The sequence below is a fragment of the Bos javanicus genome, chromosome 1 (assembly GCF_032452875.1).
Source record: "Bos javanicus breed banteng chromosome 1, ARS-OSU_banteng_1.0, whole genome shotgun sequence".
Lineage (NCBI taxonomy): Eukaryota > Metazoa > Chordata > Mammalia > Artiodactyla > Bovidae > Bos > Bos javanicus.
In genome coordinates this window covers 130,993,268-131,065,356 of record NC_083868.1, presented here as the reverse complement: position 1 = coordinate 131,065,356, position 72,089 = coordinate 130,993,268, and the positions used below count along the sequence as shown (strand labels likewise).

General features: G+C 41.4%; 1 protein-coding gene across 2 annotated transcripts; it reads left to right on the top strand.

Moving 5' to 3' along the window:
* The first annotated feature begins 39,788 nt into the window (after positions 1 to 39,788).
* CLDN18 (claudin 18) lies at positions 39,789 to 69,036 on the top strand. Of its 2 annotated transcripts, none has more exons than XM_061420856.1 (5): positions 39,789 to 40,437; positions 61,549 to 61,713; positions 62,321 to 62,438; positions 65,206 to 65,316; positions 66,331 to 69,036. In XM_061420856.1, the coding sequence occupies exons 1-5, from the start codon at positions 40,218 to 40,220 to the stop codon at positions 66,500 to 66,502; spliced, it is 786 nt and encodes a 261-aa protein (XP_061276840.1). In that variant the 5' UTR covers positions 39,789 to 40,217; the 3' UTR covers positions 66,503 to 69,036. The 2 variants fall into 2 exon arrangements, with proteins under 2 accessions (XP_061276840.1, XP_061276851.1); XM_061420867.1 differs by lacking the exon at positions 39,789 to 40,437 and adding an exon at positions 49,912 to 50,453.
* The last annotated feature ends 3,053 nt before the right edge of the window (positions 69,037 to 72,089 follow it).

Genomic DNA, 72,089 nt, shown 5'->3' with positions numbered 1-72,089 from the left:
TTCTGGAATTCCCTTGCTTTCTCTATGATCCAGTGAATGTTGGCAATTTGATCTCTGGTCCCTCTGCCTCTTCAACACCCAGCTTGTACACCTGGAAATTCTCAGTTCATGTACTGCTGAAGCCTAGCTTGAAGGATTTTGAGCATAATCTTGCTAGCATGTGAAATGAGTGCAATTGTTGGTAGTTTGAACATTCTTTGGCATTTCCCTTCTTTGGGATTGGAATGAAAACTGACCTGTTCCAGTCCTATGGCTACTGCTGAGTTTTCCAAATTTGCTGACATATTGAGTGCAGCATCATCTTTTAGGATTTGAAATAGCTCAGCTGGAATCCCATCACCTCCACTAGCTTTGTTCATAGTAATGCTTCTGTGTACCTCCTGCACTCTGTTTACCAGATCTAATCCTTTGAATCTATTCGACACCTCCACTGGGCAATCATAAGGGATTTGATTTGGGTCATACCTGAATGGCCTAGTGGTTTTCCCTACTTTCTTGAATTTAAGATTGAATTTTACAATAAGGAGCTCATGATCTGAGCGACAATCAGTTCCATGTCTTGTTTTTACTGGCTGCTCAGTAAATAGACGATAGAGCTTCCCCATCTTTGGCTGCAAAGAACATAATCAATCTGATTTCAGTGTGGCTCATAGTTTCACTGAGTTATGCAAGCCCCTTACCCACAATAAGGCTGTGATCTATGAAGGAGTTTTTAATACTAGAAGATATTATACCACATGAATTCCTTAACAGTGGTTTTAGGTAGTTTGGTTTGCTTTGATTTTTTTTTTGTCTTAGACTTATTTCCCATATTTTCTATTCTTCTACAGTTATCATCCTATTTTAGAAAAACCTAAGATACTTTGAGAGTATGAACAATATTAGATGACATTAGATTTAAGGGAAAAGATACATCACAATAGTACATTTCTTCCTTGTAGGAAGGAGCCATCTGTTTTGTCTGAGTTTCTTGGGCAGGGTCCAGTCCACAGTACAGACTCCAGATTTCATGACTACCATTGTCTTAAGACACAATATTCCTCACCAGAGCCAGAATTAGGTCAGAGAAACCACAACCTTGTTACTAGGGAACATGGATTATAAATAATTTCTTTTAATTGTGTGAGCTTTAAACTTATTACATGTGGCATGCATGCCTTCAACAGCCAGAATAAAACTGGGGTTATTGATTCAAAATATCCAGTTAAAATAGGAGGTCAATGTCCGCCAGCATGTGGATAACAACTAACACTTTACACTGCCTCTCTGAGGCTAAGAATTGCTTTTTACAGCTCCAGTCTTCCCTAGTGTTGAGTGGGACTCTGGGACACAGTCCTGATTGGAACCTCCAGACCCAGATCCTTATACCTTTTTCTCCACCACCACACACATGATCAGTGATGTCCCCATGAGGGCCCAGACTCCAAAGATGTACTCTGATTATGGGCACCAGCAAGATAGGATAGGCTATGGTAAAGTTAATGCCTAGCAATTCCTTTCTCTCCTTCTCAAGAAACTTGTTAAAGGCAAATAAGATTGGTTTTAAAGGGAAAACTAAAACTACTCTAATTTTTAAATGAATTAGATTGCACAAAACTTCACACCTGGGCTTCCCTGGTGGCCCAGTGGTTAAGAATATGCCAGCCAGTGCAGGGGACATGGGTTCGATCCTTGATCTGGGAAGATCCCATAGGCCACAGGGCAACTAAGCCCCTGTTCCACAGCTACTGAGCCTGTGCTCTAGAGCCTGGGAGCTGCAACAAGAGAAGCCACCGCAACGAGAGGCCCATGCACCACAACTAAAGAAAAGTCCAAGCAGTAGCAAAGACCCGGCACAGCCAAATATAAATAAATAAATAATAACTTCAGACCTTTCTTACAGCGATTGTTACTGTCACAAGAGCACAACTGAATGCTCTAAACGTTTGGCCTCACATGTCACCTCTTCTAGTGACACTGCCTTCCAGTGGCAAGAACAGCCTTCTCTTCTCAGTCATCACAAATCTCCAGGAAGAGCCTGAATTGTCTCTCCTTCCCCCCACACCCTTGGTGGTGGTGGTCACTTCCAGCAGGTACCACACATCTCTGTCTCGCTTGGGAACACTCATCACATTTCATCAAACAAAGTCTGAAGGTTGGCAATCAAAATCCTGTCTGGCTTGAGTTTCAGGTTTCCTGGTTCAAAGAGGGAACAGGAATCTTTTGGTACAGTGGCACTTTTCAAAAGAAGTTTAATTGAAGTCTGAAATGTTGCATAAATGGAAGATATAAGTTTTAATTGAAAAATAATTATAACCACTTAATCATTTTTAAATGAGGGCTGTAATTGCAGTCAGCACACAATAGCCACATACAGTCACTGAGATTTGCGCAATAAAGCAGGGATGGTACAGCTTGATTTGCTAATAGCACTTCCACTTCTCCTCCCTTTGTCTCAAAGATTAATTCAGGCAAGGGCTATTAGTGCTGTTAATTGGTTCTGCAATTTAGACCTTGTGCTTGTGAATGAATGACTGATGTAGTCGCTCAGCCAATAAATGGGAGCACTCTGTCAACGCTCCCCATTGTCCAGCAGGGCATCATCCCACCAGCCCTTGGGGACAAAAGGCCCAGTGCCTCTTCTGGGTCACAGCTTCGGCAGGACCTGAGATAGGTCAACAAGATGCCTTTGAAATGAGGCTGACTTATTGAGTCTAATGGATATTCAACGAGCACTCTTCTCCCTCACCAGAGGAAAGGTTTTGTTCTGTTCTGTTTGGAACCCTCCCCTCACTCCATGATGAGGTTGTGAAGGAATAAGAGGCCCAGTTGTTACGGAGCTTTGGCAAAAGAAGGCACTGTAACATTAGCTTGAAGATAAATGCACCCCAGAGCTCAGGAAGAAAACCTTCTTTAATTGCCGCGGCGCCTTCTTGGCATGGGCACAGCAACCCCAGGGAGGCTCTGGAGAGTTATCAGACCTGATGAGGGACCATACCGATTGTGCCAGCCCCCGAGGACTCTGGGGCTAACTGCAAGCTGAAACACCACCAAAGCTTTGATTGAAGTGGTGAGTGATTGAAGGCTCACTCACCAGCGGTCATTTGCAGAGCCATGCTGGATTTCACCATTCGGAAAAATTTCTGTTGCTCTAGGCGAGAGCCCCCTCAAGGCCTACAGGCCCCTCCCTCACTGCCACAGACACTCAGATCAATGCTTTACAGAATGAAGACATTGGAAATGAAGGGCATCTGCCATTTCAACTCCCAGGAGCAGCCTCAGGCCAGGAATTGGCAAAGAAGGTGAGGCTGTGGAATGTCCTGATGAGGGAAGGGGGCTGGGGATGAAAGGGGCCCCTGTGACACACTTGACATTGAGCATGGATGCTCTCTGAAGTCTGTGCAGATCTTGTACTGAGGTTACACATTCATGCTTCTCCCTCCCCCTCCCCCTCACCCCAGGAGGGGGGCATGCACTTCAGTTTGGATCCCATTCACAAAGTGATTCTTCTCTCCAAAACAGAAGTTAAAAATCTCTTTTATCCATATAGCAGAAGCTATACAGGCTTCTGTATACAGCTATACAGGCTCAGATGAGAGAGAGAAAGGGAACATCACAGCACCAAGAAGCAGTCTCTGGAATAACAAGCTATAATTTCCAGGCATCAACTCAGATGCTTAAGAGAATAACTGTCCTTTCTTTAATTTGTTGTTTAGTCACTAAGCAGTGTTCAACTCTACTGCAACCCCATGGGCTGTAGCCCCCAAGGCTCCTCTGTCTATGGGATTTCCCAGGCAAGAATACTGAAGTGGGTTTCCACATCCTTCTCCAGGAGATCCTCTCGACCCAGGGATGGAACCTGTGTATCCTGCACTGCAGGTAAATTCTTACCACTGAGCTACCTTTGAGCCCCATTTCACTCAATGACCAAAACTCAGATCTTCTTCCTATGTTTCCCTGAGGATTGAATCCAAGCTCCAGAGCTGATATGGTGTCAAGGAATCAGGGAAGCATTGTGTGTAGAGAATTTAAAAGCAATAATAAAATCTACTCAACATCAATCAGCTTTTTATCATCATCATGTGACAAAAAATGTCAATGATAAATGTCTCCTCCCCAAAGATATCTTTTGTTGGTTTAATATCTAAAAAATTGCTGTAGATTCTCTTGAGTATTGTATGTGTAGGCTCCAAAGATATTTTTATTACTTTTCTTTCAATAAACCTTTTCTGCCTGGAAGTTAATTCAGAAAGTTTCCTGCTGCCCAGTTGGCCCTGACACAAACTTAGCTACATGCATTCATTTTAAGAGTAAATATTAAGGGTTCAGAATCATTGTGTTTGCTTCAGGCATAGTTCAATATTTCCAGCTCCTTGGTACTCCATGCCCCTGCATTTAATCAGAAGATTTGAAATAAGCATGATAGCATGTTTATTGCAAAGACAAAGAACAAGTGTTATTTCAATTCTGTCATTCTATGAGACCACTTGGAGTTTTCCTTGGTTTAAAATTTAAAGCAGAGTGCAAAATTGAGTAATTTTTTTTTCTTCAAAAAAACCCTAACATATGTGTAAAGTATTAATTAATTACTTTTCCCCTTTCCTGTATTGTACTATTTGTTTTATTTTTACTTATTTATTACTTACTGACATTATTATATGTGGATACTTGAGAAAAGAACTTTCATTATCCACATTTTTTCTTTGACCATTGTTATTAATTGTTCCCATTCATGATTATACTGAAAATAATTTGGTCATATAGAGGGAACAAAATGTTGACAAGTGACCCTCTGTGGGTGCAAACATACTGGGCACACACCACTGTTACAGTGGACATACTGACCACTGAAATGGGGCCTGTTTTTGGTCTCTCTGATTTGTGAAACTTTTGTGTCTAAGGATGATTGAGAAAGCTATGGGCCTTGCTTGGGATGTCACCTATGAGCAGAGAAGAACTATTCCAAGATTGGGCTTGAGTGGGCACTGAGGAGACAGCTTCCCAGGGGATGCAGTAGTGAAGAATCCGCCTGCTAATGCAGGAGACGAGGAGATTAGAGTTTGATCCCTGTGTTGGGAAGATCCCCTGGAGAAGGAAATGGCAAACCCACTCCTGTATTCTTGCCTGGAAAATTCCATGCACAGAGGAGCATGGCAGGTTATAGTCCGTGGGATCACAGAGTTGGACACAACTGAACACGCACTCAGGCACACACATACGAAGGAAAATTGCCTTGGGTTTGCAACCAATGAACTCAGCTCCTTCTCTGTATTTTGCAAAACACACTGGAAGAAAACCCTGAGCGTTACTCTCAAGATTACAGTAGGCCCTTAACACTGAACTGAACATGACAGAAAGAGCTGGAATGATCAATCAGCCAACAACAAATGTCACCACTTCACCTCATATAAAGATGTGTGGGGACACAAGAGTGAGCTGTGGAGAGACACACAGAGAAGGTCCCAGAAACCTGGGCACTGCCAAAGGGCTAGGAATGGCCATTCTATGCTTTATCACAGATAAAGATGTTCAAAACGCTCCTTCATGAAGAGAACATTGAAAGTCATCACAGAACCTATCTGTATGTGCTTAATCAGACAGATACATTTATATTTAACTCTCTAGCAAAAAAAAAAAAAAAATGAGTTTAGTCTCATTAACAAACTTCTTTTTGGTCTTAATAAACATCCTGAAAGGTTGTTTCAAATAGATCTGAATGGCCTGGCTTTTAGAATCAATGAGTGGGTACCACACAGAGGCAGCTCCCTCCCCAAGCAAAGACCACATTAACAACCTTATTTCTGAGTGAGCTTCATGCTACACTCACATTCTTCCCCCCAAATAAATAGAAATACCATATAACCTTGAGTTACACAGAAGATAAGAATCTGAAAAGCACTCTAATCTAAAACAGTAATTAATCTTATATATAATTGGAAGGTAGAGACCTCTGCCCACCAACTTGACATTAATTTCACTAAAGGAAGATATAAGACACAACTTTGTAATGGAATTATTAAGCTGATTAAAACTTCACTCATCAACATGAACAAGAAAATCAAAAGACAAGAAATAAAAATGTCCAAAAATGTCCACTAATATGAAAAAAAGATACTTGGCAAATAATAATCAAAGAATTGCAGGTTAAAATAGGACATTACTTCCATCTATTCTTTCTTGAAAGTAATAAAATATTGATAACTCTCATTTTTTGAGAATATGGAAAATTGTCATTATACTGTTTTTTAGCAGGAGTGTAAGTTGATCGAACTTTTTGAGAGAACAATATGATCAAAATTTTAAATGTATATCTTTTTTATGCTCATACCAAATGTTTTACTTCAGGGAGTTTATCCTAAGGAAATAATGAAACAAGGGAGAGGAGTTAATGTTCTGAGGTATCAATATTACTGATAACATTATAAATAATTAAATTAAAAAATTAGAAACAACTAAATATACATCATATGGGATTGATTATAAACTAGTTGAATTTTTCCCTTTTTCATTGAAGTATAGTTTATTTACAATGTTTCAGATGTACAGCAAAGTGATTCATATATATGTATATATATAAAATATTCTTTTTCAGATTAGTTTTCATTATTATAAGATACTGAATATAGTTCTCTGTGCCATACAGTAGGGCCTTATTGGTTATCTCTTTTATAAATAGTTGCCATTGCCTTCTCCGTTTATAAATAGTAGCCTGTATCTGTTAATCCCAAATTCTAAACTTATCCCTCCCCCACTTTCCTCTTTAGTAACCATAAGTTTTTTTCCCCCATGTCTGTGAGTCTATTTCTATTTTATAAATAAGTTCATTTCCATAATTTTTTTAGATTCCACATATAAGCAATATTATATGATATTTGATATCTTTCTCTGCCTGGCTTACTTCACTTAGTATGATAATCTCTACACCCATCCATGTCTCTGAAAATGGCATTATTTCCTTCTTTTTATGGCCAAGTAATATTCCATTGTATATATATAGCACATCTTCTTCATCTATTCATCTGTTGATGGACATAGAGGTTGCTTCCATGTCTTGGCTATTGTGAATACTCCTGCTATGAATATTGGAGTGCATGTGTATTTTCAAGTTAGAGTTTTCTCCAGATATTTACCCAGAAGTGGGATTGCTAGATCATATGAGATCAATTACAGTATATGCAAATGATGAAATACTATACAGTGTTTTAAAACATTGGGTAAATTTTGATGCAACAGCATAAAAAATTATCCCATTAAGAATGCTAGGTATGACCAGTACATTGAATAGTTACCACTGCTGACATAATAAAAATGCAATTTTATTTTGGGTCTGGTATTGCCAGTGTTCTTACCTGGGAAATCTCAAGGACAGAGGAGCATGGTGGGCTAAAGTCCATGAGGTATCAAAGAGTCAGACACAACTTAGCAACTAAACAACAACATTGTCATTCTAATGGTTGGTCAGTGAGTGTAAATTTCTTCTGCAACTAAGTGAAAGCTGCCCATGAGTTTTCTGCTCACTGTTGGTTGACAATCCTACACTCACTTTAAGATATAATTACTCCAGAGGGATGGTACAGGGAGGGAGGAGGGAGGAGGGTTCAGGATGGGGAACACGTGTATACCTGTGGCGGATTCATGTTGATGTATGGCAAAACCAATACAATATTGTAAAGTTAAAAAAAAAAAGATATAATTACAGCCTCAAGTGAAAAATCAGAATGTCTGGTTCATTATATTAATCAAAACTGCAAACTTGATTTAATAACAAGTACATATGAGATCTAATAAGATATTCACCTTTTGGCATTTGTCTTCTAGCTTTGTTTTTGATAGGTTTGCTGTTGAGCAAATGTTTCAGGCTAAAAAATTATAATTGAAAAGGAGGGTAGGGTTTTCTTCTGTGCTCTTTCCCACATGGAACATCTCTTTCCTTCTTCTATGGTGCCCATTGCCTCCCAGGAGTCCAGCTCCTTAGGGTTGAGTGAAGTGGGAGGCCGGGTTGGGAGGTGGGTGGGAAGAGTGATGAGGGGATAGGAAAGGCCTTACTTGAATTGGCCTCAAGTTAAACTCATTACTTGATCAAAAATACTGAATCTGAAACCAGGGTGGAGCAATAGAACATCAAGGACAGAATCTAATCTGAAATTCAAGGAAGCAGATAGTGCTGTTGATTAATCTGGCCCAACTTGGGCAGAGAAAGGAGCAAAGGACATCCCAAGTAGCAGAAAAGTTATGGAGTGGCTGGGAGGTGAGACAGAATGACCTGTGCAAGAAGCAGCGGGTCATCCAGGGAATTAGGAAAGAGGGGACATAGGAAAGGATGGGGAAGGGAGGGAGCATGGCTAACCAGTGCTTACTCTGCCTTATATATCTTACCACCTCCTGGGCAGAGTGTTTTATATTGTCTTCTTTAACTGGTATGACTGAGGCTCAGAGAAGTTGAGTAAACAGCAAAGCATAAAGTGAAGCCCAGAACCCCTGATTCCAAATCCCCGGTTCTTTCCACATGTCAATGGTTCCCAGACTACCCACAAAACCAGTATTAGACTGGCTTCTCAGGATCACCTGGAGAACTTCTTTTAAGATCTTTTTTTAACAATTAAATTTATTTATTTTTAATTGAAAGATAATTGCTCTACGATATTGTATTGGTTTCTGCCAAACATCAATATGAATCAGCCGTAGGTATACCTATGTCCCCTCCCTCTTGAACCTCCTCCCACCTCCCTCCCCATCCCATCCCTCTAGGTTGTCACAGAACCCCCATTTGAGTTTCCTGAGTCATACAGCAAATTCCCATTGGCTATCTATTTTACATATGGTAATGCATATGTTTCCATGTTACTGTTTCCATACACTCCCCCTTCTCCTTCCTCCCCTACCCCCGCCCCATGTCCATAAATCTGTTCTCTATGTTTGTGTCTCCAGTGCTGCCCAGCAAATAGGTTCATCAGTACCATCTTTCTAGATTCCATATACATGTGTTAATGTATGGTGTTTGTTTTTCTCTTTCTGACTTACTTACTCTGTATAATAGTCTCTAGGCTTATGCACCCATTAGAACTGACTCAAATGTGCTTATTTTTATGGCTGAGTAATAGTCCACTGTATGTATGTACCACAGCTTCTTTACCCACTCATCTGTCAATGGACATCTAGGTTGCTTCCATGTCTAGCTGTTGTAAATAGTGCTGCAATGAACTCTGGGATACATGTGTCTTATTCAGTTTTGGTTTCCTCAGGGTATATGCCTAGTAGTGGGATTGCTGGGTCTATGGTGGTTTTATTTATTTTTAAGGAATTTATTTATTTTTAAGGAATCTCCATATTGTCTTCCACAGTGACTGTATATGATATTTTTTTTAAATTTTTGCTTCTGGCCACACCACACAGCATGTGAAATCTGTTCCACAATCAGGGATCGAACCCATGCCCTCTACATTGGAAACATGGAATCTTAACCACAGGGTTGCCAGGAAGTCTCCTTTAGAATTTGTAATCCATAATCCCTGGCTTCATCCCAGATCTACTGAGTCAGAATCTCTGGGAGGATCAGGAAATAGGATTTATACATAAGTTCCTTAGGCAATCCTGTGGTACAGCCAAGTTTGAGAACTTAAGTGTGTCACATGACCTCCAACACATCTGCAGGTTGGGGAGGAAATGAACCTTTATTTTCTGAGCATCTACCTCATGTTACTTTCTCAGGAGCATCTCCTGGGCACTAAGTATATCATCACATGTTGTCCTTCCTTGATATGCTTATGAGATTGACTGTATCTCCACACTAGTGAAGAAGCTGGCAACAGTCATGGGATGCTCTGATAGGGTTCTTGGCTTGTATGCAGCAGAGCTGGGATACGATCGCAATCTCTAGGACCCCTGGTTCCTAGCCTTTGTACCTTACCACACTGCTAAGGGAGGGAAGACCTTAGGAAGATGGGACAAGGTAGAAGAGATCAAGATGCTGCAGATGAACTGGATAATTATGGATCAATTAACAGAGAGTTCTGCAATAGCACCCAGGCTGTGAGAAACCTTGGCTGGGAAAGCAAGTGTGAGGGGAACTAAGGAACAGGTCCAGCCCCTGTCCTGGTGGATTCATTCAGCGTTTCTCCAGTCCCTGCCTAGTGAAGACCATGCGGCTTTAGAAGACTTTATTCCGAGAGGCTGGCTCCCTCTTGTGGCAGCTTCCACTTATTACTGATCTGTGACCGGGCAGCCTTGAAGAGCAGAGGTGACAGCCTGGCTGCACACTGGAATCATTTGGGAGCTTTTAAAGCTCATGCTCCAGGTCAATGAAATAAGAATATCTGGGGAGATCTGGACTTGAGCTGTCCAACACAAAGGCACAAGCCACATGCACACTTAAGTAAGTGTTAGTCGCTCAGTCGTGCCCAACTCTTTGCAACCGCATGGACTGCAGCCCACCAGGCTCCTCTGTACATGAGATTTTCCAGGCAAGGATACTGGAGTAGGTTGCCATTTCCTTCTCCAGGGGATCTTCTCAACCCAGGGATGGAACCCAGGTCACCTGCGCTGCAGGAAGATTCTTTACCGACTGAGCTACAAGGGAAGCCCTTGAAATGTTGCTAATTTAAAATGAGATGTACGTGTAAAACACACACTGGGTTTCAAAGACTTAGCACAGAAAAGAGAATGAGAAATAGCTTATTAATAATATTTATATTAATTATATGTTGAAATGGTATTTTGGATATATTGGGTTAAATAAAGCATATTCTTTAAATTAATTCACTTACGTCTTTAAAATGCAGCTCTAGAAAATTTAGTTACATGTGTGATTCACATTTGTGACTCAGATCATACATAAGCTTGCCAGGCTTAGGAAATAAAAATATTGGATGCCCAGTTTAATTTGAGATAAACACAAATAAATTTTTGGTATATTTAATAAAGGTTTAGTATAAATATGTCCTATGCACTGTTTGGGGCATTCATATACTAAAAAAAAAGTTCATTGTTTATCTGAAATTCAAATTAAACTGGATGCAGAATGTGGTCTAAGAACAAGCAATGTAAGTCTTACCTGGAATCTTGTCAGAAATGCTGCATCTTAAGACTCCCCAGTGTCTCAATAGTAAAGAATCCGTCTGCAGTGCAGAAGATGCAGGAGAACTGGGTTCTATCCCTGGTTCTGGAAGATCGCCTGGAGGAAGGCATGGCAACCCACTTCAGTATTCTTGCCTGGAGAATCCCATGAACAAAGGAGCCTGGGAGGCTACAGTCCATGGGGTCGCAAAGAGTAGAACACGACCGGAGCGACCGATCATGCAAGCTTCACCCATAGCTACTGAAACAGAATCTTTTATTTAACAGGATTCCCAGGTGACTCATGCAAACATCAACGTTTGTGAAGCACTTAGCTTGAGAGCCACCAGCAGAGCAGAGGTGTATAGGAGAAGGAAGATGGGTCTGCCCAATTCCCTTGGCCAAAGCAGACAGTCTTGGATTCCAAACTGAACCGATCTACCTTTCTCCTCTATCCCTACAATGACCAACATGTAAAGGTCAGTTGAGTAAATAAGTGTGAATGTGTGAATGAATGAATGAATAGGTGAGTAAGTAGCTGAATGGGTGAATCAAGTGTGTGCATGTTTGAAATAGTAAATAAATTCAAGAGCAACCAGAAGGAAGATCAAATGGAGAATTTCATAGTGAACCGTGGACTACACAAAGCCCAGCAGAAAGGGGCAGATGGCTCGGAAAGAAAAATGACCCAAAGGGTTGTCCCTTCCTTGGCCCAGGAGGAGACCACAAAAGGAGGTCCACTCCTTCTGATGCCAGACCCACACCTGCAGCTAGGACAGGGTGAGGAGGAAGGTTTTCCCCTCCAGGCCAGCTGACTTGAAATTTCTGTGGGACCTGAACACGTAAAACTTTGCTCACCCAGGGGGCCCACTGATCTGACCTGTCACTAACTGGCTCCCCCTAATAGCACAGCTGAAAGTGCAAGAGACGTTTTGATTTCCTTTATTTCTATAAAGTGGGTCAGGTTTTAATTAATCATTTCTTTTCCAAAATAGTCATTTCTTTCTTAATTTTCTTTCACATTATAAATGTATGCCCAGGTAGAAAACAGAAACTGAAAGCCTTGCTATAATCCCTCCCTTCATAGATAAGAACTATTAACATTTTGAGTATATCCTTCTAGACATTTTATGCTTTTATCTATGCAGATATAGTGTAATAAATGAAACCATGCCAGACATAATATTTTATGGTCTCCTTTTTCACTGAAAATCTTTCATATCAATCAAAATATATACATCTATCTAATTCCTATGAGTGACTGTACGTTACACCATCATATGGATGCCCCATGATTTGTTGAACAAAATCCCCTACTGTTGGACATTTAGATTGTTTTTAAAGTTCATTTCTCCTACAGGCAATGCTGTTCATTCCCAACCGCCCACCCCTCATTGCCTAGTGAATTTCTACTCATCTTTCACATTTCAACTCAGTTTCCACTTCCTCAAGAGAAACTTTTCCTGAATTCCTCAGATAAGCCAATCCTCCTATTCTGTGCTATAGCAGCCCTGTGAGACGCTTCTTCATGCCTCTTATCACTGTGATAATTTTAGGTTTATATTAATATTTTCCATGTGATTAATGTCTGTCTTCCTATTATTCTACCAGCTCAATGAAAGCAGATTCTGAGTGTTTTATTCACCATTGTATCCCCTGCACGTAGCATAGTGTTTGGCTCAGAGCAAGTTCTCAATAAATACTGGAAGGAAGGAAGGGAGGGAGGGAGGGAAATAAGGAGGGAAGAAGGGAGGACTAAGTGAGTGGTAGAGTAGAGTAGAGAATGAATCAATTCAAGAACAAATAGAAGAATGATTCAATGGAGAAGTGCATAATGACTCTGAACTACACAATACCCAGTTGAAGGAGGCAGTGGCTCAGAAAAAAAAAAGAAAATTAAATGAATGAATGAATAAAAATGATTGAATAAATGTCCCTCTGTCTACCTGCCTAAATTCTGGCTTTACCAGTTCTATCTTCTTAGGAACCTCAATCTCTCAATTATCCCCTCCCTCTTCCGTTCCTTATTCCTCTTCTCTCTCCTGCTTATCAGTATTTATATGTTCTAGCCATGCCTTCTCACTCATGGGTATATGGCTCAGACAGTAAAGAATCTGCCTGCAATGCGAGAGACCTGGTTTCAGTCCCTGGATCGGGAAGATCCCCTGGAGAAGGGAATGGCAACCCACTCCAGTATTCTTGCCTAGAGAATTTCATGGACAGAGGAGCCTGGTGGGTTACATTCCATGGGATAGCAAAGAGTCAGACAGGACTGAATGACTACACTTTCCCTTTCTTGCCTTCTCACCCACACTCCTATTCCTTCAACCCCATCTCCCTTTCTCGTCTTTCTTTTTATGGTCAAACGTATGGAAAGAGACATATACTGCCATTCTCTCCACTTCCTCACATCCTATGCACTCCGCTACTCACTGCATATGACTTTCTTCCCTCTCACTCAAATTACCCTCAGAAGAGGACAAAGAGGACCAACCAGTGGCCTCTTTGTCATTCAAACAACTTGACACCACTCGGCCCTCCATTTGCTTGACCTCTAGTGGCATTTGACACTGTCACACTCTCTCTTCTCCAAATACTATTTTCTCTTACCTTCTATGACTCCACATTCCAACTTCCTTCCACCTCTCTGACCAAACCTTCCCAGTCTCTATGCTGATGCTTCTCACTCTGCCTGTCCTCGAGTATTGAACTTGTTCCCAAAATTCTTGTGTTTGACCCTCCAAGCTACAGATTCTACACTTTATTTCTTGTGATCTCATTCCTCTAATGACTGTCTTATCTCTTTTATCAGGTGCCATCAAGTTCGGTTCAGTTCAGTCGCTCAGTCGTGTCCGACTTTTTGCAACCCCATGGACTGCAGCATGCCAGGCCTCCCTGTCTATCACCAACTCCCAGAACTTACTCAAACTCATGCCCATCGAGTCAGTGATGCCATCCAACCATCTCATCCTCTGTCGTCCCCTTCTCCTCCCGTCTTCAATCTTTCCCAGCATCAGAGTCTTTTCAAATAAGTCAGCTCTTCTCATCAGGTAGCCAAAGTATTGGAGTTTCAGCTTCAACATCAGTCCTTCCAGTGAACACTCAGGACTGATCTCCTTTAGGATGGACTGGTTGGATCTCCTTGCAGTCCAAGGGACTCTCAAGAGTCTTCTCCAACACCACAGTTCAAAAGCATCAATTCTTCGGTGCTCAGCTTTCTTTATGGTCCAACTCTTACATGCATAAATGACTACTGGAAAAACTAGACAGACCTTTATTGGGAAAGTAATGTCTCTGCTTTTTAATATGCTGTCTAGGTTTGTCTAGCTTTTCTTCCAAGGAGCAAGCATCTTTTAATTTCATGGCTGCAGACACCATTTGCAGTGATTTTGGAGCCCAAGAAAATAAAGTCTCTCACTGTTTCCATTGTTTCCCCATCTATTAGCCATGAAGCAGTGGGACTGGATGCCATGATCTTAGTCTTCTGAATGTTGAGTTTTAAAGATGCCATCCATATAGTGATAATTTCAGAAACCCATATCTCCAGGTCCCTACATCTAACTATCCAGGGGACACCTTTTTATATACAACCCACAGATATCTCAAAGTCAACTCCTATTCAGATGAACTTACATGTCTCCCTTCTCCAGCCTCCAAAGAGGTTCTCCTTCTGCCATGTTTTTAATTTTAATAAAATCTATCATGATACACTGAGCATTTAAACTAGAATAAGGGATCTTTCTTAACACCTTCTTCTCTTACTCTCCTCAAAATCATTCACCAACAAAACAGTTTGAAACAGCTGTTTCAGCCCTGCCACCTGTGAAACAGCTGCTGCATATTGACCCACTCAATGCCATCCCAGTTACTTTCTAGCATGACTTCCTGTACAGAGATCGTACATTTCTCTTGCTTCCTTGCCACTAGGGGGAACCTATGTAATTAAGGTTCTTCTTATTAGCTGAAATTGCATGCTGCTTTGTCCAGAAAGGAGTTATGTAAATGAGTCAGGGCATGGGGCATCCATGTTGCCAGTGTGGGTAGCAGCAGAGACACAGTAGTTCTGAATTTGGGTAATAATCGAAGCAGCTGTCTGGCCATAGCAAAGGGATTTCCCTATCATCTCCTCTAGAAGTTCTTCTGGAACCTCAGCCTAGAGTCTGTTCTGTGAGTCTTCCTATATGTTCTGCGAGCTACCTAATACCTTATAATAAATTCCATCCTACTTAAATCACCTGAAATGTATTCTGTTTGAAGAAACTAAGAGCCCAGACTAATAAAACCTTTTAAGTAAAACTCAAATCCATCTACTAGTCTCCATTGGCATTGCCACTCCGTCAATCCAGAACACCATGGTTCACTCAAAAGCCTTCTGGACTGTCTGTGATTAGTAGTTGCCCATTAGTTGATTCCATTTTCTATATTCAACCAAAGTAAGTAAGTAAGATGTAAATATGAGTATGCCCCACTACTGTTAAACTCCTCATAAACTCCTCAAAGGCTCGCCATCATACTTGGGATGGAATTCAAGATCCTTAACAACACTATTAGACTCCCCATGTTTACTCCATGGCCTACAAGGCCTCCATGTCCTGGCTTCTGCCCAATTCCCCAAGCCCCTGGCCCCTCTTTCCCATTCCCCTCACTCTGTGCTGCAGCCATTCCCAACCTCCAGTACCTGGTCCTCTCATACTCACTCTTTTTAAAAATTATCTGTTTGTTTATTTGGCTTCATCAGGTCTAGTTGCAGCAGGTGGGGTCTTTCACTGCAGTGTGCGCTCTAGGTGTAGCAGTCTTAGTTGCTCTGAGGCATTTGAGATCTTATTTCCCTGACCCAGGATCGAACCCATGTCCCCTGCATTGCAAGGTGGTTCTTAACCACTGGACCACCAGGGAAATCCCCTCTCATACTTACTCTTCATTCCCAGCCCTTGTACAAACTGCTCTGTACCAAAAATACACTTTACCTAGCTCTTCACGCTTCCCTCTTTGATGACTCACTTTCAACCATCCCACAGTCTCTATTAATTCCCATGTCACTCAGGAAGTTGCCATAAATACAAAGATTAGAAGAAATTTTCTGGGGTATCACTCTGTACTTCATCTATTTTGTGTTTTTGGTAATTTGATAATTGTGTAAATCCTGCCTCTAGACCACGAGCTATCTGAGGGCCAAGACTACATCTGCATGATTCACGATTGAATCCCTAGCACCTTGCAAAATTATTAGGATGCTTACTAATTTTTAAAATAAATTAATGCTTTGGTAAACATGCTCAGATTGTACTAATCTCTCGGTGTCTTGGTTTCTTCATCTGTAAAGCTGGAATATTTAAGTTTCTGTACCGGGGACCAGCCCTGGTGGATCCAGGGAATTCAAAGGGGAGACAGCTTCGGCAATCAGAAAACAATAGATCAATTAAGCGTTAATTAAAGATATAAAGTGTGGTTAAATAAGGATAGCTCAGTGAGGAATATCAGTGGAGAAAAGAGGCTGAATAATTCAGCCAGAAGGTGAGAGAAAGAACGACATGGGGAGACCAAGCTTCGTGAACAAGGCCCACACTTTATTTTCCAAATTATACCTTAAGTTATGCATAGAGGATAATGGGGGAAGGGGTAGAGTCATGCAGTAAGCCAGGCTTTCTTCCTGCAAACTTATCATATGCAAAAGTTTAGGTGATTTCATCATCTTCTGGCCTGGAGGCCTGTTAACATTTTAAGACCCTTTCTTCAGAAAACTTATTTTTCTCTAAAGGTGATTAGTCAGGTGCCACCCTCCAAAAGCATTAGATAAAGTTGCATTCCTATAGGGCAAAGGTGTGGTGGGCTATAACAAGAAAAAGAATTAACTCAAGGGTCCAAGGTTACAAACATTAAAGCTATTTCTTACACCAATCATATTAATCAATACACTGTCAGGGACACAGCAGGTAAGGGATATGGAGACTCAGCAGAAAACATTGGCCCAACAAGTGAAAAACCCTTCACCAATACAATTTCTAATCAATCTTTTAACTGTTCAAAGGAATCTGTATTTAGACAGTTTAGAACATCTCATGCCTCTCACAGTTGGGAGGCTCTGAGCAATCACATGTGGCCGGAAAAACCTATTCAGGCAGGCTAGAGGACTTCCAAAGGAGTTTGTAGGTTGAAACACTATCACACCCAGGAACTTTATTAACTGGAGCTGTAAGTTAACTCTTTTTCAGAGAGAGGTAGTGGGGGACAGCTCCCTGTAAAGTCAGAGGTGTAGGTGAGAGCACAAAGCAGAAAGTAGGCAGACTCTGGTTTTGGGGGTAGATGCTCGAGAATTTCCAGGGGGACTCCTGAGGCTCGATCCTGCCTTTGCGTATGCCGAGCCTCCTTCCCCATGACCTTTACCAGGGGCGGAGCTCCTGCTCCTGGCATTTCTGTCTCATAGAGTTGTGGTGAAGATTAAATTAGGTAATACCTCTGAAGTTCTTATAATGATGCCTGGTACAGTGTAAGTTCTCAGTAAATGTCAGTGGTCATTATTATTATTTCTCTACATAAAGATGGTCTATGTGAGTTAGTATCATAGAAATTGAGGAAGAAGCTGAATTTGAGGTTTGAGTATACATGGTATGGGACAGGAACAGCTGCAAGGGAGAAGGATCCCAGAGGCAAAATTGATATGAGAGCATAAGACTGTAGAGAAATTGCAGAAACTGCAGGCTGGGCTTTGGAGACCTATGAGCTGTAGAATGAGTAACAGAAGTAGTCTTATTTAGACTGCAAGAGGCTGAATGCTCCAGGTAACCTCAGCACACACACACATGCATATCCATATCCCGGGGAACAACAAGACTTCAGGCAAAAGGCAGTTCCATTTTAAAATGAGAAAAAAAAACTTTTTTTACTCCATTAAGTTCTCCTTACCACAAACAAATTCCAGAAACATGATTCTTACTCAAGCATACACAAAAAAATGTACCTTACCCATCAGGATACTTGGATTATTAGTATACAAACACCTATTTTATGGTCGGTGGTGATACCATATCTTCCCCAAGAATAGTAAGTGAATAAGTAATTTACATTTGTGTGATTATATTGTTAATTCCAGTGGTGCACAGAAAAAAATGCAGACTGTCTTGAAGGAGTATTAGAGACTCTATCACTAGTGAAATAGAAAACTGCTTACCATTTAAATGTTAGTTATCTTTTAAGTTCTACCCATCAAAATTTCAAAAATCAGAGACTCTGGTTTTTCAAAAATCATATTGCACATAAAAAGTAAGCACCATAAATAAACTAAATACTCAACAGTAGGGGAAAGGTTAAACAAACATGGTTCACCCACATGATACAGCATCAAAATTTACACTTATTATAAATTTTTGATAAAGTATTTTTGAAAGATATAAAGTTAAATTAAAAAGCTTGATTAAAAACTGTATGTGTAATATGATCCCAAAACATATACTCAAGGAAAGAAGACTAGGAGGAAATAAAACCAAAATATTAACAATCAGGGCTTCCCTGGTGGCTCAGTTCAGTTCAGTTCAGTCACTCAGTCATGTCCGACTCTTTGCGACCCCATGAATCACAGCACGCCAGGCCTCCCTGTCCATCACCAACTCCCAGAGTTCACTCAGACTCACATCCATCGAGTCAGTAATGACATCCAGCCATCTCATCCTCTGTCGTCCCCTTCTCCTCCTACCCCCAATCCCTCCCAGCATCAGTCTTTTCCAATGAGTCAACTCTTCACATGAGGTGGCCAAAGTACTGGGAGTTTCAGCCTTAGCACCATTCCTTCCAAAGAAATCCCAGGGCTGATCTCCTTCAGAATGGACTGGTTGGATCTCCTTGCAGTCCAAGGGACTCTCAAGAGTCTTCTCCAACACCACAGTTCAAAAGCATCAATTCTTCTGCACTCAGCTTTCTTCACAGTCCAACTCTCACATTCATACATGACCACTGGTGGCTCAGTGGTAAAGAATTCTCCTGCCAATGCAGGAAACACAGGTTTGATCTCTGATCCAGGAAGATCCAATATGCCATGGAGCAGCTAAGCCCCTGTGCCACAACTACTGAGCCTGTGTTCTAGAGCCCAGGAGCCACAACTACTGAAGCCCGTGCATCCTAGAGCCTGTGCTCTGCAACAAAAGAAGCCACCACAATGAGAAGCCCATGCACTGCAATGAAGAGTAGCTCCCACTGACAACAACTAGAGAAAAGCCCACACATCAGTGAAGATTCAGCATGGCCGAAAATATATAAATAAATGAAACTATTTTTTTAAATGTTAGCAATCATGCATTTTAGAGATAGTCATGGTTTATTGTTTTATTCTGTCTGCTTTTCTTGGGTTTTTGGTGGTGGGGATTTTTTTTTTTTTTTTTAGTTTGTTTAATTGGAGGATAACTACTTTACAATATTATAATGGTTTTTGCCATACATCAACATGAATCAACCATAGGTGTACATGTGTCCCCTCCCTTCCTAACTCCTCCTCCATCCCCACCCCACCCTTCCAGGTCATCACAGGGCACCAGCTTTGGGTTCCTTGTATCATACATTGAACTCCCACTATCTATTTTACATACGGTAATGTTTATGTTTTAAATCTATTCTCTCAAATCATCCCACCCTCATCCTTCTCCCACTGAGTCCAAAAGTCTGTTCTGTATGTCTGTGCCTCCTTTGTTGCCCTGCACACAGGATTGTCAAAACCGTCTTTCTAGACTCCATATATATGCAATAATAAATAATATTTGTCTTTCTCTTTCTGACTTACTTCACTCTATATAATAGGCTCTACATTCATCCACCTCATTTGAACTAACTCAAACGCATTCCTTTTCTATAGCTGAGTAACATTCATTGTGTATATGTACCACAACTTCCTTATCCGTTCATCTGCTGGTGGACATCTAGGTTTCTTCCACGTCCTAGCTATTGTAATTAGTGCTGCAATGAACATTGGGTTATGTGTCTTTTTCAATTCTGTTTTCCTCAGGGTACATGCCAGTAGTGGGACTGCAGAGTTGTTTGGTAGTTTTATTCATCATCAAAAGGTTTCTTTTTTTTATTTTTTCATTTTATTTTTGAAAAAAAAATTTTTTTTTAGAGCAGTCTTAGGTTCACAGAAATATTGAGGGGAAGGTACAGAGATTCCCCATATAGCCTCTTGCCCCCACACAAATAGTCTCCCCCATTATCAACATCCCTATAAGAGTGCTACATTTGTTACAACTGATGAACCAACATTAACACATCATTGGGGTTCACCCTTGGCATTATATGTTCAATGGGTTTAGTTCATTATATGTTCAAACCGATATACAGGATCCTACAGATCAGTTTCACTGCCCTAAAAATCCTATGCTTCACCTATTCATCCCTCTTTGCATTTAAAAAACTTTATTCTTTAACATTTTCTACACTTTGTGGTACTTTTATGATAAGAAAAAATACTGTCATTTAAAGAAACTCTTTTGTGAAGGAAATTGCAGGTTGGAGCTTTCATTTTCACGACTCAAAAATATTATGAGAACATTTTCAGTTTCCCTGATTAAAAGCACCAAAAGGGTGAACATGCAGTTTCTGTGTGGAGTATCAGGAGGAGTCAGGGAGTCTCTGAACCCAGGCTAATCAAACAGAAACCAGCCCTCCCACTTTGTTTGCCCTCTTGCCTCATTCTCTTTTCCAGAGCAGGAAACAAGAGTATCACTGCTTCCTGATTCTGAGTGTCGGCTCAGATAAAGCGTGTGCCAGTGGAAATGAAAACTCTCATGACCATATCACTCCAACCACTTGCTATATATGGCTTTTCTTCTCATCTTATTGCATACATTAACTAAAAGTGACGCACTTTATATTATTTTTTCATTAAAAATTTTCATTTAGATCAAAAACGGGTGAAGAAATCTGCCTCAGTTCATGTACGTAATCTTTTTAGTATGGAAAAGTGAAAGTCGCTCAGTTGTGTCCAACTCTTTGTGACCCCATGGACTACACAGTTCGTGGAATTCTCCTGTCCAGAATACTGGAGTGAAGATTCCCTACACAAGGGGATCCTTCCAACCCACGGATCGAATCCAGGTCTCCCGCATTGCAGGTGGATTCTTTACCAGCTGAACCACAAGGGAAGTCCAAGGATACTGGACTGGGAAGCCTATCCCTTCTCCAGCGGATCTTCCCAACCCACGAATCAAACCAGGTCTTCTGCATTGCACGCAGATTCTTTACCAACTGAGCTATCAGGGAAGCCCTTATTATGGAAAGCAGTCACTATATCCTTTAATAAGAATGTTCTTTTTTGGCCATTTTTAGAATATAACATTTGTTGCTCAGACAGTTTGATACAGAACAGCTCTTCTTCTCATTTTGAGTTTGGAAATACTATCAGTTCAGTTCAGTTCAGTTCAGTCGCTCAGTCGTGTCCGAATCTTTGCAACCCTATGAAACGCAGCATGCCAGGCCTCCCTGTCCATCACCAACTCCCAGAGTTCACTCAGACTCACGTCCATCGAGTCAGTGATGCCATCCAGCCATCTCATCCTCTGTCGTCCCCTTCTCCTTCTGCCCCCAATCCCTCCCAGCATCAGAGTCTTTTCCAGTGAGTCAACTCTTCGCATGAGGTGGTCAAAGTACTGGAGTTTCAGCCTTAGCATCATTCCTTCCAAAGAAATCCCAGGGCTGATCTCCTTCAGAATGGACTGGTTGAATCTCCTTGCAGTCCAAGGGACTCTCAAGAGTCTTCTCCAACACGACAGTTCAAAAGCATCAATTCTTCGGCACTCAGCCTTCTTCACAGTCCAACTCTCACATCCATACATGACCACAGGTACCTGAATACAAAGAGGAACCAAAAGTACCAAAACTAACCTTATGATTCTCTGTTCATGTGGCATAAACCAGTTTTGTACATAACATGTAGCAACATTTTTTTAATGAGCTTTAGAAAAATATAAATTCTGCATATTTATTATTTCCTACCTAATGCTTGTGTTGAAATTATTAGGATCAACTTACTTCTGGAGAAAACAGAGGAACAGAAGGTGCAAAGAACAGTGAAACTTTGAAACTGCCATCTGACTATCACATAGCTTCCCTTCAGTTCAGTCATGTCTGACTCTTTGCAACCCCATGGACTGCAGCACGCCAGGCTTCCCTGTCCATCACCAACTCCTGGAGCTTACTCAAACTCATGTCCATTGAGTCGATGATGCCATCCAGCCATATCATCCTCTGTCATCCCCTTCTCCTCCCGCATTCAATCTTTCCCAGCATCAGGATCTTTTCAAATGAGTCAGCTCTTCGCATCAAGTGGCCAAAGTATTGGAGTTTCAGCTTCAACATCAGTCCTTCCAATGAATATTCAGGACTGATTTCCTTTAGGATGGACTGATTGGATCTCCTTGCAGTCCAAGGGACTCTCAAGAGTCTTCTCCAACACCACAGTTCAAAAGCATCAATTCTTCGGTGCTCAGCTTTCTTTATAGTCCAACTCTCACATTTATACATGACTACTGGAAAAACCATAGCCTTAATTAGATGGACCTTAGTTGGGAAAGCAGTGTCTCTGCTTTTTACTATGCTATCTAGGTTGATCACAACTTTTCTTCCAAAGAGTAAGCGTCTTTTAATTTCATGGCTGCAGTCACCATCTGCAGTGATTTTGGAGACCCCCAAAATAAAGTCTGCCATGGTGTCCACTATTTCTCCATCTATTTTTCCATGAACTGATGGGACCAGATCCTATGACCTTTGTTTTCTGAATGTTGAGCTTTAAGCCAACTTTTTCACTCTCCTCTTTCACTTTCCTCAAGAGGCTTTTTAATTCCTCTTCACTTTCTGCCATAAGGGTGGTATCATCTGCATATCTGAGGTTATTGATATTTCTCCCGGTAATCTTGATTCCAGCTTGTGCTTCTTCCAGCCCAGCGTTTCTCATGATGTACTCTGCATAGAAGTTAATAAGCACAGTGACACTGTACAGCCTTGAGATACTCCTTTTCCTATTTGGAACCAGTCTGTTGTTCCATGTCCAGTTCTAACTGTTGCTTCCTGACCTGCATATAGGTTTCTCAAGGGGCAGGTCAGGTGGTCTGGTATTCCCATCTCTTTCAGAATTTCCCACAGTTTATTGTGATCTACACAGTCATAGGTTTTGGCATAGTCAATAAAGCAGAAATAGATGTTTTTCTGGAACTCTCTTGCTTTTTTGATGATCCAGTGGATGTTGGCAATTTGATCTCTGGTTCCTCTGCCTTTTCTAAAACCAGCTTGAACATCTGGAAGTTCACAGTTCACATATTGCTGAAGCCTGGCTCGGAGAATTTTGAGCATTACTTTACTAGTGTGTGAGATGAGTGCAATTGTGCGGGAGTCTGAGCATTCTTTGGCATTGCTTTTCTTTGGGATTGGAATGAAAACCGACCTTTTCCAGTCCTGTGGCCACTGCTGAGTTTTCCAAATTTGCTGGCATATTGAGTACAGCACTTTTACAGCATCATCTTTCAGGATTTGAAATAGCTCAACTGAAATTCCATCACCTCCACTAGCTTTGTTCATAGTGATGCTACCTAAGGCCCACTTGACTTCACATTCCAGGATGTCTGGCTCCAGGTGAGTGATCACACAATCGTGATTATCTGGGTCATGAAGATCTTTTTTGTATAGTTCTTCTGTGTATTCTTGCCACCTCTTAATATTTACTGCTTCTGTTAGGTCCCCTAGTATTTCTGTCTTTCATTGAGCCCATCTTTGCATGAAGTGTTCCCTTGGTATCTCTAATTTTCTTGAAGAGCTCTCTAGTCTTTCCCATTCTATTGTTTTCCTCTATTTCTTTGCATTGATCACTGAGAAAGGCTTTCTTATCTCTCCTTGCTATTCTTTGGAACTCTGAATTCAAATGGGTATATCTTTCTTTTTCTCCTTTGCTTTTCACTTCTCTTTTTCTCAGCTATTTGTAAGGCCTCCCCAGACAGCCATTTTCCTTTTTTGCATTTCTTTTTCTTAGGGATGGTCTTCCTCCCTGTCTCCTATACAATGTCATGAACCTCTGTGCATAGTTCATCAGGCACTCTGTCTATCAGATCTAGTCCCTTAAATCTATTTCTCACTTCCACTGTATAGCTTCCCTGGAGCTGTGGAGAAAACAGCCATTTGGGTTCTTTGTTTTGCTTTTTGTCCTTTGCTTTGTTTTTGTTTTCACAGCCAAGAGTTTCATGTAGTAATTAAATCTCAGCATCCTGTCCATAAATCAAAGAGAAATAAATAAAGAGATAGACTTGCGCCTCAGAAAACCTTTCAGAAGATCTGTGTGTGTGTGTGTGTGTGTGTGCGCGCGCCACGTGCATGCGTGTTTGTAAAAGCCATGAGAGGAGAAAGAGAATCAAACAAAATATATACAAACAAATTAGCTAGACATGCAAACTAAGCTATGATTCACCCGGAGTGTAAACAAATCACAAATTTCACAGTTTAACATTGGAGGAGGGGACAGAACAAGAAATAAAAGAAACATTTCTCAACCTCACTAATAAAATGTGGCAAGACCTTATTGTCTACGAGGGTATAGGTGAGGGCTAAGTAACCATCACTTCACTCCCTTCTACTAGAGCTCTCTCCTGGTAGGACTAGCAGTATGCTTTGCTTTAACATATCTTTATTCTCCATAGTGAAAGATTGATTTCAAATTCTTAAATAAGATGATTTCCAACAGTATCACATTCTACCAGTTCATCTCACTTTCTTGATCATGCCCTTTGATGCACAAAATCTTTATATTTTGATAAAATCCAATTTCTCTGTTTTCTTTTATTGTGTGTGCTTTTGGTGTTGTATCTAAAACCATTGCTGACTCCAAGATCACAAAGATTTATGTCCATGTTTTCTAATAGTGTTATAGCTTTCACACTTACACTAAAGTCTTTGTTCCATACTGAGTTAATTTTTGTATATAGTGTGAGTAAGGGATCCAACTTCATTCTTTTCCATCTGAATATCTAGTTGATCAGTATCATTTGTTGAAAAGACTATTCTTTTGAATTGAATTGTCTTGGCACACTTGTCCAAAATAAGTTTTCTCACTTATGACATTATGGTGAGGGTTTATTTCTGGACTCTCAATTCCATTCTGTTATTCCTATACTGTACTGTCTTGATTACTGTAGATTTGTAATAAGTTTTGAAAATGGGAAATGTGAACTCTTCAATTTTGTTCTTCTCTTTCAAGATTCTTTTGGCTATACTGGTTACTTTGAATTTCCATATGAATTTTAGGATAAGCTTATTATTTTAATAAAGAAGTCAGCTAGACTTTTTTAGCTATTGCATTGAATTTGAAGATCAATTTGAGAAGTATTGTCACCTTAAGAACATTAAGTTTTCCTATTCACAAACAGGAGATGCTTTTCCATTTATTCCAATCTTTTTAAAATTATTTCAATAATGTTATGTAGTTTTTAGAATACAAGTTTTGTATTTCTTTCATCAAATTTATTCTTAACCCTTGTGGTTTTTTACTCTATTTTTAGATGGAACTGTTTTCTTAATATCTTTTTCAGATTTTTCATTGCAAGAATATAGAAATACAATTAGTTATTATATATTGGCTTTGTAGCCTGTAACCTGCTCAACTCATTATTAGCTCTATTAGTTCTTTAGTGGATTCCTAAGAATTTTCTGTATATGAGATCATGTTATCTGCAAATACAGTTTCACTTCTTCCTTTTCAATCTGACACCAGTTGAATAAAATGATGACAATAGACATCCTTGTCTTGTTGCTGATCTTAGAGGGAAAGAATTCAATCTTTTACCTTTAGATTCAATGTTAGTTTTTAAGAGATACTTCTTTATCAGATATTTGAAATCATTTTCTTTACTGGCTACAAAATTTCTTTAGAATTTCCTTAGTTATAGATCTGCTGATGGAGAACTCACTCATTTTTTTGTTCATTTTAATGCTTTTTGTTTATCTTCAGTCCTGAAAGATGTGCTTGCCAAATATAAAATGGTAGGTTGGTAGCTATCTTCTTTCAGCACCTTGGAGGTATAATTCTACTGTCTTCTGTTTTCCCTTGTTGCTGACAGTCTAATTGCTGCTCCTTTTGAATCTCTTATTCACTGGTTGCTGTTTAAAATTCTCCTTATTTTTGATTTACAGTGATGTCAAGATGTGCCTAAAAATATATTTCTTTTGATTCATCCTGCTTGAGATTTGGGGGCTTCTTGAATATGTCCACTGGTGTCTTTCATCAGCTCTGAAAAACTCTCAACAATTATCTCTTCACAAGAGATGTTATGCAAAGGAGAATTGGAGTTTGCTTTATTCCAGGTACCCAGGGCTATTTCCAGTCCAGTTCAGTTCAGTTGCTCAGTTGTGTACAACTCTTTGCAACTCCATAAACCACAGCACACCAGGCCTCCCTGTCCATCACCAACTCCTGGAGTCCACCTAAACCCATGTCCATTGAGTCGGTGATGCCATCCAACCATCTCATCCTTGGTTGTCCCCTTCTCCTCCTGCCCTCAATCTTTCCCAGCATCAGGGTCTTTTCCAATGAGTCAGCTTTTTGCATCAGGTGGCCAAAGTATTGGAGTTTCAGCTGCAACATCAGTCCTTCCAATGAACACCCAGGACTGATCTTCTTTAGGATGGACTGGTTGGGTCTCCTTGCAGTCCAAGGGACTCTCAAGGGTCTTCTCCAACACCACAGTTCAAAAGCATCAATTCTTCAGCACTCAGCTTTCTTTATAGTCCAACTCTCACATCCATACTGGAAAAACCATAGCCTTGACTAGATGGACCTTTGTTGGCAAAGTAATGTCTCTGCTTTTTAATATGCTGTCTAGATTGGTCATAACTTTCCTTCCAAGGAGTAAGCGTCTTTTAATTTCATGGCTGTAATCACCATCTGCAGTGATTTTGGAGCCTAAGAAAAACAAAGTCAGCCACTGTTTCCACTGTTTCCCTATCTATTTGCCATGAAGTGATGGGACCGGATGATCTTAGTTTTCTGAAAGTTGAGCTTTAAGACAACTTTTTCACTCTCCTCTTTCACTTTCATCAAGAGGCTCGTTAGTTCCTCCTCACTTTCTGTGATAAGGGTGGTGTCATCTGCATATCTGAGGTTACTGAAATTTCTCCCAGCAATTTTGAATCCAGCCTGGGCTTCATTTAGCATGATGTACTCTGCATATAAGTTAAATAAGCAGGGTGACAATATACAGCCTTGACGTACTCTTTTCCCAATTTTGAACCAGTCCATTGTTCCATAGAACAATACGCATTTCTTTATCTCTATCTGATCACTGCAAGCTGTATTTATGAAGACTCTATCAGTTAAAAGTTAGAAAAACCTAATTCAAACTGGCTTGAACAGAGGGTGGGCTGGGATGGTGGGGGTAGAGAGATTTGTGGGCTCATGTAACAGAAAAGCTTAAGTGTAAACTCTCTTTAGACAATATCTGGTAGAGGGGCTCAGACATAGCCAAGTTAATCAGTATCTCTCACCACTTCTACTTTCTACTTTTCTCTAAAGTTATTTATTCAATAATTGGTTCTAGCATCTTCAAGTGTTCATCAGACTCAATGCCAATGGACCTAGTGAAAACAACCCCTTTGGCCCAACAAGATGCCCCAAATCGAGTCTCTGACCTGGTTTGTATTTTATGCCCATCCACAATACAATCATTGTAATCAAGGAGGTGAAACTTACTGACTGGCCAGCTTCAGTCACATGTCCACTTCTATAGAGGAAACCACTCCACTGGAACCTAATGGATTGAAAGAGGTAAGAAGTTATTCCCCCAAAGAGTGAGCAAGATGCTCTGACTTAGGGTGACCAGCTGTGCCAGTTTGCCCAAAACTGTGGGGTTTCCCAAGACCTGGGACTTTCAGTATTATAACTGGGCCAGTCCCAAGCACACCAGGATGACTGGTGACGCCAGTGCTGGTATCAGATGATTCAAAAAGCTAACACTGAGACACAGAGCCTTGCAACCCATAAAACAGAAGCAGTGCAAGGTCCTCCCTGGAGATTTCTGGATTTTCCCTCTTTCAGGTCTCATGGGCAAACTTCCTGCCCCATCCTTTTCGTTGAGCTCAGACATAATCATCGCTGTATTACAGTGTGAGGCTGAATGGGTAAATCACACACCCAACCTCATGCTGCTCACTTAAGAGGGGTTCAATTAAGCCTGATCCGCTCCATCTAGAATTTTAAGCTCCTTTTCTGTTGATAGACTCTGTCTCAAGGGTCATTCAACAAATTTCTTGATCACTCTACTTTCCCCCCAATTCCAAGCTACATTCTCTCTTCTTTTTGCTTCATTTCATTTTTATTCACTCCTTGCCCCTCTTTTCTCTTTAAACCTAAAGAACTTGGACTACTCTCTTTTAGCCTTTTGTCTGTTCCTCAGACTTGTAGTAATACTCCTCTCTGCAAAGCCATCATTGCTCTGACCCGCCAGTCTCTATCAACTTGCTCACAGCTGATTTGGTCAATAATTTCAAAATAGGGAGACATACAGTGTGGGGATAGACAAAACATTACATTGGGATATAGGAATAGATTATTTCACAACTTCTGTTTACAATCACTTTGTATTATCCTCCTTTCATCATATGAGGCTATGTTTTGCAACATAATATGTAAATATTGTAGCACATATATAATTTATAAATAATTTTGTATGTCTGGGAACAAGAACTGATTCTAATTTGTCTCCAGATTCCCAGTGCTTAGTGTACTACCTGATTCAGCAATTGCTTTTTAAGCAAACGTGTCCATGAATGAATCAAATAGGTCACATAAAATCAATAATGTATCAATGATGTTCCTTAGTCTTTGTCCACAAAACATTCTAAATAAGTCCTTGTAAGGTCATAGGCACTGTCCTTAGGGACTTTTCATTGCTTTTCTCTTTTCCACACCTGCTGATAATGACTTTTTTATCAGATGCATTGCATTTCCACCCACCTCAGTCCCTTCACCCTCAGTCAGATAATCCTGAGACCTCAAGATCTCCCATCTGTATCTCCTCCAAAGCTGGCACCTACCTCCCTTTAGGATCACCGAAACTCCCAATCAAAAATCATGTTTCTGGTCCTTATATTCTGGCATTTCCCACCCCAAACAAGCCTTAACAGTGCATATCTCACTGGCTATAAGTCAACATCTAGTCCTCTGGCTCTAGGCTCCTGTGGCCATGCTGGTCCATGATAATGGTTTCCCATCTGAAAATAAACAAAGGGATGCAAACCAAAACCACAATGAGGTACCATTTCATGCCAGTCAGAATGGCTGCTATCCAAAAGTCTACAAGCAATAAATTCTGGAGAGGGTGTGGAGAAAGGAGAACCCTCTTACACTGTTGGTGGGAATGCAAACTAGTACAGCCACTATGGAGAACAGTGTGGAGATTCCTTAAAAAACTGGAAATAGAACTGCCTTATGACCCAGTAATCCCACTGCTGGGCATACACACTGAGAAAACCAGAATTGAAAGAGACACATGTACCCCAATGTTCATTCCGGCACTGCTTATAATAGCCAGGACATGGAAGCAACCTAGATGTCCATCAGCAGATGAATGGATAAGAAAGCTGTGGTACATATACACAATGGAGTATTACTCAGCCATTAAAAAGAATACATTTGAATCAGTTCTAATGAGGTGGATGAAACTGGAGCCTATTATACAGAGTAAAGTAAGCCAGAAAGAAAAACACCAATACAGTATACTAATGCATATATATGAAATTTAGAAAGATGCTAACAATAACCCTGTGTACGAGACAGCAAAAGAGACACTGATGTATAGAACAGTCTTGTGGACTCTGTTGCAGAGGGAGAGGGTGGGAAGATTTGGGAGAATGGCATTGAAACATGTATAATATCATGTATGGAATGAGTTGCCAGTCCAGGTTCGATGCACGATACTGGATGCTTGGGGCTAGTGCACTGGGACGACCCAGAGGGATGGTATGGGGAGGGAGGAGGGAGGAGGGTTCAGGATGGGGAACACATGTATACCTGTGGCAGATTCATTTTGATATTTGGCAAAACTAATACAATTTGTAAAGTTTAAAATAAAATTATGATAAAATCCACAATTAAGCCATTAAAAAGAATACAAAACATGTATAATATCATATAAGAAGAATCACCAGTCGAGGGATGCAAGGGAGCAGTAACCCATGGCAGATTCATGTTAATGTATGGCAAAACCAATACAATATTGTAAAATAAATTTTTTTTTAAATTCACAATTAAAAAAAAAAGGAACTGCAAAAAAAATAGTAAAAGAAATAAAAAGAAACAAAGGGAAAAGTAAGGACAATGTGTAACATATATATAACTTGTATATATGCCTCACATCATCCTTACTTTTATATATATATATATAGATAGATAGATATGTTTTTTAGTTGTCCTTTATATGACTGTCCTTTTATTCTGAGATTGTGTTTTTCTGTATTTTTTATATCAAAATATTTTTCTCTTACAAATGTTGATGATCATAATAATTAGTTATTGTCCTTACTGGGCAAAATAAAAATTTGGTGATCTTCTTTGTGTCCTGGTATCTTTTACATGAAAATTTACTCATTCATACAACCCAAAGTCTGGAGATCACCAAACTATTAGCAAACACACAGTGTTTTGTTTTATTTGTTTTTCAGGTGGAGAGAAGTTGATTCATGGGTAAAATACAGACAGTTCAAACAAGGTTACAAACTAAGCTTTGCCATTCAATCATATCTTCACACATCTCTTTCCTATTAGCAAATTTTAGAGCCAGGAGTGAGCTTGAGGAACCTGGGGCACTGAGCATCAATGAGAAAGTGAGACGGGTGAGGGCAGGGGGCTCTGAGGATCATCTATGATGACATCACACTGGCACCAAGGGCTAATTCTGTCCTAGAATCTGCCCTGAAAGAGTCTACTATATTTCAGGAGACTTCTTAATATTGGTGTGTTGCTGCCAACAGGAAAAATATGGTCCTTGTGGATATGTCCATGTTCCTACTGCATTTTACTTTATCACCAAAGGAAGCAAGATTTGAGTTTCCTGACTAAAATCCTGCTTGGCAAACTAATAAGGACCTAATTCTTTTTTTTTTTTTTTTTAATTCGAGGCTAATTACTTTATAATATTGTAGTGGGTTTTGTCATACATCAACATGAATCAGCCACGGGCACGCATATGTTCCCCATCCAGAACCCCCTCCCACCTCCCTCCCCATCTCATCCCCCAGGGTCATCCCAGGGCACCAGCCCTGAGCACCCTGTCTCATGCATTGAACCTGGACCAGCGATCCACTTCACATATGATAATATACATGTTTCAACTCTACCCTTTCAAATCATCCTACCCTTGCCTTCTCCCACAGAGTTGAAAAGACTGTTCTTTACATCTGTGTCTCTTTTGCTGTCTCACATTTAGGGTCATTGTTATCATCTTTCTAAATTCCATATATATGCGTTAGTATACTGTATTGGTGGAGAAGGCAATGGCACCCCACTCCAGTACTCTTGCCTGGAAAATCCCATGGATGGAGGAGCCTGGTAGGCTGCAGTCCATGGGGTCGCTAAGAGTCGGACATGACTGAGTGACTTCTCTTTCACTTTTCACTTTCATGCATTGGAGAAGGAAATGGCAACCCACTCCAGTGTTCTTGCCTGGAAAATCCCAGGGATGGGGGAGCCTCGTGGGCTTCCGTCTATGGGGTCGCACACGACTGTAGTGACTTAGCAGCAGCAGCATACTGTATTGGTGTTTTTCTTTCTGACTTACTTCACTCTATAATAGGCTCCAGTTTCACCCACCTTGTTAGAACTAATTCAAATGCATTCTTTTTCATGGCTGAGTAGTATTCCATTGTGTATATGTACCACAGCTTTCTTATCCATTTGTCTGCCGATGGACATCTAGGTTGCTTCCATGTCCTAGCTATTGTAAACAGTGCTGCGATGAACACTGGGGTACACGTGTCTCTTTCAATTCTGGTTTCCCCAGTGTGTATGCCAAACAGTGGGATTGCTGGGTCATGTGGCAGTTCTATTTCCAGTTTTTTAAGGAATCTCCACACTGTTCTCTGTAGTGGCTGTACTAGTTTGCATTCCCACCAACAGTGTTAGAGGGTTCTCTTTTCTCCACACCCTCTCCAACACTTATTGCTTGTAGACTTTTGGATAGCAGCCATTCTGACTGGAGTGAAATGGTACCTCATTGTGGTTTTGATTTGCATTTCTCTGATAATGAGTGATGTTGAGCATCTTTTTATGTGTTTGTTAGCCATCTATATGTCTTCTTTGGAGAAATATCTATTTAGTTCTTTGGCTCATTTTTTGATTGGATCGTTTATTTTTCTGGAATTGAGCTGAAGGAGTTGCTTATATATTTTTGAGATTAATTCTTTGTCAGTGGCATCATTTGCTATTATTTTCTCCCATTCTGAAGGCTGTCTTTTCACCTTGCTTATAGTTTCCTTTGTTATGCAAAAGCTTCTAAGTTTAATTAGGTCCCATTTGTTTATTTTTGCTTTTATTTCCATTACTCTGGGATGTGGGTCATAGAGGATCCTGCTGTGATTTATGTTAGAGAGTGTTTTGCCTATGTTTTCCTCCAGGAGTTTTATAGTTTCTGGTCTTATGTTTAATCTTTATTCCATTTTGAGTTTATTTTTGTGTATGGTGTTAGAAAGTGTTCTAGTTTCATTCTTTTACAAGTGGTTGACCAGTTTTCCCAGCACCACTTGTTAAAGAGATTGTCTTTTTTCCATTTATACTCTTGCCTCCTTTGTCAAAGTTAAGGTATCCATAAGTGTGTGGATTTATCTCTGGGCTTTCTATTTTGGTCCATTGTTCTATATTTCTGTCTTTGTGCCAGTGCCATACTCTCTTGATGACTGTAGCTTTGTAGTATAGTCTGAAATCAGGCAGGTTGATTCTTCCAGTTTCATTCTTCTTTCTCAAAATTGCTTTGGCTATTCAAGGTTTTTTGTATTTCCATACAAATTGTGAAATTATTTGTTCTAGTTCTCTGAAAAATACCATTGGTGGCTTGATAGGGATTGCATTGAATCTATAGATTGCTTAGGGTAGTATACTCATTTTCACTATATTGATTCTTTCAATCTATGGACATGGTATATTTCTCCATCTATTTGTGTCATCTTTGATTTCTTTCACCAGTGTTTTATAGTTTTCTATATATAGGTCTTTTGTTTCTTTAGGTAGATATATTCCTAAGTATTTTATTCTTTTTGTTGCAATGGTGAATGGAATTGTTTCCTTAATTTCTCTATTTTCTCATTGTTAGTGTATAGGAATGCAGGGGATTTCTGTGTGTTAATTTTATATCCTGCAACTTTACTATATTCATTGATTAGCTCTAGTAATTTTCTGGTGGAGTCTTTAGGGTTTTATATGTAGGGGATCATGTTATCTGCAAACAGAGTTTTAATTCTTCTTTTTGCATCTGGATTTCTTTTATGCCTTTTTCTTCTCTTACTGCTGTGGCTAAAACTTCCAAACTATGGCTAAAACTATGTTGAATAGCAGTGGTGAGCGTGGGCACCCTTGTCTTGTTCCTGACTTCAGGGGAAATATTTTCAATTTTTCACCATTGAGGATAATGTTTGCTGTGGGTTTGTCATATATAGCTTTTATTATGTTGAAGTATGTTCCTTCTATTCCTGCTTTCTGGAGGGTTTTTATCATAAATGGATGTTGAATTTTGTCAAAGGCTTTCTCTGCATCTATTGAGATAATCATATGGTTTTTATCTTTCAATTTGTTAATGTGTTGTATTACATTAATTTGCAGATATTAAAGAATCCTTGCATCCCTGGGATAAGCCCACTTGGTCATGATGTATGATCTTTTAATATATTGTTGGATTCTGTTTGCTAGAATTTTGTTAAGGATTTTTGCATCTATGTTCATCAGTGATATGGCCTGTAGTTTTCTTTTTTTGTGGCATCTTTGTCAGGTTTTGGTATTAAGGTGATGGTGGCCTCATAGAATGAGTTTGGAAGTTTGCCTTCCTCTGCAATTTTCTGGAAGAGTTTGAGTAGGATAGGTGTTAGCTCTTCTCTAAATTTTTGGTAGAATTCAACTATGAAGCTGTCTGGTCCTGGGCCTTTGTTTGTTGGAAGATATCTGATTACAGTTTCGATTTCTGTGCTTGTGATGAGTCTGTTAAGATTTTCTATTTCTTCCTGGTTCAGTTTTGGAAAGTTATACTTTTCTAAGAATTTGTCCATTTCTTCCAAGTTGTCCACTTTATTGGCATATAGTTGCTGATGGTAGTCTCTTATGATCCTTTGTATTTCTGTGTTGTCTATTGTGATTCCTTCATTTTCATTTCTAATTTTGTTGAGTTGATTCTTCTCCCTTTTTTTCTTGATGGGTCTGGCTAATGGTTTGTCTATTTTATTTATCTTCTCAAAGAACCAGCTTTTAGCTTTGCTGATTTTTGCTATGGTCTCCTTTGTTCCTTTTTCATTTATTTCTGCCCTAATTTTTATGATTTCTTTCCTTCTACTAACCCTGGGGTTCTTCGTTTCTTCCTTTTATAGTTGCTTTAGGTGTAGAGTTAGGTTATTTGTTTGACTTTTCTCTTGTTTCTTGAGGTAAGCTTGTATTGCTATGAACCTTCCCCTTAGCACTGCTTTTACTGAGTCTCATAGGTTTTGGGTTGTTGTGTTTCTTATCTAGCCTGAAATGATGAATCCTTTTCAAATTCTTTTTCAGATATATGAGGCATATTTTTATTAAAAATCTATATGCAATTAATCACTCCAACTGGGACTCAAAAACATAGCCAGGTCTAGAAACTGATGAATGCTGGGCAGCATATTGATTAGCCTTGCTTATTGGCTTTAGAATTGACTCTTGAAACTCAAATGGGGTGACGTACTTGAGCTGCTTATTCCACCCCCTGCCCCCCACCACAGTCAAGGGATTATTATCTTGTTACTCCCACAAGCCAAACCAAATGGAAATGAGTCACCGCATGGCTGACTCCTGTCCTTGGAACACCCACATTAGGCTGAAACTCAGGCTCTAGTGGTCATTCTTCTGAGTCATAACTAACTCAGGAGCATAAGCTTATGACAAGGACATACTAAGTTTCTCCTACAGAATCTGGGGTAGACATTTCACCTGGAAAGAGCAGGTTGGCTCTCTCACTTTGGGAAATTTGAATTTGTTTTTTCAGAGCTCACACTCAGTGACAAAGATCTCTGGATGTTGTGGCATTCAGCCTATTATTTTTCAAAGCATCCCTATGCTATGCTATGCTAAGTCACTTCAGTCATGTCTGACTCTGTGTGACCCCATGGATGGCAGCCAACCAGGCTCCCCCATCCCTGGGATTCTCCAGGCAAGAACACTGGAGTGGGTTGCCATTTCCTTCTCCAATGCAGGAAAGTTAAAAGTGAAAGTGAAGTTGCTCAGTCGTGTCCGACCCTCAGAGACCCCATGGACTGCAGCCCACCAGGCTCCTCCACCCATGGGATTTTCCAGGCAAGAGTACTGGAGTGGGGTGCCATTGCCTTATCCAAGCATTCCTATAGTGTGGATAATAAATGTTCCTCATTTCTCTGGGGGACAGAGGCTCACTTTTGGTAAAATGGTTTAAGAAAAATCCCACAGTGTTAGGACATGAGCTTCTTCATATGTTAGCATATATACTGAGATTGCTTTGCTTGCAATGCCTAGATTTGGTGAAAAAAAAAATCCTGCAAGATTTTGGTTTTATTTATTTTTTGTTTGAGCTGGTCTTCATTGCTTTGTACAGGCTTTCTCTAGCTACAGACAGCAGGGACTACTCTTGGTTGCAGTGCACTGGTTTCTCATTGCGGTGCTTCTCTTGTTGCAGAGCATGGGCTCTAGGTGCACAGGCTTCAGTATTTGTGGCACAGGGGCTTAGTTGCTCTGAGGCATGTGGGATCTTCCCTGGCCAGGGATCAAACCCATGCACCCTGCATTGGCAGGCAGATTCTTATCCACTGCATTGCCAGGGAAGTCTCCTAAAAAAATTTTTTTTAATCCTTGACCACAGACCATATGGACAGAAGGTTGGATATAAGGAGTGTTTTCTTGGTCACTGGGCTTAAGATGTGTATCTGGCAGCCAGAGGGTTAGAGCTACAAGGAACCAGCCTCACAGTCACTGATGGACATTTTGAGTCGGAATTCTCTTACCCCAATTCAAGCCTCACAGTCTCCCCTTTACCAAGAGTTTGAGTGTGTTCTGACTTCTTTTCCCCCTCCCATGACTGAGCACGTCACTAGGATATGGCCCCTGCTCCTTCTGCTTGTCATGCAACTGAGATCTCCCCTAGGGTCTCCCCTGTCCCTGAAGACCTGTGTGAGATTGTTTTGGGCCCTGATTCTACACCTTGAGAAAGTCTACTGTTCATGCCAAGACTTTTCAAAATTCCCAGGAATTTTGCATTTTCATGGGCATCTCTCATTCCAGCTCCCTGCCCCTACTGAAGTCTTGATCTCTATTCTACCCTTCCAGAGTTGTTCTTTCTCCAGTCAGATATCAACCCAAAGATGGAGCTCAGCCCTTTTATTAAAAATAGATTTTATGTTTTAGGGCTGAGCTCTCGGGAGGACTTGGTTTCTTTGGGTCGGAGGTGGGAGTCCACAGGCATCATGGACAGATGTAAAGAAAACTGCATCTCAGGGCCTAAGACTGCAGTTCAAAAAAAGAAATTTTTAATAAAAAAAATAGATTTTATGTTTTAGAGCAGTTCTAGGCTCACAGCATGGTTGAGAGAGTTCTCATGTAAGCCCTGCCCCACACATGCACAGCCTCCCAAACTGCCTACATTCGGCACTGAAATGGTACATCTTATTATAATCAATGAATCTACACTGACACATTATTCTCATCCAAAGTCTGTAGTTTACATAGAGTATACTCTTGATGTTGTACATTCTTTACCATCTGAGCTACCAAGGAAGCACCAAACTGTCTTCCAAAAATGGCTATACCACTCTACATTATCACCAGCAGTAAATGAGAGTACTGTTGCTCCACACCCACATCCTCACTAGAATTTGGTGTTAGGGTTTTGGGTTTTAGACAATCTAGCAAGTAGATAGTAGTATCTCGCTGTTTTTGCTTTTTAAATTTGAGATTGATCTTATTGCCTCGTACATGATCATTGTTAGAAATGTTGCAAGTTGTGTCATCTCATCACACTATGTGTGATTCTACTCAAATATTTTTCCTTGTTGTTGTTTTAATTTGTAATTCCCTAATGACATAAGACGGAGAAGACAATGGCACCCCACTCCAGTACTCTTGCCTGGAAAATTCCATGGACAGAGGAGCCTGGAAGGCTGCAGTCCATAGAGTCGCTGAGGGTTGGACATGACTGAGCAACCTCACTTTCACTTTTATGCATTGGAGAAGGAAATGGCAACCCACTCCAGCGTTCTTGCCTGGGAGAATCCCAGGGACAGGGAAGCCTGGTGGGCTGCCGTCTCTGGGGTTGCACAGAGTCAGACACGACTGAAGTGACTTAGCAGCAGCAGCAGCAATGACATAAGATGTTGAGCATCCTTTCAAATGCTTAATTGTCATCTGTATAATTTTTTTGATGAAGAACTCTTTAGATCTTTTGCTCATTTTTATATCAGGTTTTTCATTTCCTTAATGCCGACTGTCAAAGAGTTCTGTATATATTTGGGATGAGTCCTTGATCCAAAAGTTTTTTGTATAAAATGTAGTTTGGCAAATATTTTTCTTTTGCAAATACTTTCTCTCCATTTGTGGCCTTCTTATTTTCTTGAGGTTGATAGTTTTTTTATTCTCAATTTTTAAAGATATAATTCTGTTACCTCCTGGTTTCTACTGGTACAGTTGATACAATGGCTGTAATTCTTTTCTTTCAGGTTTTTAAAAGGTTTTTCTGTTTGTCTTTGGTGTTTTTTGCAATATACAATACATTCAGATATTGTTTTATTTTTATTTACCTTTCATGGAACTACTGTACAATCTTAATACAGGAGTAATGCTTTTCATCAGTTGTAGAAAATTCTTAGCCAATAACTTATCAAATAGTGTTCTTCTCTCATTCTCCTGATTCTCTTCCTTCAATACTCCAATTGTATGTTGGAACTTAATCTATCCTCCATGCCTCCTGCTGCCATCTCATGCTTTCCATCTCTTTGTTTGTGTCTGTATTTTGTGTACTTTTCTCAGGTCTATCTTTTTGTTTATGGATGCTAACTTTAGCTGCATTTAATCTCCTACTTACCTGTCATTAGCTTTCTATTTCTGAGATGTTCAAAATCTTTTACTTTATTTTTTTTCCTGGTACACAACATATTGATTCAATGTTTCTATACATTACAAACCCTTCACTTTAATAATGGGGGACCTGAGGCACAGAGGTGTTAGCCAACAATGTATAATATAGTCTTGTGAGTTGGAGAAAGAGTTGAGACTTGAATCTAGGTTCAAAGTATGTAGAAATGATATTTGGACCAAAAAATTTTTAAACCTCTCTAGAGATCCCTTGTGTGAAAGGCTAGGGTCTAGTTTCTGATCAGTGTGAAGAAACACAATGTGAAAGTGACTAGTCAATCACTAAAGCTTTTTATTATATTGCCATCAGTCTGCCCTACTATTATTTGCTGTTTTCTGAGTTTAGAGTTCCACATTTAAGCTACAATCAACTCAGGGAGATAATCACCACTATTATGTGATTTTACAGATGAACACAATGAGGATTAGAGAAGTGAAGTGATATAGCTGTTGCCTCTAACAGCTAGTCAGCAGTGGCATGAGGATGAACCCAGGCTGTTGCCTCCAGAGCCCAGTGCCTTTCTGCTACTTTCCTCTGCCATCTTCCCTCTCCTGTGGTCTCTGGGCTGAAGGCAGGGTCAGTGCCACAGAAGCTGCAAATAGCTTGACCACATTCACTACCCAGTTCCATCAAATAACTATATTTGATTCTTTGCAGCTTCATAATTGCCAATTCACCTGCTCCCTAAAATGTATTTTAATCAGTGTCCAAGGTGCTTCCTCAATCATCACTGGACATGTATGTATGCATAGGGCAGAAAATGTGGGTGGTGGGATGTGTATGTTCCTAGGTGAGGTGGAACAAGACAACGTTCTGCCTTCCTGTTTCAGCTCCTCCCATAAACAAATGCCCTTTTTGCAGTATTTTTAGTGCCATGTTATTCATATCTTTGTGTTTTTTGTTGGTGATTTCTTTATTTAAAATGGCCCAAGCATAGTACTGAAGTGCTGGCTAGGGCTCCTAAGCACAAGAAGACTGTGATGTGTTTTACAGAGAAAGGGATATATTAGATGAGCTTTGTTCAGGCATGCGTTCTAGTGCTGTTGGTCACGAGTTCAATGTTAATGAATCAACAATGTACATTAAATAAGATGTCTTTAAGCAGAAACCCACATAAAACAAAGTTATGTATTGACCAATTGATAAAATGTGACCTGAGGCTCACAGTAACTGAACTCTGTATTCCCTCAGGGGGCAATGATTCCGTATTCGCTAATTCAATGTTCCTGGCAACTGTAGAATGTAATAACAATGATTAAGAAGAATCAGCTGTATTTCATGCTGCCTCATAACCTGCCTTACCTAGGTTTTTAAGTTAAAACGGCAGTAGTACCTTGGGAGAGCCACACGGATAAAGCCATTTCATCTCTAATCACTGTTTCATTTGATGTAGAGCTGATTTACGATGTTGTGTTAATTACTGCTGTACAGCAAAGTGATTTAGATATAAATCCATTCCTTTGGCATCTCCTAGTATTGTGTGGCTTAGCCACTGGGAGCCCTACTCAGCCAACCTGCTGGGACCTACAGGCAGTGCCCTCTGCTCCTGCTTTATCCTCCCCACAGAGGGGAGCCTGGCTAATCAGGAAAGAAACTCCCTCAAAAGGTAAACAGTGAGTAGAGTGTACATATGGTGGAAGACAAATGGCTCTTGGTACCATGTTGTGGAAATTTTCTCACTCGGGAAGATAAAGGCGCGGGGCAAGCCCAGGTGGCACTGTTGAGTCCCCGCCTCCTTACGTGGTCCACGGTGACGTGTGTGCCAGCCTCTCTAAGAAAGCTCCATCCTAACACTCAGCACCCTCAGAACTTGACTGTCCGCCTGTCGAGTGGTACTCTGTGTCAGCTCTGCACACCACCATGTCCGTGACCGCCTGCCAGGGCTTGGGGTTTGTGGTTTCACTGCTCGGGATTGCAGGCGTCATTGCCGCCACCTGCATGGACCAGTGGAGCACCCAGGATCTGTACAACAACCCGGTGACAGCTGTATTCAACTACCAAGGGCTGTGGCGCTCCTGTGTCCGAGAGAGCTCTGGCTTCACCGAGTGCCGGGGGTACTTCACCCTGCTGGGGCTGCCAGGTAAGGACAGGTACCTGACAAGATGTGGGGGCAGACAGAGCTGAACAGGAACAGCCACCTCTGCCTGGGGCACCGCCAAGGGACCACTGGGGAGGGAGGAGCAACAATCCCCACCGCTGAGGTGGGAACAGGAAGTGCAGGAAACTTAGGGACAGGAGCTTCTTGGAGCTGGTAGGACTCTTGTATCCCTAACTAGTTGGTACCCAACCGGCACATTTTTAAAATAACTCTACTGCACACAAGTCTCAATCACCCACAGGCTCAGGACTCAGGAGGCCCAAGTCATAGCCACTTCCTTCCTTTAGTCCCAGATCCTCCGCCCTGATTTGGATAGGTGAGTCTCCTGAATGGAGTTCCATCTCTGGCCCTCTGTGCCTAGTCCCAGGTTCCAGGGCACCTATGCACAGAGCAGCAACAGAAAGTGGGCAGAGGAAAAGAACTGGGTGCTATGTTTCTCTGGGGGATACCAGATGGGTCTGCCCCTTCTCTGCATCTCCTGACCTCCAAAAAGTATTGATCACATGGAACCAGCTTCTGAGTTCTCTCTGCACAGAGGAACCTTGTAGAAAGTGCACTCAGCCATGCAGGGCAAAAGAGTGACAGCTGTGATGTGCAGGCTGCCCTATTAGTTTCGTAAGGATTTGTTTGCTTCACAGATGGGTCATGTTAACAAAGAAAACTTCAAGCCTCAAGAGCAGAGATTGTTAAAAGTGTCTTTCACTCAGGTATCAGAGTAAGACAATAAATACACTTATTTTTATTTCTTAGTTCTTTTTTCCTTTCATAAATATTCATCAAAGTCTGGAGAGAGACAATGATGAAAGGTGGGCACAGTAAGGAGGATCAGAAATAGATACTAGGATTTCTCCTCCAGGAATTTTCCATTGGGTTGCAGAGCCAAGATATAGGCCCACACAGAAGGTACAAGTTGAAGACTCTGTCTCACAATGATTCAGTCTTTCATGCATTCCATACTTGGGGATGGAGAGCTCAGAACAGCTTCAGGATTCTGTGGACCTGGCATCCCAAAAACATGAAAGTGCACACCAGGGTGGTATGATAAGGTGACAAGTAAGGAAAATAGACGGCTAGTGCTTCAGGAGATGAGAGAAAGATGACTTGTTCAGGAAGAGACCCACTGGAAAGGAAATCCCACAAGTGACCCTTGAAAGGTAGTTATGAGTTAGAGGTGCAGCATCATAGCAGGAAAAACAGCATGGGCAAAGGCATGAAGGTGTTAAAGGTTGTTTCCACCTGAGGCTTACTTGGGAGGAAATGAAGGAATGACTTTGGTAGGAAGAGAGGATTTATATGGAGATGATGGTGGAGAGCACTGAATGCCAGGCTAAGAGAGGAATGGCCTGTATACAAATGAGAACATAAGCCAGATCCCTGGGTGACCAGTGGCCGATTCAGTGGGATCTCCCTCCTCCAGGGACTGGAGAAAGGTGAGCCACTCCCACGTCTCTATGTCCTACTGACCCCTCCTGAGCTCCAGGTCTAACCATCTGCCCTTGGAATTCACCCTCAACTCAAACGCAAAATGCCCCTGGTCTCTCAGAGACCTCGGTTCATGGGCCTGGGTCCACACAGAGCTAGAGGCCCTGAAGGAGAGAGTCAGACTGAGGCAGAGCACCCAAGTGACACCTGAGAGGTCATACAGCTTCATAAATTGCAAACAACAATGGCAGACCAGGCACTAGCACTTGAGCCAACGATTGCCTTGAAGTACTTTGTATAATCTCTACAAGCCACCCCGTCCATGAACTTGATGCTATCATTACCACCCTTTTAGAAACAAGGAAGCTGAGCTGGGGTAACTTGCCCAAGGTCACATGCAGATAGAGCTAGGGCTCAGACTGTGTCCTACCTGCACCCAAGTCCCAGCTCACAGCCCTCACAGGGAGCCCCACGGCTCTCAGACACAAAGCAGAAATCCCCAGTGCAAACGCATCTTCCTAGCCTCACCTCTTACCTAAGACTGGGGCTGCAGTCTTGGGGGCGTCCTAGAGTAGCAACAGCTGTCAACATGCCATATTTTGCAGGTCAAGACATGAAGACTCAGAGAGGCAAAGTGACTTACCCACATTCACAGAGCTAAACTGGGGCCGGACTGAAACTGTTTTAGGGCCTTCTCTTAGAACCTTTGTGTGTGTTATGTGTGAAGATCCTGCCACTAGATAGTTCAGAGAAGTATTTTTCAAAAAGAATTTTGTAGAAATCCATTTTAAAAGAAAAAAATTCTTGCAGCCCTTCAATATTGATTTCAATTATACTCATTTTATGTCACCTTAACATGGACATGTATAACAATAGATTTAAATTTCTAATGCACATAAATTTTATACAAGGAACCAAAACCACATTTGCAATTATAATGTAAATACCACTAAATAAACCCAAATGTCAAAATTCACTTGATATTAGGGATATTATTGGTTTTCACTTGGAGTTTAATAGGACAAAGATACAGTTCAATTTTGTATTTCACCTCTCTCAAAGCTTTGACTTTAGTATTATTAATGCAGATTCTCTATTCACCTGAGTTTGTTTTATAAAGTGGTATTAATAAATTCAAGTTACTCACATCTGTCACCCTTAGCCACCACTTCATCAGGGAATTGTCCTCTCTTATCCGTGGTGATGAGGCATCTACGACATGATGCTTTTTGCAATGATTTTGTTCATTTGAGGTGAGGTTGGGATGTGGTGCTTCTGAAATGTGGCTCTAAGACTATTGACCTGATTATTTCTGGGATCTGGGGAGGAAAAGTTCTCTGCTGTGTATTTGCAAGTATGTGTGCTCAGTCGTGTCCAACTCTGTGACCCCAGGGATTGTAGCAAGCCAGGCTCCTCTGTCCATGGAATTTCCCAGTCAAGAATACTGGACTGGGTTGCTATTTCCTTCTCCAGGGGATTTTCCCGACCCGGGGATCAAACCCAGGTGTCCTGCTTTGAAGGCAGATTTTTTACCATCTGAGCCACCAGGCTATTTCATACTCCAGAGGATCTCCCCAACCCAGGGATCAAACCCAAATCTCCAACGTCTCCTGCATTGGCAGGCAGATTCTTTACCACTGTGCCACCCACCACTAATTGTTGCAATCAGGTTTGTGCAAAATAGGATGTGCAGTACTTTTTGGTGATGCTCCTGCAGAATTGACCACCAGGACACAGGTTTCTGAGTCATAGTACCAGCGCCACAAGGTGGAAGAAATTCCCCTGACTCCATTTCTGTTTGAGCTGGAATGAACCCTTTGTTCATGGATCAGTTAAGGCTTTCACCTCACTGACTCCTGGTATAAACATGATCATATATACCAACGTAAACCTAGACCATAAGTGGCCAGCCTGAGGGTCTGGAACATATTTGCTTTAATTTTTTCCATTGTCATTGAAATAAAAGCACAGAATTTTTTAATTTCCATAGAGAAGCAACACACTCCCAAGAATGCAAACACAGATACTTAGGCTCAGAGGGAAGAAGTCAAGCACAACTGAACCCTCCAGAGAAACGCGAGGTACTGGACTGACAGTCAACCTTCCTAGACAGAGTCATTTCACTAAAACCAAAACTGTCAGCCACCCTATCCTGGACTGACCAAGTTTAGACAAGGTCCCCTCTTGGCAGGGACAGGAAGGAAAAGTAAAGCCTTTGGTCTTCCCATATACACAGAAGTAATAAGGAAGTAACTGTAACACACACAGAAAAATAAAAGTAAAAAATTTTTAAACTCAGTAACACAGAAATCATGGCACTAGAAAGAACATTTATGCATTCAACAAACATTTGTTGAGTACCTACTATGTCCCAAGCTGTCTGCACATGGGGAAAGGTTCACAAATCTAAAAGAGAGACAGAGGATAAACAAACCGTTGCAGTGCAAAGTTTCTCAACCTAGGCACTATTGATACTTTAAGCCATATAATGCCTTTTGTAGGGTGCTGTTCCCCACATTACAGAGTATTTAGCAGCATCCCTAGCCTCCATCCACTAGATGTGCGTAGCAGCACCTTTCCCTCCCTAGTTAAGACAGCAGAAATGTCTTCAGACTTGTCATATATCCCCTGGGGGCAATAGTGGCCCCAGTTAAGAACCACTGTTATAAAGCATAGTCAGTGTCTCATATGGTACAGGATGTAGACATGAGGGAAGGGAAGACTTCCCAAAGGAAATGACAGCTGAGCTGAGTTACTTAGTTATGACAAGTATGAGTTACCCAGAAAGACAAAGAGGTAAAGAGTTTTTCAGAAAGAGGGAAACATTATTGGAAAAGACACAGTGGCATGAGAGAGTGTAGTGTATTAAGAGAATTAAAATAACTTAAATCTCTTTGTGAGGCAACACAATACAGGGTTATGTGTTAAACTCTTAGGAATAACATCTTTAAATGTTGCTGCTAAGTCACTTCAGTTGTGTCCGACTCTGTGCAACCCCATAGACAGCAGCCCACCAGGCTTCACCGTCCCTGGGGTTCTCCAGGCAAGAACACTGGAGTGGGTTGCCATTTCCTTCTCCAATGCATGAAAGTGAAGTGAAAGTGAAGTCGCTCAGTCGTGTCTGACTCTTTGCGACCCCATGGATTGCAGCCTACCAGGATCCTCTGTCCATGGGATTTTCCAGGCAAGAGTACCGGAGTGGTTTGCCATTGCCTTCTCCGATCTTTAAATGTTAGGCAAAAATAAAAATGAAAAAGGAAGTTTACTAAGGAAAATTTAAACATCAACTAAAAAGGAATATATACTACAGGATCCTAGATAGGGATATTATAAAAATGTGAATTTCTTCCTAATTAATATATAATAAATAATATATTTAACTAATTGTATTATAATAATAATATAACATATTGAGACCTTACTCTGCCCTAGGCATTGGTTCAAGAAATTAGCATATGTTAATTTATATTTTAAATCTAATTTGTGTGATTATATAAATTTACATCAATTACCTTATACTTACTTTAATTTTCACAACTCTATGAGGTAAGTAGTGCTATTATCTCCATTTTATAGATGAGGAAACTGAAGCACAAAGGGGCTATAGAACTTTCCCAGTGACACTGTGATAGTAAGTGGCAGTTGAGAATTCAAACTCAGGCAGGTTTTTTGCAGAACCTAAGCTTGTAAGAATAATATTACAAGAATTCTAATCAAAATGCTAGTGAGAGTTTTCCCTTGGGAGCATGGCAAAGTGGTTATCTATAAGAAGAAGCAGATGAAATTAATCTTTAAATTTTTTTAAGGATAATATTAATATAAAAGTAGAGAGTTAACTCTGCCAGATATTCAACCAAATTCTAAAGATGTGATAATTAAAAGTGTGCTTTGTCCCAAAGATAGACACAGGTCAATGGAGCAAAGTTTAAAATTAGGAAGACATATATGTGAATTTAATATAGGTAGAGGAGGTTTTACAAAGCATGAGGAAAGGGAAAGTTATTTAATAAGTGCTGTAAAAATTATTGATTAGCTTTTTTGAGGGAAAAAAATGAATCATAGACTACAAACCAAAATAGGTTCCAGATTAATTAAATGTAAAGATACACAAAACACTTTTAAATTTTCTAAAATTCTAAACTAATTCTAGTATCATTTCTAAATGGAAAATAAATTCCTAAGCATAGAAAAGAACACTCATTTTACTACATCATTTAACAGATTTTTATTAAGCACCTATTATGCACTAGCTACTGTGAACATGTAAATGGAAAACACTGTATTTTTCTAAAACCATGAAAAAAATTAATAAGCAAATATTCAATGTGAAAAGATCTTTTTAGTAATCGTAACACTATATTAAGATCCTTAACAAATAATTCATGTAAGTTGATAGACAAAATGCCAAATTCCAGTAAATATATGAGGAAGAAGTGATAATTCACGAAAAAGAAAAACAAACACTGCACAAATATTTGTTTAAAAAATAGTTTCAAACTCATTGATAATCAAAGTAATGCAAATTTAAACATGCGATCATGTATAACAACAAATTCACAAAGCAGGTAAGGGTTTCAGTGAGGCAAGATCTTTCAAATGCTGTTGATGCTTCAGATGCTGTTTACTAGGAATAAAATTCATAGAAAAAAAGTCTGCCTCTACATAAAAAAGATTTTTTTTTTTAAGATTTTTTTAAAGCCTCATACCCTTTGACATCTTAATTCCTGTCTTAGGAATCTGTCCTAAAATAGTAATCAGAAATACTGGCAAAAGAGTCATGTGAAAAATGCTCATCATTAACATTGTTTTTCATACAAACAAAAAACTGGGGGAGGGGTAAAGTCTAATTATCTAAGAATAGATGCTGTTTTGGTGAACAGTTGGACTTCTTTATGAAAGTGAAAGTGTTAGTTGCTCAGCTGTGTCCAACTATTTGTGATCCCATGGACTGTAGCCCATCAGGCTACTCTGTCAATGGAATTCTCCAGGCAAGAATACTGGGAGTGAGTAGCCATTCACTTCTCCAGGGGATCTTCCCAACCCAGGGATCAAACAGGATTTCCTGCATTGAAGGCAGATTCTTTACTGTCTGAGCCACCAGGGAAGTCCAGCATTTCTATATAATGAAATTCTAACATATTCATAGATTAAATATTTAATATTAAATATATTAAACAATGTTTACAAAGTACTTTAATTGAATATGTATGCAATTAAGTGAAAAGAGAAAAACAGTAAATTGTATGATCTCTTAATTATGTAAAAAATATATACAGAGAATAGATTAAAAAGAAAGTATGCCAAATATTTTGTATAAGGTTTAAAATTATGAGTAAGATTTGTCAACATTTTCCTGCTTCTAAATTTTCTATTATGAGCACTAAAAGGTAGAGTCAGAAGTTAAGACTATAAAGTGTGTTAATATTTTAAAAGAAAAAAATCAATGGATATATCAATCATTTGTCTTGCTAATAATACTAATTTAACTCCTCCCATATTCCTAGCTGTAATATTTTATATTGATATTTGACTGCCATATTGCCTAATTAGCATAGATATTGTTGTATTAATATTCCTATAACAAGGTAAAGAAAAGTTAGGGGAAATGTTTTCTCCAATATCAGTAAAATAACATAAGCTCCTGAAAATGTACAACCTGAAATGACAACACCAGAACCATATTTAAAGTTGAATATAGGGAGGATTCCCCTCAAGAAGTCAGCAAAATTTTTTGCTTCATTGTAAAAGTGACTAAACAAAGTTGAAACAGACCCATTATTGTTAAACACAATGAGATCATGGATTGTTATCATTATTATATACTATTATAATCAGACCATGAACTGTCATTGTCATTAGAGATACATTTAATATAGTTTAACAAAGCCCATTGCCATAAACAAGGAAGCCAGATGTTTCTCTGTGGACCCCCAATTACTCTTTAGCAGTGACTGCTAAAGCAGCAGTCCACTCATTCTAGAGCACAGAAAACTCACCAGAAAGTGAAAAATCCCATTTTCCACATGTTTTAAAGCATGTTAACACTTGTCAACCCACTCCAGAATTCTTGGCTGGAAAATTCCATGGACAAAGGAGCTATGGAGTCACAAAGAGTTGGACACAGCTGAGCTTGCACACACATAAATGTATACTTATTTCATATTTTTTAAAGTGTGTACACTTAGAATCCCTCTCTACTCATTCAGTATTCTGCCTAAGTAGAGGGAGCTTTACTTTATCCTTTAAAGCTAACTTTTCCTTCCTCCAAAAATATAAAGTGACTGTCACCACTTCAAACAAGAAAGAAAGATTAATTCATTGTTACTTGAATATCTTTTTATTCTGTCTTGAAATTTTGCATAAAAACATTTTCATAGGAAAATGAGAGGGAAAACTGTCATGATTGAAACTAGGTAACTATAATAACCTTTTCTTTTTAATTTTGCCATTTTCAATCTACATTTGGGTGGTCAATGATGGGGGTGAGGGTGTAAACAAGTGTCATAAAATGAACAACTGGAAACAAAACTCTTATAAATCTTTCTGAATAAAAAGCCTAACTTTTAATTGAAATAAGAGTGAAATGAGCTCTGTCCACAGGAACAGTGGCAGAATCATTCCTGAATTATTCTAACATTTTCCAATCTAATTGGTTGATCCCCGTCCACCAGCAGAGACCAGGGTCACTTCTAACTGTCCCCTCCCCACCTTTTAGACTTGGCCTTATAGCTCAGTTCAGGAGTTACAGAGCCACCAACAGGACTTCACCTAAGTCGTATAACTCTTGCCTACTCTCTTCTTGGGGCTTTCTGGCTCATTCTTCTTACCATGCAAACCCTGATCACAGAACCTAAAGCAAGGTATGTGGTTGAGGGGAGTGTTGCCTCCATTCAAATCAGAGGGGAGACCTTGCATATTTGCTTTCTGTGTTTGCTGGGAATAAAGCCATGGGAGTGGTGACTGGGTGCACCCAAGATAACATTGAAATGTCCAGATGCACAGGCTTGTTTCCTGGAGAATGTGTATAGACTAGAGATTGGGGTATAGGTGTGTATCAGGGCCTTGACATCCAGATTCAAGGAACGTCTCGCTAAAATGTGTCTGAATTCAGACGCCAGACACATACCACCCACAGGAAGTAGCAGGTCCATCAATTCTCTAATGTAATTCTAAAATCAAATTGTGTCTACAAAACACACTGGCTGATGGCTGGCCAAGTCTCTGTTTTGGTGATTCCTGACATTTTGACCAACTGTAGTAAAGACTGTTCTGCAAAATGTAGAGGAGAACAGTGTATGACACCTGAAAGGGTGCTGAAGTGTTTCAGCTTATCCTGTCCATGTTACAGATGAAAACTCTGTGATCCACATAAGCGGAGCCATTTGCCCCAATCGCCCAGCACACAGCATGTCAAGGACCGGGTCAGGAGCAGATGCTAGGCCTGGTCAGGGTCTCTGGTCCAGCCTGCCTGTTTCCTCCTCATGGCCTTTTGTGGAACTTCTGTGTCTGCTTGCCACATGGTCTTCATTTGGTTCCTGCGAGTGAAAGGGTGAGATGTCCGTCAACACAACGCCCTGCTTCTTCCCATCCCAGATCCAATTCCGGCAGACCCAGAGTATAGCTGTAGGATATGGCTCCCCTCTCAAGAGTGGGGACAACTCTGCCTGCCCTGTCACTCCATATGGAAACAGAGAAGGAGTCCCAGACTAGAAGTTGAGATGGGACTTCCACCTTTGCCATCTTTTAAATTCAGCAGCTGTGGTGCAAGGCACCAGGGCAAGTACCTTAACCTCTTTACCTTGCTTGACTCACCACCCCCTCCCCCCAAAACTATGGGTGGGGAATAATTAATACCTGCTCTACCCATTTCTGTAAGATCAAAATGGAAAGATGTCAGTGTAATGGTGGTTTACGAGTTGTGAAGAGAAAATGTCTGGTGTGAGACAGAGATTTCTGGAGCCGTGTTTTTTAAGTGAGGTCAGTCGAACTGGTTTCCCGTGATGAACAGGGCCTCAAGGAAGGCTTGTGTGTGTGGTCGGGGGTGGAGGGACGCGAGTCTTAGCTGCGCTTCTTCCCTTGGGGCAGACCCAGAGCCGGGGTGGGGCAGGGGTCCACTCAGACTGCCGCGCCCTCAAACCAACCCGGCCTGTGCCACTCCCCAGACAAGTGCCTCTTGGGGCTGCTTCCCTAACAAATGAAAAAATAATGTCCTTGAACCAAGAGTGAAACTGAACTATCTAAGGAAAACACTGTGAACAAACACAGAGGGCCGAGGAAAGCCATCTGATCAGAGCAGCTCCCCGGGAGCTCGGCAGGACGAAGGCGGCAGCTGGGCGGGAGGACGGAGAGCCGGGCCATGTCCACCACCAGATGCCAAGTGGTGGGCTTCCTGCTGTCCATCCTGGGCCTGGCCGGCTGCATCGTTGCCACGGAGATGGACATGTGGAGCACCCAGGACCTATACGACAACCCGGTCACCGCTGTGTTCCAGTATGAAGGGCTCTGGCGCAGTTGCGTGCAGCAGAGCTCAGGCTTCACCGAGTGCCGGCCCTACCTCACCATCCTGGGCCTGCCAGGTAGGCGTGGGCACAGATGAGGCCGGGAGCCGGCTGCTGCTTTCACCGCAGCCAGGAGGGACCTTGGAGTTGGGCTCAGGGCAGGACTCTCACAGCACTGGCTCCCATCAGAGGTGTAAGAGGAGAAGTTGGCCCCATGTCAAAGAGGGCTATGTAGACCTAGGGGAGAACATCCAAGATTTTATACTCAAAGGAATCGCCAGTGAGGAAGCGAGTCATGAGAACAAGGGGGCTATGGTGAGGGCAGGCTCCTGATGCTAGAAGAGACAATATTGCTCAAGGAGAAAAGTAATTGTGTGCAGGTATGTGCGTGTGACTTGCTCTTGCCTGCACATACCTAGGGCTAGGTAGGATGGTGAATATTTTCTTACCATCAAAAAACGTTTATCAGGAGTTAATATAATTTCATCATCAATTTGGTTAATTTTTCCTTTGAGAAGTCAGAGTCTCAGTCAGTGCCAGAAAGTATATATCGCCTTCAAATTACAAATATCCTTTCTCTGCATTTGTGTTGAGAGGTTCTGGTGTGCACTCTTCAAAAACAATGCATGTCAAAATATAATTACAGAACTATAATAATTGTAATAGTCTCAGAATATAAATATAATTATAAATGACATCCTTTCACCCCTGGAGATGGTATCAGCTAAATCCTTGTTTCTAATAGATAATTAGTTCAAATAGGAATCATAGGAACTTTGCATTCTAGATATTATGGGACCTCTACTTGATTTTTTTTTTTTAAAGCAAAGAAAGAAATAAAAGGTTAATCAGTGGCCCCAAGGAGTAGCCCTGATGTGAGTTTGTTGAAGAAAGGAAAACAGGGCTAGGTTTTGCCTCTCTGAAACAAATACCTTGTGGACAGGTAGATGGGGATAAATTTGCAGCAAACTGCAAGGCCTGTGAAGCCCTTGAAATTGAATTCTGAAAAGCAACTCAATTATCTCCATTTACAGAAAGAAATAGAAAGTGGGTGTCAGAGTAGAACTGGAGTGTTTATTCCATCTTTAGAAGCCACTTGTATTGTGAAACAGACTGATCACTGACTGAGATCTGCTTAAAGCAGTAAGGGAGGCTGGCTGGAGGGAAGAAAGCCCCAGAGAGTGGCTGATGCTACAGGGCAAAGGTCAGAAAGGAGGAGATGCAAGACCATGGATTGTTGAGTTGCTGCTGCTGCTGCTGCTAAGTCTCTTCAGTCGTGTTGGACTCTGTGCGACCCTATAGACGGCAGCCCACCAGGCTCCCCCATCCCTGGGATTCTCAAGGCAAGAACACTGGAGTGGGTTGCCATGTCCTTCTCCAATGCATGAAAGTGCAAAAATGAAAGTGAAGTCGTTGAGTCGTGTCCAACTCAGCAACCCCATGGACTGCAGCCCACCAGGCTCCCCTGTCCATGGGATTTTCCAGGCAAGAGTACTGGAGTGGGGTGCCATTGCCTTCTCCAGTTGAGTTGCTAGCTACACCCAATTTTAACTATTAAATAAAAGAGTAAGAATGACCTTGTATTCAAAATGAAGGCAGGACATTTCATGACTTCAGCTCAATTACCTCTTCCCAGGACCCCATCACACAGTATCAGTCTCTGGCTCATTCTCTGTCTTTCCACACATGAGAATCCCAAATAGCCACACTCTCCAATGTGGTCAGATCGCATTGCTACCACCCTCATTGTTTTTCCATTCTACTGAGGGATCCCATCATCCCTAAGTCCTCTCAGAATCTCTCCTCATCGCCCATCAACAGTCTACTCTGCAGAACGAGATTCCTTCCCTGCCACCTGTCCAAGACCAGCCTCTCCACCAGGGCTCTGAGGGCCCTGCCCCCTCTTGTGTGGCCACCCCTGCTGACCTCTTCTTGGCCCTCCGCTTCTTGCCTCTTTCATCTTTCCTCCTCACTTACGCTTATATCATCTTTTCCTGGAAAACCTTCCTGATTCAGAGCGTTCTCAAGTTCTCTCTCTCCCTAGCTCACTGACAATCAAACTAAAAGACAAAGTTTTTCTCCTATCCCTCCCTCCTCACTCTTAACCTCTTGCATTCCGGTTTCTATCCTTTATTCCTTACAATGTTTGCTCTTTTGACTATGGCAGAAGGTCAGGCCGAATCTTTCAGTCACCAGCTTCCAGTTCTCTGCTCTCCTCTTCCTGGATATTTCAAGGCCCAAACACCTTCCATGGTTCCTCACTCAGCTTAACTAGGGGCAGATGTGACAGCCTGACACACACCTCCAGCATTACTCACCTTCCTTCCATTACCCATCTCTTACCAGCCCGCTACCCCCAGCCCATGCTTCTCCCTTCACAGAGAGAACCCCTGCCCTGCCTGTCTGCATCAGAACTGCATCCCACCAAAAGGCAGGATAGCCATTTCCTGGGCCTGAGTTTGTGGAAAAAGAGATACTTTAAATCACTAATCATGTGTGGCCATGGAGAAGAGTGTGGATTTAAGAGTAGCCAGTCCTCAATGCAGCAGGAGTGGCCACAGTGCAAATTGGCATCCTGAAATGCAATTATTTGTTTGATGACTTAAGATGTGGCTGACTGACTGGGGTAAGGGAAGAGTGGGAGGATTATTAGGAGGAAAAGACTAGGGAAAAAACTCAAAAGCTACAGGCAGGATCATAAGGCAATGAAGAAGTCAGAGAGGAGGCCAGAGGATGGCTTGTGGATACTTATGGGGCTCCCAAGGGGGTTGAAAGGATTAACATGAACCAGCCAGGACCCAGTGCCTAGAGAGGATGAGGCCACCAGAAACAGTTGCTGAAAGCATATTCTTGAGCATGACAAAAGGCCTTGGGAGGAAACACCTGAAGCAGGGAAGCGGGGAGGAATGCCTGGAGGTAAAAATGGAAGGTTGCAGAGAGCTTAATTTTGACCTGGAACTCAGGGAGGAATATTATCCTCCTGCAGACAATAAGTGCTGTCTGTAAGTGCTATAAAGGCATGAGGCCGATACTATTTTAATGCTTTAATCATCATAATCACCACTACCAATTATTCAATTCTTCTTTGCTCTTTACTTGCAAAAATCTCACTTTTCATTTATCTGAGAAGAATGTATCACATTTAGTTGGAACTGGCAGCCATAGAATAACTTAATTCTATTCATCTGAGGGTCGGACACGACTGAGCGACTTCCCTTTCACTTTTCACTTTCATGCATTGGAGAAGGAAATGGCAACCCACTCCAGTGTTCTTGCCTGGAGAGTCCCAGAGACAGCAGAGCCTGGTGGGCTGCCGTTTATGGGGTCACACAGGGTCGGACACGACTGAAGTGACTTAGCAGCAGCAGCAGCTGTAGTATACCTACAGAGATGAAGGAGGTAAATGGTGGTGGTACCAGGACCGTTTACCTGTATATTGCCAGTGCTGTATAGTTTATAGCCCAGGATTCTCTGCACTGAATTCCAAACAACCAATGTAGCATGCAATTCTCCAAAGACAGTGCCCAGAAATAAAAACAGCTATGGTTTATTGGACTGCACAGAAACTCCAGTTTAATCTTCACAGTAATACAAGGAAATATGTATTAGCTTTATTTTTACAAAGGTAAAAACTGAGGCTCAGAGAGCATGGCAAGGTAACATGCCCAAGTTCCCATGGATAGAGGATGACAGAAGTAGGCTATGAACACACAATGAAAGGCTTCCAAGTTGTGTCATCTCCCTGCCCACACTCATTCCAGCTAGAAGGGGCTTCCTTACAGTTGAAAGGATTGGTCTAGGCTTAAGCACATAAGAGTAGAGGGTGCATTGGCACTCTGACCCATTGATAGTAATTTCATTAACAATGCACAATCAAGAATATTAAGTATAAAGATACTTATAAAAATACTAATTCCCATTTCCCCTCCCTGGAGAGACTGGAGACTGTGGCAGGAAAAAAGCAAAGGGCTGTCAATGGACAGGAGGGAGAGGAGGCAAAAGCCTGGCAAACTCATGTTTCTGGCCTCCATGATGGTATCAGAGTCAAGTGATGTTTTCTATAACATGTTTGCAAATATGCACTGAATTTGCTGCTGTAGCAGGGTCCTGTGGTTAGAAGCAGATGAGTTGGGATCCAGGGCATAGCTTGGCCACCCACATCTCTTGACCTGGCTTTCTCTAGGTCTGCAATGCCTCACAGGAAGGCATTTGTGTAAAACGTGCTCTGTGACCCATTTACAGGATGTGGCTCTTTTTATTTTTTTGGCCTTACCTTGTGGCATCCAGAGATCTTAGTTGCCCAACCAGAGACTGAACTCTCCCTACTTTCATTTAAAGTGCTGAGTCCTAACCACTGGATCTTCTGAAAAGTCTCTACAAGATCTGGCTCTTGGCATCATTAAATCATTACTGTCATGTCTACACCGCCCAAAGCTCTGTTAGGATATTGATCTTCCAGGTTTTTTTCTTCTCCAAAATCAGATGCCTTTTATGAATCTAAATATCTAAAGTAAAGATTTCTTTAGGGTCCTTTTTTTCTCCTTTCCATCCCCCATCCTCCTGTGTTCTGAGCTCTTCACTGATTCTCAGCACTGTAACAGGCACTGAATGTCTTGATTTTTTTCGCACAACTGACTGCATTTCCCCTTTACCACCTCAATGTGCAAAAACAACAGCCACTGGAGAGCTAGGGAGTCTCCCATCAACCTGTCAATCATATTGACACACACAGCAATGGGGGTGTTTAAGGAAACCATATTTAACCCAGAGAACAGTTTCACAAAATCTGAAATCCATAAGGAAAAAAATATGAAACTGCTCTTATGTATCCTTTCGAAAGGAGCTATCTTGTTTATTTCTTCTTACTACTAGCTAATGTTTCACATAAAGTCTAACGCTCCTGATGCTGTGAAACCAGCTTGCCTTTCCTCAATGTCCAGTGGAAGAAATTGGCCCTGAAAGGTAGAGCTAGTATAAGTTAGTTGTAAAACTGAAATGAGATCTGGAGGAACCTCTTGGATTTGGGTTAAGCTGCTTTCCCTTTCTTCAAAAAAGAGACATGTTTTAGCACAAATGTGATTTTTTAAGTATATGGACAAATATCTGATGTGTACACATTATGGCACATCTGAAGGAGATTCCACAGAGAACTGAGAACACATCTACAAAGCTCAAGAGAACCTGTAACTTGAGTGTAAAAGGAGGCTGTTGCTCTGACTTCTTGATTCTCAAAGCTATGTAGACCCAGAAATCAGGATGCCTCCTCAGCTTGTGCTTGTAAAGATTGTTACTATGGGGTTTTTCTTTGTTTGTTTGTTTACTTGGCCGCACTGGGTCTTAGCTGCAGTACTTGGAATCTTCAATCTTCACTGCAGCTTGCAGGATCTTTAGTTGCAGCATGCAAACTCTTAGTTGCAACACATATGCCGGAGAAACGTGTGCTAAGTCACTTCAGTCATGTCTGACTCTTTGGAACCCTATGGACTAAAACTCCCCAGGTTCCTCTGTCCATAGCATTCTCCAGGCAAGAATATTGGAGTGGGTTGCCATTCCCTTCTCCAGGGGATCTTCTGGATCCAGGATCAAACCCATGTCTCTTATGTCTCCTGCATTGGCAGGCAAGTTCTTTACCACTTGTACCACCTGGAAAGCCCATGGGATCTTCAATCTTCATTGAAAATTGGCATCTAATTCCAAATGTAGAACATACAATATCTAATTAGAATATATCATATCTAATTCCTGACCAGGGATCAAGCCTGGGCCCCTGCATTGGGAGCATGGAGTCTTAGCCACTGGACCACCAAAGAAGTCCCAAGGTTGTTAATTTGATAGCAGGGGCATCACACCCTAGCATGAATTGGTCAGTGGTGGGGCATCATTGCTTTGTGGGAACATACATGGTCAGAGTTACGTAGTTGGAGCCCACCTTAGAGTTGAAAAGGCAATAGGACAGAACCCACCTACACCGCATCAGCCTGCTCATTGCCCACCAGATCCTAAGCCCACTTTTCCTGATCTCCTCCCTACATTGGTCCAGGCCTTTCTCTTCCTCCTCTTCTCAAATCTTCTTCCACTCCTGCCCTTCACGCTCTCTCACACATGTCTTTTTCAAATCCTTAACTGTATTTTACCAAATGAAAGGATTCAGGTTTGTACATGGTTAGTACAAGCCAAAGCCATGTAGAGTTGGAGAGAGATAACTACTTTTTTCAATTGTCTTATTTTTAATTAATTTTTATACAATTTTTAAAGATTACTTTCCCTTTACAGTTATTACTGAGTGTTGGCTACATTCCTCATGTTGTACCCTACATCCTTGTAGCCTATTTACATCCTCCACTCCTCTACCCCAATACTACCCCTCGTCAATCCCCACTGGTAACTACTACTTTGTTCTCTATGGAAAAATAGCTTCTTTTTAGGGAAGGGGAAGAAACTGAATCTTACAGATCCTGACTTAGTTCTATGCTGGGACCAAGCAGCATCTGATCTTCACAACATTTCTTTGCAAGAAATCTCTCTATCCCACTCCAGAGTTGGGGAGACTTGGCTTCTGTGAGGTTGAAAGACTTGCCTAACGACACTTGGTATCATGAAGTCTGTGGGATCTCATGAGATGCGTAGGACCTCCATATGGGCTCCGCAGGATCTCTGGAGAATCAAGGCCCTCCCACCTTGTTCTGAAGGCCTTTCCTCTAAGGTCTGGCCTCAGACTTACCTCTTCTGGGATCCCCCTCTTTGGACTCCTCCACCAGACCTACCTGCCTCCAATCTGAGGCCAAGCTGTGCATGAAGATATGAGTCATCTCCCCTCCCCATCCCAACAAAGACTCCATGCCCAGGCTTTGGCACTTGGTGACTTGCTATCTCATCAGCCCCACCCCCACCCTCCAGCCAGCTCAGTGATATCAGCTACTAGAACTCTTTCCTCTTAACTCCCCATTCTGAGCACCTCCTCCTAAGCCCTCTTGATTATTAAGCCCCCAGATTATTCCTTGCAGTTTTATGTCACTGAACAATTAAATGAAAGTTCCTAGGGATCAGGGCAAAGCATAAATATTTATCTAAAAGTTTCCCCAGGAGATGCTAAGGTACAGCCAGGATTGGGAACCATGTCCAAAAACACCTTGCCTGTCAGTTCATAGCTACTTTGGGAGAATAAGATATATAGCAACAGGGAAGGAACATTCAGTTCCCATTTTTCTGTTTGCTTCTGTCAGCTCTGAATCCTGCCCACCCTTCAGCTCTGATAATATGTCTTTGTTCATTGGAAAGAATGCTGTAGTCACACCTTTAGTGCAGGGAATCAGTCTATAGAGCCAGTTGACTCACCTGTTATCAGCTGATAAGCCTATGCCTCTTGCTCAGAATATCAAATAAGACACAGAGTAGCTAAAAGAGAAATGTACCTCCTTTGGGAGCCATTTCTCTGGTTATGTATCTAAGGAGAAGGATTAGAATCCTGGATGGTAGAGTCTTCCAAATGGAAAGAAGTTCTAGTCACCACCATGCACCTCCATGGACATTACTAAACATAGGGAATCTAGCAGTGAGCAGTAAAGAAGAACCCTCAGAAGAACCCCTCCCCAAGGGGTCTCCAAAGCAAGGAGAGCTTAATTCATCCATCCAGGTTCAGAGTTTTGGCTTTGACTGTGGTTCCACAAAATATAAGTGGTAGGAGTAAGCCAATCCTATCCATAGAAGGAGATTCTAAATATAAAAAGGAGCTCAAAGTCACGGTGGACCTGATTCAAAGCAGGTACCAGTGTTGATCAGAAATCCAGAAATCAAGAGCAAGCAGAAAATAAATAAGGTCTTATTTCTGACCTTAATTTGACCCAGCAGAGGCAAGAGGGCATCTGAGAGCCCGAGACAAAGGCTGGCCAAAACAGGCTGACTGGGGCTCCAGTACCCAAAGGCTCCTGTGGCACACACAGCAGCAACTGCTGTCCACATCAGGCAAGACCAGAGCTTTTATTAATATCTCCCACCAGCCAGCATCACCATCCCTTCCAGTCCAACAAGGCCAGGGTAGACCACATATCTCAGCCACAGCAACAGTCACAGCACATATGTGATACATTTTTGAGACTAAATACTAGAACCACTCAATTGAAAGAGATTCAGTGACCCCATCCCTGCTCAGGATAAATATAAAAAAAGGGACATTCCTTATTCTACTTTGTTAATATTGTCTGGTTCGTTGGTTGGTTGGTTAGTTGGTTAATTGAGTTTTGGTTGTTTTAACCAGATGCCTTGCCAGGTGCTTCCCAAAATGGTAAAAAGATTTTGTTCTCTGAATGGCTTAAGGTTTAAGATATCAGAACAAGAGCAGTTATTACAACTTCAAATAGGCTTTTGAGTATATTTGAAGTTCATAAAAGGCCCATGGGGACAAGATAGAAGGAAAGTTAAAGTCTCTTCCTCCTCTCATATGTCTGGTTTTCTGGTAGCAACATTCAAAAACAGAAGAGCCCTAAGGATATTTCCTGAAGTCTGGGGATTCCCCAAAAATGTCCTCTCCTGAACTAACCTTCTTGAACCACAGTTTTGAAGCTTAATTGTGTGTGTGTGTGTGTCTGTGTGAAAGAGAACTAGAACCACACAATGAGTGACGTCAGAAAGCGGTTCCATTATGATTTCTTAGCCAAGGTACTTCCAAGGTGAAAAGACATTTAAGGTTCAGTATTTCCAATGGAAATAAAATCTTCCCAGGTTGTAAACTGCTTGAAGACAGTGATTATTTCTCATGAAATTTTATTCCTCATACAGTACCAGGGAAAGAGCTTAGCAGAGAATTTGAGCTTAAAAAATTCTTGATGAATAAATAAATGAATTCATGGATGAGTGCATGAATCTGTTAACATATGACTATGAGAGTTTATCAACATGCTGAGTGAATACACAAAGGTGTAAATGAATACATGAGGAGATGACACATGCTTGCATTTGCCAGTGAGGGAATGTATGGGGTGTTTGTTCCCAGTATGTGTGAGGCCAACAAAGCCATTGGGCAAGGCATTGGAAAACAGTGGTAACATGCTAGAGCCCTCTTAAGGAGTAGATCCAAAGGCCATTCTTAAACCCTCATGAGTTCTTTTCAGCTTCCTGAGGTCTCCATGACACTAGCATCAGAAAAGTGCAAGCCCAAGATGCCAATGTTCAGCAGCTCTCCCAGGAGTGAATGGTCAGATCCTAGAAGATTGATCCACACTGTAAACCAACACATTTACCCTGGGAAAATAGTTGTTAACAGGGCCAAGATTGATGATGGATGCCTATAGAAATCTGTTCCCAGCAAGGAAGCAAAGTTAAAATCATAAGTTTTCTTAGGGAGAAGAATCAAGGATCAATGGCATAGAACTAGAGTATCTGGTTTCCATCGTCTCCCTACCTGGTGAGAAAGTTCCCAGGGCTCCATTCCTCAGACACAGCAGAAGGCTTTTTAATGAATTCTGCATGATCTACCTCTCCTCTTTTCAGTATCTTTCATTGATTGCCAATTCTCCCATCATGACAAATTGCTTTATGATACACATCTTAGAGTGAATAAGCAGGCAGTTCCATGGATATTGGCCATATTTGAGATGGAAATCTTTGCAAAGAGATTGGAAAGAATTTCTCCCAGGGCTTCCTTGTCTTGAGAGTCACATTTATAAATACTCTCCTGGGGCAGGTAATTCCCTGAGATGACTTTTGGAGAATATTCCTTTATACACTCTTACCATCCATTTCAGAGGATGACATTTTATGGCCGAGTCTCCAAGTTTGAAGGATACATTCTATTAGGAGTTTACAGAACCCCGTACCTTGCTGGCAGCCAGAACTCTGCCTGTTTTTCCAGGATAAAGTACCTCAGAGCAACGTACTGTGATGGGAAAATAACTATTTTAAGACAGCTCCAGCTTTGCCCCCCCCAGCCCTGCTTTTCCTTTGATATGTGTGTCTGGGAAGGTTATTTAACCTCTGAGTTTCTATTTCTTTAAATAATATTACCTACATTGTAGAGTTTTTAAAATATGGATTCAGTTTTTTAATGTCTGAAAAGTCTCTAATAGCTTTCCATTAAAAGTAGCAATTGGCTATGACAACTTGAACAGGACAGAGCTCTCTGCTTTGCTTCATGTGGTCTTCAGTTCTGTTCCACCAGAATTACCCACCCTAGTGGCCTCTCCCTCTAGAAGACACAAGAACTCATTTGTCTTCCTTTTGTAAAGTTCATTATGCTTGTAGTGGACATGTTTGATGACCATCTTTCCCCACTTTGGCATAAGCTCCATGAGGGCAGAGACCTGTTAATTATTGTCATCCCTATGTCTAGTCATGGGAGGGGGGGTTCACGCAGTAAAAACCTGTTGCTAAGACTCGCTGCACTTTAAGGAGGCACTAGAAACCACTTTAGAAGTATCTGGAGGGGAGGTCACTGCAAGAGAGTCCCCAGAGGACAAAGAACTTCCATTGATTCCTGGAAAGGGAACAGCTGATAAACTGTGGTTGTGCTGAAAGACCTGAGATTGATATAATCATCTTTTTATATAGGCCCCAAATACAGCTCACCATGACCTTAATAGTCCCTTTGGGAAGAGGCAATGATACAGTGCCCTTGGTATATCATCTAGTGACTTTGCTTCATTATAGGCTATAAATTAAATTGAGTTTTCTGGAAGTGGACACAACTCTATGAAGCACTGAGCCCCTGTGAAAAGACTAGAGAAGAAAGATGTTTGAACTGGAAGATAAAGCAACCCAGTTTTACTATAATCTCTATCAATAATTTTTTTCTATCAATAATCTTTAATGTCACCTTAGTCAAGCCATCTTCCCTTCTTGGAACACAGATTATCAGGTTTTAAAATGAGGAGATGAAATATTAGTAATTAATATTCTTAATAGCTAAATTCCCTTGACCCTCCCAGCTCCAATAGTCCATAGTTTTCTCATTCTATAGATATCTGCATGCATGTTTTTCATCAATCAGGGGAGTTTAAGTGATGGTTTTGCACTTTCCATAATTTTGTATCTCCAACAATGACAAGGTTCACAGTTTCTGGGCTTTCTGCCTCTCAGAAGTTCGGTATTGGTTGGTTGTAGTTTCTCTGTTGTATTAAACCTAATCAATCTGGCGGAGGTGGCCTTACCTGTCTGCTTTGTCCTGTCCCTTGTCCCACAGCCATGCTGCAGGCAGTGCGAGCCCTGATGATCGTGGGCATCGTCCTGAGTGTCATTGGCCTCCTGGTGGCCATCTTTGCCCTGAAGTGCATCCGTATGGGCAACATGGATGACTCCGCCAAAGCCAAAATGACACTCACCTCCGGGATCATGTTCATCATCGCAGGTAAACAAGGAGCCTGGGGATCCCTCTCTCAGATGCACATCCGGGAATGTCAAAGCAAAATCATTCTGGCAGAGAAAACACAGCTTCTCCCTACTGAGCATAGTCTGAACATGGGTAAAAGCTTTACACACTGGGCTTCAAGATCTGAGATTAAGCCTCGACTACACTCTACAGAATTATCACAGTGCTAAGGTCCCTCTTAGCTGCCAGCCTCGCCTCATTATAGGAGATTCTCAACTCTAAGTAGTCAAGTGACTCTATCCCTAAAGGCATTATTTTGCTGAGACTTTACAAAATGATTTTAAGGGAAGAACCCTTGACATTGTCAAAGGACCAGGGCCCAAATATTAATATTTGTACTATTGACCCCTTGTCCTGAGATGGAAAATCTCTTTCTGCACACACACCCATCCCTCCACAAGTAGAGATAAGAGACAGCCCAACTCATAGTGAGAATTCAGTAATCAGTGCTTGAATTGACCATTCTGTTATAGGAATGGAGTATTCTGCAACCTGCTCATCTAAACTCATGTAAGCATACACTGTCTCACAAACAATGTGATTGCTTTAAAGCTGACTCCAGAGTCTTCTTGTTCTTTGCTTGCAGGTCTCTGTGCAATCGCTGGAGTGTCTGTGTTTGCCAACATGCTGGTTACTAACTTCTGGATGTCCACAGCCAGCATGTTCACCAACATGGGGGGGATGGTGCAGACCGTTCAGACCAGGTAACCTCCTAATCTAGACTCAGTATTTCTCAGTGAACATTGTTGTAAAAATCCGATTAAGCACATATGCCTAATGTGACTGTCAGGGCCTGAAATAGCAAAAATTTATCAGAGGCAGCCATGCCATATCATAAATCAACAATGATCTGTAAATTCATAAACTTCATTTCAGTGAAATATCCTTGGTGATATGACTTGAGGCTGATCTGACATTTCCATTGAAATACAGCGACAGTTCACAGTATTTATCTAACACTCTTACACAGGCCCCATTGTGGTGGCAATGAAACAGGCACTGTTAACCCAAGCATGTAAATGAGCATCACCCCACATCTCCAGTCAGTGACAGGAACCCAGCTAGGGACAGGGAAAAGCTAGAATAGAAATGAGTGAGGTGCAATATAGGTGAAAAAGTGATGTTTCTTCCTTGTATGGCTGCTCTTTCTCTCGTTCATTAACTCATTCATTCTACAAATGTATCGAACACCTGCTGTGGGCCAGGAATCATTCTGAGTTCTTGGAATAACAACAAAGTCCTTGTTCTCATGGGGGTCACAGACTAGCAGAGGGAGATGAAACCTCACTGTAATTTGGTGTTGCAAGCAGAGTAGAACTTTTCAAAGATGCAAGAGGAATTCCAACACCTGTATTCATTTAGCCACTTCAAAGGAATGTATTTTATAGCAAGAAGCAGCAGCAAATTCCTGAAGGAGAAAGATCTTTTTCTAGGAGAGTCATGTAAATATTATACCTAAGTGACCCATCATCTCTAGAGTGGATATGCTTGGTATTTCTCCAGCAACATCCATCATGGAAGACAGATGAGTGTGAGCATGTGATAAATCCATTACTCTCTGGCTCCCTGGAACTCCATTCACCATATGTGTTCCTGCATTGTTTTAAGAATGGGAAAGATATGATCCCCATAAGGTGTCCTCATCCTCCTTTACAGTCCTCCCATGGTCTCTTGACTACAAGGACAACTTAGAACCATGCTAATCAACTCATCCTGGTTTCTCTGGGTGGTTGTTGTTGTTGTTCAGTCAGTAAGTCATATCTGACTCTCTGTGACCCCATGGACTGCAGCTTGCCAGGCTTCCCTGTCCTTCACCATCTCCCAGAGCTTGCTCAAACTCAAGTCCATTGAGTCAGTGATGCCATCCAACCACCTCATCCTCTGTCACCCACTTCTCCTCCTGCCTTCAATCTTTCCCAGCATCAGGGTCTTTTCCAACCAATCAGCTCTTTGCATCAGGTGGCCAAAGATTGGGACTTCAGCTTCAGCATCAGTCCTTCCAATGAACATTCAGGGTTGATTTCCTTTAGGATTGACTGGTTTGATCTCCTTGCTTCCCAAAGGACCCTCAAGAGTCTTCTCCAGCACCACAATTCAAAAGCATCAATTCTTAGGCACTCAGCCTTCTTTATGGTCCAACTCTCACATCCATACATGACTACTGGAAAAACCATAGCCTTGACTATATGGACCTTTGTCAGCGAGGTCCGTATAGTCAAGGCTATATGCAAAGGTTATAAAAAGTAAGAGGTCTCTGCCTTTTATATGGACCTTTGTCAGCGAGGTCCATATAGTCAAGGCTATATGCAAGAAGCTATGAAAAGCAAGAAGTCTCTGCTTTTTATACACTGTCTAGGTTTGTCATAGCTTTTCTTCCAAGGAGAAAGCATCTTTTAATTTCATGGCTGCAGTCACTATCCAGTGATTTTGGAGCCCAAGAAAGTAAAGTCTGTCACTGCTTTCCTGGAACTTACCCAGTTTTAGCCCTGATAGGCCCAGATCCTAGGAAACTTCTCTGTCATGGGCAAATCAGGGTGGTTGGTCACTCTACTTAGAAAAGCCCACCTTGTCTACAGTGTCTGGATGCCTAGTGTCAGTGCCCCTGCCTGGAAAAGTCACCCACTACCAGGGATCCAGGACTAATGCCCACCATTGCTGTCTTACATTATCTCCTTAGAACCTGCCCACGTCTCTTGGACAGGTAACTTCAGAGATTTTTGTTCTCAGGTTATCCTGTTTGGATATAATTGACAAGGGGGAAGGTCACCAGTTTTACTGTCAGACCTCTACAGGTTAGAATTCAGTGTGGGCTGGAACAGAAGCACCATCGGGGTATGGTCTGTGTCTTGTTCACCCCTCTGTTCCAGTGCCAGGCAGTAGGAGGCACATAGTAGGAGATCAATAAATACTTGTTGACCAAGTAAGTAAAGAAATGAATGAAGAAATGAATGGTCTCTTCACATTAGGTCTTTCAAAAAACAGCATCCATGCTCCTACTGGCATGGATGGTTACCAGGGTTACTTGAGTTAGAGATGAGAAAAGCTTCTTGGTCCATAGTAAGAACTCAAGAGACCAAAATTCCTTCTAAAATAATAACTTGAGACTGATCCCATATTGCTCATACTTCTCTTACCAAACCTTCAAGACACTTCCCTTTGCCAATAGGGAAGAAGTAGAATTTTCCTGAGGTGTTTCTCTGAAATTAGAGACTCACAATGAATTCTATGCCTGAGTGATGTTAGGGGCATAAGAATCTCACAACTGTTTTGCTGAATAGCTTCAGTTCCAATTCTAATCTCAGAGCACCTGATTCAGTTGACTGTGACCCAAAGGACTGTGTGTTCAGGGGCGGGCTGGAGTAGGTGTGAAATCTGAAAGTGGGGACCGAGAGGATGAGCATGGCCAGGTTCACAGGGTAGAGCCTGGGCGGTTGAGTCAGCCACATTCATAGCCACTCTCTCCCCACCCAGGTACACCTTTGGTGCGGCTCTGTTCGTGGGGTGGGTCGCTGGAGGCCTCACGCTGATTGGGGGCGTGCTGATGTGCATCGCCTGCCGGGGTCTGGCCCCCGAGGAAACCAAGTGAGTCTCCCCATCCCAATGTAATCAGACATTTGATCCAAGTCCATTTTAACATATCATTTGCAGCCAGAACGATCAGCATATGTATACAGAAGAACGCTATTGACAAAAAGATCATGAACCTTATGTTTTATGGGGAAGCCTAAAGAACAGAACAGGAATATGTCAGCCTGAGAAGATTTAGAAGTGATGCTATTGAAGGAAAAACGAAACAGCCCTCTAGGCTGCCCCCCAACTCCAGTACTTCATAACTTGATGATTCTCTCAGCTGGGAGCAATTGTACCCGCCTCCCCACCTCTCCCCACCCCCTACCCCTGTCCTGGTCCCCAGGAGATATTTGGCAACATCTAAAGACTCTCGATTGTTACAGCTCTGGAGTGGAGGGTTGAGTGATACTTAAATCTGGTGGGTGGAGGCCAGGGATACTGCTAAACATCCTGGAAAGCACAGGACAGGCCCCTACAACAAAGATTTTCAGTTTCAGAATGTTAGTAACACTGATGCTGAGAACACCTATTGTACTTTTCTCACTGTGACTGGGATTGGGAGACCTGGCTCCATCTGGTTCTCCTGCTTACCAGTCCTGTGACCTCTAGCCAGTCATCTGCCTTCTCTGAGCCTCTGTTACCTCATACACATACTGAGCAGGTTAGCAGAGATGGGTTGCTCATACGTACTGATCAGCTTACAAATTCTATGATTCTTTGGCATAACCATGTTCCCCTGAACATTGTTTCTGGTTCAGCTTCATCTGAATTGATGAACAGATGGAACTCACTGGTCACTAACCCCCAACTCTAATACAAAGCAAGAAATTCTGCTCCACTGCAGAGGCTGAAAAGCCAGTGTCCCAAAGCCCAAAACAGCGGCTATCTCAGTTTACCTAGGACTAAGGGTTTCCTGGGACACTGGACTTTCAGTGCTAAAAGTCAGACATCCTAGAGAAAATGGGTAATTTGTCCTGCTACCAAATACATCTCTAGTTGGTCATAGAGTGTTTCTTTTTCTTTCAGCTACAAAGCCGTCTCTTACCATGCCTCAGGCCACAACGTCGCCTACAGGCCTGGAGGCTTCAAAGCCAGCAGTGGCTTTGAGTCCAACACCAGAAACAAGAAGATATATGATGGGGGTGCCCGCACAGAGGATGAGGGACAGTCTCCTCCTTCCAAGTACGACTACGTGTAGCCCTCCCCCCAGGTCACCCGGGCAGGGGCAGAAGAAACCCCTCGAGATCTCACCCCAAAACAAGGAATTCTACCTTGATTTCCCATAGCTTTTGACTCACAGTTGGAAGTTAGAAAGCCTTGGTTTCCCCTGTGGTGAGGCCAGATGGTCTTGGCTACATGCCTCTGTCTCTAAATGTTCCATTACAAAACAGCTGAGCTATCATAGAGCATTAGAGGCTAGAGCCCACATCTTCCAGTCCTCTTCTCTCTTTTTTTTTTTTGATATAACCTTTTTAATCTGATGATAGAATATGGATTGATAAATCATTTAGATCACTTAGGCAAAATGTCCATCCTCCTTCTAGCTGACAGCCCATTGAAGATCTATTTCCCAACTCATCCCCCAGAACAATTCTGAAAGGAAAAAATGAGTCAATCAAAAGACATCATTTTCTGCTATTTCATTTTTGCCTCCCCTCCCACCCCCAGCCCTCACTTGGCTACTAATAAACACTGATTGCAGAAGAGATAGGGAAATGGGAAAATATTTATTATATCTGCAGTTCATTATCTGAGTTTTCTTACACTGTGATCTTTAACATTACTTGGGCCAAAGTGATTTCACTTGGAGGAAACTAACATTTCCACCTCTGCTAACATCTGCTGGACTCCCCATGCATGTCCTCTTTCTGTCACAGGCCAGAAAGAGTCTCTGGAGGAACAAGAAAAGGATTTTTTCTTTTTCCTTTTTATTTTTTTTGTAATCTAAATATATTTGGTATTCTAAATATAGTTAGAATAAATAATGTATTAGTGAAATGATACACTGTCTCTGTGAATTAGCCTCACCCCTGCACATGAATAGAAGAAAACGAAAAAATAATTGCTTTGATGTTGTCTGTATTGTACTTGGTAAAATCACATTGAAGTCTGAATTTCATGAAATGCTCACTGATCCTATTTCTTTCCCTTTGAGGTCTCCTGGACTCTGGTTATGGATGATAGAATCAGTGTAATCCATGTAAAAACCAAATAATGGGACACAGCAGGCCCTAGGAAGTGAGTTGAAACTAGTTCTATTTTGAAATGTGATGAGACTGAATGTAATGCTTCCCAGGGACATGTGGCCACTCTCACAAGCCTACAGGCCGCTGAGAGTTGAGGGTAGCACTTACTTGCTGTTCCCTTCACTGATTTCACCTCCACTGGTTGGACCATTAGATGTCCAAGAACTCTCTGCAGCGACCCACCTTCCCTGCATTTGTGTCACTGCTGCCAAAAGCCTAACCTCCTTCCTCCAGGCCACCAGCATCCTGTCCCAGCACCAGAGCCAGAACAGGCCCCCCAGGGAACTGTGGTAAGGGTACTCTCTCAAAACTACCTAGTCAGGCAGCGGCACTGCCACTGAGGGAATCTGACCAGTGGGTTATTATTTGAGGGGTTAGGGGAGGAAGCCCTCATGCCAATAGTGCATGTGAAAGTGGCTTCCAAGGAAACAAGGAATATTCACAGGGGTCTTCAGGATCGAAAGACTATGTTCAGGGGAACTCCAGACCATGGCCCATTAAACAGAGAGGAATCATGTTCACCAAGAACCCAAGTAGTCAACCCAGAGACCCTACTCACTGTGATAAGCATGCATGCGTGCTCAGTTGCTTCAGTCATGTCTAACTCTTTGCAATCCCATGGACTGTAGCCTCCCCAGACTCCTCTGTCCATGGGATTCTCCAGGCAAGAATACTGGAGTGGGTTGCCATTCCCTCTTTCAGGGAACCTTCCCAACCCAGGGATCAAACCCAAGTCTCCTGCATTGTAGGCAGATTCTTTACCACTGAACCACTGGAGAAGCCCTCTCACTGAGACAGCAGTGTTTAAAGACCAAATCACTACTCATGAAACTCTAAGATGGGATAAAGAATGGACAAATAAAATCAGGATGGACCTAGAGATGACCATACTAAGTGAAGTAAGTCAGAGAAAGACAAATATCATATGATATCACTTGTATGTGAAATCTTAAAAAATGATACAAATGAACTTATTTACAAAACAAAAACAGACTCATAGGCTTAGAGAAAGAATTCATGGTTACCAGAGGGGCAGGGTTAGGGGAGGGATAGATTGGGAGTTTGGGATTGACTTGTATACACTGCTATCTTTAAAATAGATAACCAAAATGACCTACTGCAAAAAATAAATAAATGAAAAATAAATAAAATCAGCAAATGCATGCACACCAAAAAAGTAGGGGTTGGGAGAGAGAAAGCTGAGCAATGTAAGAAGTGGAGATTGTTCAGTCTTCAGGGTTGAAGGCCGTGTGCACAGTCAATTCCCCCTCCCACCAGGGCAAAGTCCTGGTCAGTTCCAAGGCCCTGAGGTGTGACTCTTTAATTAGCGTGCTCTCCATCAACACTAAATTATTTGAAAGCCTCCATGTAGTTACAGCATGGTTTGTAATTTTTTTTGTTGCTCTGTCTTATTGTATATGCATTGAGTATTGACCTGCATGTTTTGTTACTTAAATATTAAAGATACTGTTATCTCACTTTTGAACAGCTTCTGCTCTTTTTTCCTAAGCTTCAGAGAGTGGAGTTAGGAGCCACAGCACCTCAAAGCTGAGCGCATCTCCCTGGGGTGTTCTGTTTGCAGAATCCATGTCTTCTCAGCAGTAGCCAGGCTGCCTGGAGGTCGGCCAGGTCTGCCCCAGTCCAGTTAGTAGTTTCTGCAGGTTGGGAAGCCTGAATGAAAAGGGATTCCCAGAGCTGCCAGGCATGCAGTGTGGGGTCCAAAAACCAAGATTAGCTTGTCCGACCCTGAGTGCGCCAGCCTGGATGTCTAATGTCATCGATCAGCCCTGGAGCAGGTAAAACAAGGTATCCAGTGCCTGTGCCCTTGATGACATCAAGGGCTGGCTTGACCAGCTCAGTTAGCCGTACTCACTGAGGCTGCAGCAGTCTTTGGGAACAACATGAACTACAGAATCAGAACATCCCAACCCCTAATCCAGGTCACATCACTTCCCAGCTGTGTTAGCTTGAGCAAAGCACTTAACCTTTCAGAGTCTCAGTTTCCTTATCTATAGAATATAAATAATAATAAGGCTAATGGAATAATGCAAGTAAAGGATCTATTTAAGTGAAAACATCTGACTTGAACAACTTTAAGACAAACAGGGCCTTGGCTTGTGTAGCTAGGATATGAGGCCAGGGTAGGTTTCAGGCATAGCTGGATCAAGGGATAGGATCAAGACTCTACCTTTTTCTGTCCACATCTCACATCTGCTTTCCTGTCAGTTGGTGTGCTTCCCAGGCAGCCTGCCCCCCATAGGAGAGCAGTGATGGATCTTATTTCCAGGCATAGGCCATCTTTCAGCTAGGGAAACTTGCCAAACTTTCCTGATATCTGTAGGAGAAAAAAGTCCTGATAAAACTCACTGGACTATTTGAGTCATGCATCCATCCCGTAACCTCTTCCTATAACCAGAGCAATGGTATTAGCTTAAATAAGCCTGGGTCCCTCAGTCAAAACACAGAGATTCATCAGATTCATCACTTGCCTCACAATCCGCCTGCAAGGCAGGAGATGCAGGAGACACAGGTTTGACCCCTGGATTGGGAAGATCTCCTGGAGGAGGAAATGGCAACGCATTCCAGTATTCTTGCCTGGAGCATCCCACGGAGGGGTTGTGGGAGCCTGGTGGACTACAGTTAATAGGGTCGCAAAGAGTCAGACATGACTGAAGCGACTGAGCCCACAAGCACAAAGACTGTATTCTAGGCACCCAGAGTCCTTAGCAATCCGACACTTACTGCTTTGCCTCATTTTTTAGCCCCTTTGGTTGAACCTGAACTCCAAGAAAAGCCTCAGAGGCATAACCTCTGAACCTCTCTGACCATTTACCAAACAGCACAGCATTTACAGTACAGAGAGAGAAGGTCTGGGGGCCTGGTTTTATTCTCACGGGAAACTGATAATTATAACCTAAAAATGACAACAACAACAACAAAAAAAAACCTTCACATTCAATTTTTAAACAAGTTACCAAACTGGTTAGTAGAAAACTAAGATTAGGGATATTTTGAAGACTCTGTGTAAAAACAGAGTGTGCAAGTCACAATGTACATGCTCAAAATATGCCTCATCACTGTTACCCATAAAAATCCCTGAGGAATCCTGAGGAGTAGGCTAGTGTTTTGCTGTGATTCATATTGAGGTAGAAAAGAAAGGCAGTTAATCAATGTTTCCATAGGATGTCCAATTCTTTTTCCTTTTTCTTAGGTAATAGCCTCATCCTACCTCCACAGACCTTATACAGGGTTACCCACTGCAACAACCACACCTTTTGCCAAAGTGCCTGGCATCTCAGAGTTGGAGTATTTCACTGGAGACAGCACTGGCCTTGGAATCCAGTCTTTGGGGAAACCTGAACTCCTGGTCCTGACTCCACAGCCAACGTTGTGTGACCTTGAAAGGATCCATCACAAAGATTCCCCAACTTTTGTTTCTTTATTGAGTCATTGAGATTATCAATACTGCATTCAGGGCTTTACATACTTTAATCTTCCAACACCCCTGATCTCTCCCCACCAGCCTTCATCCTGTGACCAGATACTCAGAGAACACACATTCACAAACATGCACTCATAGATACACAGACTCAAACATTCAGCTATATCTCTGGGTGCTGAGAAGAATCCACAGTTTCCTTGATTTTTCACTTCTCAGGCATTTGCAGAAACCTCAGAACCTCTTTTTAACTATTTCATTTGTCCAGCTGAGGCCAGGCTGATTTATCATCCCTCCCAATCCATGCTGAAGAAGGAAAGAGAGTATTTTCTTCAGAATACCCCAAATTAATATGAAATGAGTAAAAGACATAATAGGAGTTGAGGATAAACAGTTTCCTTTTGGTTTCATGTTAAGTGCAAGATACTATATCGTGGAGACAAAATGTCACTAAAAGTATTCAAATCCTATTCTTGAGCAAAAGTATTTAATTTAGATACAGAAAAAGGATCTAACAGTGATGGTTTTCAGTAGGTATACCACCACAATATTCAATACTAAAGGAAACTACTACCTAATGATCAAATAAGATGAAAAGCTAGCCACCTCTACTATAGAATTGCTAAGAGAAATCAGAGATTTCTTCCTGGAGAAGGAGGAGTTGGAACCTGCTTGGAGATGAGGAACATGCAAGTCCCTTCTATAGAAAATATCATATTTTGTCTTATCTTTTAACTTAGATTTTGGGGGAAAATGTGAAGATAATGGAATACCTAATATGAAAAAAGGCTAAAAATATTTGTTTTTTAATCCGGCAGTTCCTTTTTCATATTCCCTAAGGAAATAATCATAAATATTTATACCCAAAGATATACATCAATTGTTTGGAAGAGTGAAACTGGATCAACTTAAAATCCAACTAGAAGACTTAAATAAATAATAATTTATTTATTAATCATAAATTAATACAGAACCATTAAATTAGTAAGATATTTTAAATATTAATTCTTTTAAGTGGTGCATTGAAAATGCTGTGGAGAGAAATATATTCTAAAATATTTTAAAGTGGTTGCTCTTATAGTGATATAATGATTCTTTTT

Coding starts and splice junctions, on each gene's coding strand:
- CLDN18 (XM_061420856.1), top strand. CDS start 40,218: ATGTCCGTGACCGCCTGCCAGGGCTTGGGGTTTGTGGTTTCACTGCTC. Junction 62,439..65,205: donor GTGCAGACCGTTCAGACCAG/GTAACCTCCTAA, acceptor CTCCCCACCCAG/GTACACCTTTGGTGCGGCTC. Junction 65,317..66,330: donor CTGGCCCCCGAGGAAACCAA/GTGAGTCTCCCC, acceptor TTTTTCTTTCAG/CTACAAAGCCGTCTCTTACC.